The sequence below is a fragment of the Scomber scombrus genome, chromosome 3 (assembly GCF_963691925.1).
Source record: "Scomber scombrus chromosome 3, fScoSco1.1, whole genome shotgun sequence".
In the NCBI taxonomy this organism is placed as follows: Eukaryota; Metazoa; Chordata; class Actinopteri; order Scombriformes; family Scombridae; genus Scomber; species Scomber scombrus.
The window spans coordinates 23,236,661-23,307,904 of record NC_084972.1 but is presented as its reverse complement, the minus strand read 5'-3'; the positions used below and the strand labels follow the sequence as shown (position 1 = coordinate 23,307,904).

The 71,244-nt window shown below is 39.5% G+C and overlaps 5 protein-coding genes across 7 annotated transcripts; all 5 read right to left on the bottom strand.

Moving 5' to 3' along the window:
* Window positions 1-1,115: 1,115 nt before the first annotated feature.
* Window positions 1,116-23,065, bottom strand: LOC134005125 (ras-related protein Rap-1A-like). Of its 3 annotated transcripts, none has more exons than XM_062444259.1 (8): window positions 22,981-23,065; window positions 15,930-16,021; window positions 13,472-13,540; window positions 13,067-13,123; window positions 11,960-12,100; window positions 7,620-7,763; window positions 7,177-7,308; window positions 1,116-2,205 (listed from the first exon to the last, which is right to left on the bottom strand). In XM_062444259.1, the coding sequence occupies exons 2-7, from the start codon at window positions 15,984-15,986 to the stop codon at window positions 7,219-7,221; spliced, it is 558 nt and encodes a 185-aa protein (XP_062300243.1). In that variant the 5' UTR covers window positions 15,987-16,021; window positions 22,981-23,065; the 3' UTR covers window positions 1,116-2,205; window positions 7,177-7,218. The 3 variants fall into 3 exon arrangements, with proteins under 3 accessions (XP_062300243.1, XP_062300242.1, XP_062300244.1); XM_062444258.1 differs by having other exon boundaries at window positions 15,930-16,018; window positions 22,981-23,035; XM_062444260.1 differs by lacking the exon at window positions 22,981-23,065 and adding an exon at window positions 20,038-20,137 and having other exon boundaries at window positions 15,930-16,018.
* A 2,796-nt stretch (window positions 23,066-25,861) lies between these two features.
* timm17a (translocase of inner mitochondrial membrane 17 homolog A (yeast)) lies at window positions 25,862-33,162 on the bottom strand. The gene is made up of 6 exons (XM_062415576.1): window positions 33,099-33,162; window positions 30,812-30,911; window positions 29,848-29,911; window positions 29,279-29,407; window positions 28,365-28,475; window positions 25,862-26,810 (listed from the first exon to the last, which is right to left on the bottom strand). Exons 1-6 carry the CDS (start codon window positions 33,122-33,124, stop codon window positions 26,734-26,736), a joined length of 507 nt encoding a protein of 168 aa, XP_062271560.1. The 5' UTR covers window positions 33,125-33,162; the 3' UTR covers window positions 25,862-26,733.
* Window positions 33,163-37,087: 3,925 nt separating this feature from the next.
* Window positions 37,088-41,559, bottom strand: lmod1b (leiomodin 1b (smooth muscle)). Its single transcript, XM_062415897.1, has 3 exons — window positions 41,156-41,559; window positions 38,128-39,939; window positions 37,088-38,043 (listed from the first exon to the last, which is right to left on the bottom strand). Exons 1-3 carry the CDS (start codon window positions 41,438-41,440, stop codon window positions 38,017-38,019), a joined length of 2,124 nt encoding a protein of 707 aa, XP_062271881.1. The 5' UTR covers window positions 41,441-41,559; the 3' UTR covers window positions 37,088-38,016.
* A 1,587-nt stretch (window positions 41,560-43,146) lies between these two features.
* shisa4 (shisa family member 4) lies at window positions 43,147-51,621 on the bottom strand. Its single transcript, XM_062416056.1, has 5 exons — window positions 51,410-51,621; window positions 48,706-48,883; window positions 46,273-46,409; window positions 45,988-46,179; window positions 43,147-44,690 (listed from the first exon to the last, which is right to left on the bottom strand). Exons 1-5 carry the CDS (start codon window positions 51,504-51,506, stop codon window positions 44,650-44,652), a joined length of 645 nt encoding a protein of 214 aa, XP_062272040.1. The 5' UTR covers window positions 51,507-51,621; the 3' UTR covers window positions 43,147-44,649.
* A 3,498-nt stretch (window positions 51,622-55,119) lies between these two features.
* ipo9 (importin 9) lies at window positions 55,120-69,353 on the bottom strand. Its single transcript, XM_062416240.1, has 24 exons — window positions 69,120-69,353; window positions 66,750-66,811; window positions 66,523-66,609; window positions 66,220-66,421; window positions 64,924-65,012; window positions 64,550-64,636; window positions 64,258-64,377; window positions 63,871-63,971; window positions 63,421-63,479; window positions 63,150-63,301; window positions 62,964-63,062; window positions 61,956-62,062; window positions 61,645-61,784; window positions 61,092-61,254; window positions 60,525-60,751; window positions 60,115-60,263; window positions 59,817-59,945; window positions 59,322-59,597; window positions 59,003-59,169; window positions 58,554-58,687; window positions 58,244-58,363; window positions 57,842-57,958; window positions 57,608-57,684; window positions 55,120-56,568 (listed from the first exon to the last, which is right to left on the bottom strand). Exons 1-24 carry the CDS (start codon window positions 69,277-69,279, stop codon window positions 56,458-56,460), a joined length of 3,135 nt encoding a protein of 1,044 aa, XP_062272224.1. The 5' UTR covers window positions 69,280-69,353; the 3' UTR covers window positions 55,120-56,457.
* Between the last annotated feature and the right edge of the window lie 1,891 nt (window positions 69,354-71,244).

Genomic DNA, 71,244 nt, shown 5'->3' with positions numbered 1-71,244 from the left:
TTGGACGATTAACAACAGACCCTTTTGGATTGTGCTAATCAATTAGCACTGTTTTATGACAATACCAAATCTTGTATATTGATTTGTAATGTTTAATTTGCTATATCAGCCAAAAGATTACATTCCCGACTGATTTTGAGCCCCGCTAGTGGCATGGAGATGTGGGTCAGTTGGTCCTGACTGAAAATCTCAGTATTAATGGGGCAGATTGCCATGAAAATTTGTACAAACATTTGTGGTCTCCAGAAAATGAAAAAAAAGGATGCTCATTGCTTCCCAAAGTCCAAGATATTCAGTTTAGTAACATAGAATAGTAAATAAACCAGGAAAGATTCACATTTGAGAAGCTGGGATGCTTGGCTTTAAAAATGAACCAAAAAGATGAATCAATTATAAAAATGGCTGGCCTTTATCTTTACTTCAATCAACTAATGGATTACCATTACCATGTCCACACCATGGACTCACATTATTTAAGTTGATACTGAAGAAAAACTATTCTGTTCTTTCATCATCCATACATTTATTCAGTGTAGCCTCTAACCTCTCATCTATTATGGTTTTTAAATCCCTGCTCTCTTCTTTACACTTTGCCCTGGAAATCAGAGCGAGTAGATTTACATAAAATCCTGTCTTTCAGGTGAGAAACTAGAATTAATCCAGACTCAGTGTACAAGGCGGCAAAACAGTTGATATACCACACTTCACTTTCTAAGACTCACTGTGTCTTACATAAAGATGAATTATTATATTCATATAGAGATGTGCACTACTTTAATTTTGAATGGTCGTTCCATTAAGCTACATTATGTAATATATTGCTGGGATGCACAGTGCACTGTGACAGCTTCCCATTGGAACTTAAGAGTAATATGACACATTTTTACTCAAACACTGCCTCCTAGTGGTCACTAAAAGTAACACATATTACATTCATTGATCCATAAATAAACTGGTCTCACGCTATAAAATCATTACTTAACTAGAGCTTACAGAAAAAAAATCCCCATGCAATCCCCATTTTAGTTTCCAACCCTTTAATTTCACTCTTTTCAAATAAGTCAAATCCGCTTTGGATAAAAGTTTAATTCACAAAAATACATTGACCAATATAATGAAAATGTACTAAAATGTACTTTAATAATCCATAAAAGCTGGAACATCATTGACAGAAAAACACAAGAAGCATTATTAGAGTTGGTTTAGTATAATATATTTCAGCTTCAAGACATAGAAATCAATCCTTATTTTTCCCCATATTTCTTCTATAAAAGACCCATTTTTTCTGAAGCATTATTATGCAAAAAATGGCATTAGAATATATTATGGGAGCTATGAAATCCCAGTGACTGAGTATAAAATTAAGTCACATCAGAGAGAGATATCTGCAGAAGAGAAGTCCATGAACAACAGGGCGAACAAAGTCAAAAATAAAATAATAATAATAAAAATAATACATATCATAGACCTTGATCTATCATCACTGACATGACAGGCATGGAAAATAGGTGTATGGCTATAAAAAAATTCTCACTTTTCCACTTGATTTCACCTACACTTAATAACTGATGCATTTTTTTCATGCTCGTTTTTGAAGAATATTTATAATCATACAACTAAAAAGAGGTCAACTTCCATGTCTTTCAAATACAATATTGATATTGAAAAGATGAAAAATACTGAATCCAAGTTCTAACTTTGTTTTCCTTCTTAACAATGTTATTTTCTTTTTGTTAAACTGTCAAAAAATACATGAAAATAAGGGGCTGCTCTCTGGCCATCTAGGCGGCTCATGGACACTTTTTTTTTTTAAATATACTATCAGAGGCATTGCTGCGCTTTTATCATCATCATCATATCATCATCATCATCATCATCAGTTTGTGGTGTTGTTGTTTGTAGGTGCAGAAATGGAGACTGTCCGTTCAGGGTTCACACTGAAACTGAGACACAGAGGAAGGTCCTCGGAGGCGAGAGGCCAGAGTCTTCTCTCTCTCTCTCTCTCACTGTCTTTCTTTCCCTCTCTCTCTCTCTCTCTCTCTTTTCTCACTCTCTCTCTCTCTCTCTCTTGTAGATCATCCTTGTCTTTGATAGGAGCAGTTCAGTCAGCTGATTCACCGTTTATGGCTGATGGAGGGAGGGGGGCAGGGCTGTTGGAATGCTGGCACGTTCCAATCAGGGCAACAGTTCTTCATTACAGCATTTCTGGAAGACAGCACAGCGATTAAGTCCTCATTTCACAAGTCATCAACATTTAGGTCCAGATCCTGACCCACACACACACACACCATTTAAAAGCCCTTTAGCACCACCTACTGTTCAATAGTATTACAACGTTGTTAACTAAGCTATCAGTAGGAGGAAAACGTAGGAGGAGGAAAAAATGGAGCCTCAAAAAACATGTTTTTTCTCATTTTGAATGCTGGTTGTCCATTACTAATCAAGGCGATATTATCTTCCAGTCAGCAGAAAGTGAGGCAAAGAGAAGGATAAAAGAGGCCTGTGTTCAGAGCTGGAAGCTTAAGAAAGCTCTGAGCACACTGAGCTTTGTCCTGCTCAAAACCTGTGAGCAGCTGGTTTTTTTATCTTCTAAGTTCATAAGTTGTGATGCATCTTTCAAAAAAGGGAGTATGAGGTAGAGTGTCAAGTGTTTTGAGCTCCATGAGGGGGTATCAGAAAAGCACACCAGCAGGCTGCAGGATACACGTGACGGTGAAAGATGTTTGTGAGGCACCGTTGTGGTCTACCACTCTACTTCTGTGCTGCCATATCTCAAAAGACGTGATTTCCTGCTTTGTGGCTCATTTGTTGCTGAGAACGTCAACTGTAGCACCTCGATTTCCCAGGCCAAGACGCCCTTTGCTTGCTAGCCAAAAAAGATCTGAGCAGTTGGGAATGCATGGCATCAGTAAACTTAATAGGAAAAAAAAGTACATGTATAGGATTAACCGTAACCAAACTGGCACCTTGAGGTTCATTCACAGGACATACTGCCACCTCGTTGGGTGTTGAGTGCATTGATCTGTCTCGGCAGTGACAGATCCTCAAACGAGTAAGATGCACCAAAGTTTAGTTAACTTTGCTATGTTGGCTAAAAACCATCATAGCAACGTCATGCACTGTGGAAATATGACTAAAAAGCAGGCACACCTGTCTTGTGGGGGACATAGGTCAAATGCTGCTTTACATGCCAAAAAACTTCAGGACACACTTCCGATTTTTTCAGAAATGTATCTCAAAAAAACTATAAAGACACACACCTTTGAAAACACTATGTATGGTCCACACACTTTTTTTAAAAAGTGACCATATAATGTACCATGAAAAAAATAAAGTATATTATATTTGGATATTTGGCACCTTAAGAATCAAAATGTTATCAAATCATGAGGTCCCTCCTAACTCCTGTTCCCAGCAAATACAGTGACTAAAATAAGAGACTGATTCATGGATCCTGAGGTCAGCATGCTTGAAAATGGCCATGTTGCACAAAGTGAAATGTCCCATTAACTCTCTCTCTGTCTGGTCCCAAGCTGGCACTGTAACCCTTCTCTCTGTCTTTCGTACTGCACTAGCTGGTGTGTTGGGAGCATTGGAACAGTAGGGGCTGTAATCCCATTAGTGTTGGTTCATTGAGCTGGCCAGCGTGTGAACGGGGAGGGGCAGACACCGCCCCGGGGCCTGCTGACAGAGGCCCCACTCTCACACACTCTGGACGGCTAAACTGACCAACACAGATGGATTCAGACGAGGAACGCAGTGGGTGGTTTAGCGACCCTGATGTCTGGGCTGGGCACAATGGTACTGTCTGTTTCACTAATCCGCTGTTATCGGTAATATCAAAGTTTTATTTCCCCCCGCCCGCCCTGCAAGTTAAAAGTAACTGAAGAAGGTCGATATAAAATCTCTGCGGTTGGCTGTGCTTTGCTGAACTGGCAACAGTGAGATTTTGTCCTGACGCCACTGCACGTAATGTGTTAACAGGGATAGTGATGTCTTCTGAAGGACTGCAAGCTCACAAAAACACTCAACAACACTCCCACCCTGTTTATTACATCTGCACATCTGCATAATTTCATATTCCACTTCACTAACTTTCAGTGCTATTTAGACGTTTCTGCTTTTTATTTTTGGACATCATCCGTGTTTACTAGTTTTACTTCCCATTATACTTATTCGTCAATGCCGGTAAAGTGTGCAAAGATCGCACATTCTTCAAATTCTCTAATTTTGTATTCATCTGTTGAACCTCTTCACTTCACGGACGCTGACGCCTTATTTTGGGTGTTCACTACAGTGGTAATACCAGATAAATAGTTTGTCTAACTAAGCATTGAGCCTGCACACTCGGCACAAACAGTTCATGTTTGGACACAATCGACTTTCTCTGTGTAAATATTACATTTAGTGAAGATGGCCACAATGACAGTGTGATAGCCAACTGATACTAAGAAGGAAATGTATTAATATTTGAAAGGAGAGAAGCTACTTCTAACAGAGCAAAGACTCAGACACACCAACATCATTGACACATGTCTCTTAATTATAGTTATATATTATATAAATGAATCTGATTTATAACAACTGTGGCACAGTGTGCACAAAAAGCTGGTAAACTTTTCATGAAAAGGAGTGGACTGCCTGTCTTTAGCTTGAGCCCTATCTTAGTGAACTCAACTCTTTTCAATACAGTTCTGGGCAGGAGTCAACCTGTCCATTTTCCTCATGACAACCAATTAACAATTCATGATTAAACAAGTACTTGGAATAAAAAAAGAAAAGGACAAAGAGCTAATTTCATCCTCCGAAAGACATGAAATGACATCTTGTACTTAACACCTCCACTTTAAGGACAAAGCCCCCCCCCCCGAATCATTCTGCCACACTGCTGCCCGTCAGTCTCACTGCCCAAACTCAGTAGCTGTCAAATAGACTGCTGCCAAAAACGTGGGCTGTGACAGTCTCCGCAGAGTAGGACACTGCATCGTCAACAAAGAGGCCCACTAACACAAAGATTTGTTAAGCTTCAACTACCTTCAATGTTTGGAAAGACCGAAACCCGACTCCACGTGAGGCTGGATGCACATCATAAGATCTCACAAGATCTTTTCAACTGACTGAGCCTGAACTGAACTCATCTTCTGGTAGAAACTTTCCACATTAAGATGGAAACATTCTTTACTGTGTTGGTGAGGTCAGATGGGTTAACTGGGGTTAAATCTTAACAAGAGCCCACGGTGAACATAAACTCTGACCTACAGAGGGGTTTCGGTCAATCTCACAAGCAGCTAAAAAAAAAGGAGTACGCATAGGGCTGGGCGATATGGACAAAATCAAATATCACTATATTTTAGACCAAATACCTCGATATCTATATTGCAACAATATTATAGAGAGGGCTGTTGATGCTTTAAACAAAATATTTACACTATGAAATATTTGATAAATAATCATCAGTAATGTGGATATAATGACAAAGTGGGTAAAAGGTAAATAAAAGAACAGCTAGAACAATCTGTTAAGTTCAGAAAATAATATATTTTACTGTAATGCAGCTTTAAAACCAGGAAAAGACAACTCTGATGACATATTGCGATATTACGATATCCAAAATCTAAGATGATATCTAGTCTCATATCACGGTATCGATATAATTTCAATATATTGCCCAGCCCTAAGTACGCTGTATAATAATTTACACTGTAAAAGGATTGAAGTCTACTTCACTGCTTATACTGAGACAGCTATTCCTTTAATAAGTCTGGCCTTTATAGGCGATGTTGCAAATCAATAAGCAGAACTACTTTATCACATTGATGCATGGTTCCTGAAATACCAAAAGTACAATAAAGTGCATGAATAGTTTGGTATTTAAGTTCCTAGATTAGCAAAAGCAGATATATAAACTACATAAGGGAAATTTACACATTTATTAAAATGTTCTGCATCACATTATATGAGAGAGAGAGTTAAGCAGACTCTCTAACTACAAATAAAACAATGGGCATAAACTAAATCTATAAGTTTTTTTCTGTTACGGGTTGACAAGAATAAGTCGCCTGATTTACTGAGCCTGACTGTTTCAGACTTCCTCAAAACAAGCGTCCGGCCAAACTGTAAAAAAAGACAAAAGTGTTGAAAAAAAGTGAAAAGAAAAAGAAGAACCGATTCTGATTTTCATGGGAAACAACCTACTGACAGATTAGGATTTCCTCAGCCATGCCCAGCTGCTGCAGCCTGCTGAGGTCCATATTTAAATCAAGCCATCATACAATGACTCATTCATTCAACAACAATGAAGATAAAACAAAACAGAATAAATGCTAATAAAAGCACTTCACACTTTTGAAGCCTGATTTAGGGATGTCCACACCCATTTACTGGATCTGTAACTCAGCAGCATCAAAGGAGATGTTTTTCCTGGTTGTAGGATGCAACAGCAGTGGCTTAAAGAAAGTAACGAGAACCTCCTACACACACACAGTACAAATTATGAACAAGAACAAGATGTACAACCAATTTCATCACATGGAATAGTTAAATAATATATTTTAAACCTAGACTGCAGAAGTATTACACTAAATCAGTCACTAAAAGTCACCGGAAGAAGTACAAACAAACATTTTTACGTGTCATTGGTCCAGTTTGGTGACTATCGGCAGGTCAGGTGTTATAATATGAGTTCACCATTAGCCAGGAAAGTAAGCTTTCTTCCTAATACAACAACAGAACCTGTATTTTTTATGTGATATGTATTTTCTCTCCTTTCACCACTATTTGTAGCATCTGCTGTACCCCCTGCTGCCTGGAGGGGGGGCTCTCTCTCTGAATTGCACCTTCCAAGATTTCCCCATTTTTTTCAGGGTTCTTCAGGAATTCTTCCTTATTTTCTTAGCAAAAACCATGGGTGACACTATGTAATATTAGGTTGTAAACATGAACTTGACTTCACTGCAGGTAAACAAACTCCTAACAGACTGTGATGAATGATGAACTACAACTGATGTCAGCAGCAGCATCTTAGAAAGCAAACAGTAGGTAAGATCAAAGCTATTACGTAACACTTATTAACATGACAGCCTGCCAGTGCATCACAACCTCATCAATACACATGGCTCTGTATGACAACTGTTATGCATTATGAATGAACACACACACACACACACACACACACACCTGGCTCAGAGCTGCTGCAGGGGCTGGTTGGGGGGAGGGTCTTTAAAGCAGGACACAGTTGGATTTCTTTTTCGCCTTCTTCTTTTCCACTGGCGTTTTCCTATTTATCTGTCTGACCAAGTCATAGAAGATCTACGAGAGACAGAACAGACAAAGAAGAGAAAGCGCGGTGAAATCATCCCCCTTTTTTTTCTACAATGGCAAATTAACACTCTGCAGCACATAAGCTTCACCTGTAAATGCAGAATTCATGTCACCTTTAATAGAAAGCAGGTTTCAAAGCACAAACAACTGTTGATGAGGTTACTCTTCATTAAATAATTAGAAGTCATCATTTCAAGTCATTCCCTGACAGATCAATGTATTACTTTGTCTGCTGTTTGATGATTGGTTGTTTACAATACGTGCAGGGTCATTGGTGGTTTGTTTCCGTGCACACTCACATCAAGGACGTTGATCTTTGACTTAGCAGAGGACTCTAAAAAGGCACAGTGGTTCCACTGTCTGGCCAGGTTCTGACCCTGCTCCTTCCCCACCACACGCTCATCCTCCAAGTCGCACTTGTTCCCCACCAGGATCATCGGCACCTGAGGAAAGATGATAGAACAGTAAGTATAACAAAATACATCTCCCTCTTTCTTTAAAATAGTGGACCTATTTATACAGCGTTGTGCCAAAATGAATACATCTGTGAACACAAAACTATTATCAGCACTTCAAGAAGAAAAACAACAGATCTGGAGAGCACGAACAATGCTGATCAAAGACGGATGTGCCTGACATTTATTTTAAGTGCAAAGTCCATGTGTTTATAAGTAAGACCATAAAAATAGAGAAAAGAGAGGAGTGGCAGAGAAGGAGGGGGAAAATAAGAGAGGAAATTAAGAGTTAGACAACAGAAAGGATAATAGAGAAAAGTATAAAGAAAATAGGAAATGGAAATCAAGAGATGAGAACAATGAAGGAGTATAGTATGAGTTAGGGCTGGTTAGCATTTGAAATGTTTTTAATACTGGCGCCAGTGAGTGTTAGTACAAGATCCAAAGCAATATCCTTGCTAAAAAATTCGAATAAAAACACAAAAAAACTGTTTTCTTCTTCCAACAATGAATAAGCCAAAATTCTCAACAGGATCAGAGTTTATTTCCATTCACCTGTTTTAATGTGAATCTACGTTCAAGGTTTGTTTTTTTATTGTTTCACTGTGGTGAGAAAGGTGGTGCATCAATAAAATCAGCATGCAATAAAACACCAATAGGGAATAGAAACAGACTTATTACACTTCTGTGTAAAGTTATCAGTATACATCCTACGCAAACACAGGATTTATAATGATCATTTTCACAAAGCGCATTTTGAGCTATTAAGCTAACACAACAGTTACAAAAAAAGATTTTAAATATGTATATGAAATAGCAACAAAGGCAGGTTTTTTTTTTAATTTAGTTTCCTTGGAAAGGAAATCCTTTCTCACGATGACAGAAAATAAAACTACTGAGATAAAGCACAGCTGGTTTTGGAAATACCCAACATTTCTTCTTTCTGTTCAAACAACCAAGGTTGAAAAAACCAAAACTGTGCAAGGAAGAGTGAAATATTCTGGGCAAAACTTCAGCCCTAACTGTCACAGTGGGCAAAGCCGGGGCAGTCAGGGTGTCGGGATGCGTCTCATCCTGCCTGCTGTTTCCTGACCAGCTATCTAGGGAGCATGCTGGCCCGGAGGAAGTCATGGCAGCCCCGCCCAGCCGGGATAACATCGCTTTCCTTCCTGAATGTTTTCGAACATTTCAGCTGGATTCCATGCTCTGAATTACATGATAGTGTAAGACTGTTTGTTTGGGTGTGGGTGTGGGTGTGTGTGTAGGCATGCAATGTATTAGATCACATTTCAACTTAGCTTAACTATACCACCCACTGTAAAATTGTGTGACAATAGAAATAAAGCTTCAAGACTTGAGTGAAAGTTGTAGGAAGTTAACAGGATATTTGTGTTTGTGGTACAGCTTAGCAAGCAAGAGGCTTAATCAACTAGTGGAACATTTTGCAAGCAGCACAGCGGACGCCAATAATATATCAGTTAGGGAAATCTATTTGTGATGGGTCTGTAACAAATAAATCTATGCATGGGAAATCCTGCCGTCGCTCCCTTCTTCTGGTCTACAAATGTGCCCCCAGATGTGTTCTGTGGATCTGGAAAAACTGGATATTTGTGAGCAATATGGAAGCATCCTGACATGTGCTAGCTTGCTTGTACTTCAGACCACCTCTGACCCACAAGTCAGCGGTGAGGCCACGTTCCACCAGAAAAAAGTATAGGTTGAATATTCCGGGGCTCTTTCTTCTTTTTTTTTTTCCTTCTCTTGGCTGTGGGGCAGACGACAGGAAACTGGGATGTTTGTATTAACCCCATTGAGGTTGCTGCTTGATGTTTGATATCCAAACAAGCCCTTGTACTGGACTGCTGAACGATATTTCTCCCAGGGGTCCTGGGAGAACCAGTGGTATGCCCTCCTAACACAAACTCCGAGCCAAGCTGGGATGAAAAGGATGGAGAGAGAGCAATGGAAGGATGGAGGTATGCAGGGAAGAAAAAATGTTCAGTGTCAGCAGCATACAAGGCAGCAGTAGCCTAATAGAAGAATCCACGCAGCCCACAGAGAATCTGTTCAGACACTGTTAACATGCTTCAGACAGGTCCTATCCCGCCCACAATGGCATGCTAGCGATTGGATTACAGGAAACACAGAACAGGAGAGTACAGAGTTGCTTAAATGAACGGAGCCACTACTTCAAGTGGAGTGGTGAGTCACAAGCATGTCAGTCAGGCATTAGTACCATCCTAGTCACACAGGCAGAGACAGAGATGGCCCGGAAAAGTCATAAGACCTCTCTTACATAAGAGCCGTGGAGGCAAGTTGGGGAAGTGTGCTTTTAATACACTGGTGACTGCTCACTTACTTTATTCTTCTCTCCTAACGACTGTTTTAAGGAGAAGGAATTTGGCCCCGCTGTGTTTAATGTACAGTCATTAAAAGCCCTTTTTAATTGAGCTTGGCATTATTAAGTGTGTCTGTAAATTTTGCCAGCTTTGCATTAAATGGTGCGTGGCAGAGCTGAGAATGAAAACAGCTGCAGCAGCAACTAGAATGTCTGCTTTAGCTCAACAATGGTTTAAAAGCTTTATCCAAATAAGAAATCTGACCTCGTGGTTGAAAAAAAAGAAAACATGTTAAGTATTTCCTTTGGTTGTGCATTCCTGCAAGCAGCAAAGATAAACAGATGTCACGACCATTATAGGTAAAGCCTTAAATCACCACTGGACTGATAGCTGACAGAGTGGCCATAATAGCCTGATAAACACAATTGTTAAGATTGGGGATATATTCAGAGGGACCACAGCTCTAGGAGAGTTATGTCAACTGTTTCCTCTCATGTTGAGGAGCCACCAATCCTGCAATCCATCTGTTAGCCTGAGGCTAACCTCAGTTCCTTAACCAAGGAGGCTCTAATGAAGTACCACAGCTTCATGATCCAGTGTGTTTTTGATGAGCTGAGGCTTTCCTTGCACATCATCCCTGACAGTCCAATCACTCACACAGAGTGCCAGACCACAGTAAGACCACAAAGCAGGCCATAGAAAAGAAGTAGAGCACAGGAACAGGCGCTGAAAAGGCCAGTCAAAACAAAAAAGCAGAGGAGTATATTGTCACAGATATAGAGGAGGGGGAGAAACACGGACCGAGTGGTATAAAACTTCTGCACCAGGCTGGAGAGGGGCTTCGTAGATGGTTGACAAGGAACAGGGAGCAAGAGAGCGAGAAGGAAAGAGTGGAATAGAGGGTTATGGTAACATTCATTCCCTCCAGAGATCACCAAAAAAGGGCATCCTAGATCGTGCTGACGCACTATCTGCCCTACCAGAAAGGGGATTGAGGGCTTACTCACTCCAACAGCCTCACAATCTACCAGAGATACAGAAAACTGGAAGTGTGCTGCTGACAAACAGCAAACTAGGAAAATAATGAGATGACATATCCTCTTTTTTATTAGAACAGTTACAGTTCCAAACCACGGGGGTATTTAAGGGAAAAACTACATAATAATACATGTACAAAAAGCAAAACTAAGGCTTGAAAATCCCCTAGTGAGACATTTCCTGCTTTTTACTGGAACCAACAGCGAGAGCCGTTGGATGAGAGGCAAAAAGTCAACGTCTAGTATCTACAACCAAGTCCAGTTGCCCTCAATTCAACCCTCCTTGGATAACCGTGACCTGGATGGCTGAGGATCTTCACAGACAGTAAGACCATTACCTAACTGGGGACTACAGCTCTGTGTCCATGTTTAAACACAGATGAAGTAATCAAACCGCCGGGACGTGCACCGCACTAATATTTGGTTTTTGCTGGGTTACGCACAGTACACAAGAATCACTGGGTGCTTTCACAAGAGTGCTTTCTCATTGTTGTCATACAACAAACAAATGACACCGTGACAACACCTGCATTATGTCGAGGTAATACAAATCAGTAATTAACTGGCATAAGATGCAGTGATTACGGCATTGAATGGTATCCATAGCAACAGTGCGATCAGTTCCCCCGAACAATGTAGGCGGCTGACAACACGGAAGCAGGATGATTTTAACCGTACTCTCTTTTCTATTACACCTGTTGACAACAAACTCATTCAACTATGGTATGAAATAAACATTCCATATTAAATCTGTGAAACTGATCTGATGTGAACATACTTGTATGTCTATGTGTGCGCGCATACTTACGTCCTCTGTGTCCTTTACTCGTAGAATCTGTTCTCTCAGGTCCTGGAGGTCGTTGAAGGTGGACTGTGCTGTGATGGAGTATACCAGGGCGAAGCCTTGGCCATTCTTCATGTACAAGTCCCTCATTGCTGTGAACTGCTCCTATAAAACAGAAAATGAAGAGGAAGAAGAGGCCATGAGTTTATATACCGGTTAACATTTATTGTCCAAGTATATTGCATGTGGCAAGAAATCACATTGGCGTGGCCTGCTTTGAGATTCAGTAAATAAAGTGGATGCAGTGACAGATACTATCAAATGGGATCTGTCTTTAGATTTTCCCCTCAGCGTACTCACAGCATTGTGCAATGTGGAATGACCATCACCACCCACTATTTCCACTACAAACATGCATGAACATGTATGTTGCTCATTCACCATAATCCTACATACACATACAAGAAGCATACCCACATTCTTCTAACACTCTAGTGCTGCACAAAAGTAAAAACTTATCACATGTAAACTAGACTTAGAGTATACAGCCACATTAGCACTTCTGTTAGGTGGTGTTTTGTGCTAAATGTTGACATATCTTAATTTAGGTGCTAAGAATGATGAGAATGTCACTGTTTTTCATGATAAACCAAAGTATTGAATGAATTAAAAGGGACTTAAAGTCTGTGCCAAATTTCCATGTGACAGATAAAACATTTCATTACACACCACAAATGTAAACTTCATGGTGGCACTAGAGGAAAATTCAGAGGATCACCAAAGTTGTGAGGATTCATCATCTGGACATCTGGACAAAATGTTATCTTAATCCATCTGATACTTGTTGAGCTATTTCAGTGTGGACCTACTGACACTGCCATCCCTGGAGCCACACCACTAGCATGGCTGAAAAATAACATCATAGCATGCAAAAACTGGTATGGCATGCAACGATTATGTGTGTCAGGTCATGTCTGAACGGCATCTCAGCTGATCAAATATTTTAATCCAATTCCAGCTCATCGAATCACCAACAACTTTTTTGTTTTTCATACAGTTTCCCATCACCTACAATTTCAGTGTTCAATAGAGTGACTCAGTGAATCCCTATAGGCAGTAGAGTTCACTTACTGTGCCGGCTGTGTCGAGAATTTCAAGCATACATTGCTGCCCGTCTACCTCCACTTGCTGTAAGAAAAGAACAAATGGTTTATATAACTGGCACAAATATTGTAAAGCTTCATTTCAGGTCAATGGTCACACATTCTGTATTTGAAAGCTTGCATGCAACAAAAACCAAGAGAGGAAACAAACCGAGGGGAAAAAAAGTAATAAATGTAAAGACACAGAACGGAGAAAAAAGAAAAAAAAAACAGAACAGTGAGAGAAACAGAGGGATGATGTGAGTTACATGAGAGAAAACAAGAGCACAATATCATGACGTGAACCTGCAGAGCAGCTGCTTGCAATCAGCTCATTCCAGGCCAGCAACTCTCTGCTGCCTCTCCCTCCTCTCTCCTCCCACGGGACACTCACCTTTCTGTATGAGTCTTCTATTGTAGGGTCATATTTTTCCACAAAGATTCCCTGTACAAACTGAACTGTCTGTAAGAGAAGACACAGACACAAGGCGAACCGACATCAGATCAATATGACCTCCCATCCATGAGAGTAAAATGTGGCTGAAGTATCCTAACTGTGCTTCAATCATCCATCTACAGTTATCACAACAATTCAACAGAACATTGAGGACGAGGTAGATTTTATAATGTTTCCAGTCAGTGCAGCGATGATGCAGACATAGTGACACTGATGTCACATATACATGTAATTAAAAAAGTCTAAGTTTGGACTGTGCTACATGCAGCACTGTGCTTCATGGCAGGTTTACATTAGGGGTACACCGAGTTCGTCTGATAACATCTTAAAGTCTAAACATGTCAGCCTGCCAGTTCAAGGGATTAACCTGAATCTGACACCTGGTCCAAGTTAGCTAAGCAGAGCTCGCAACATTTCACAGACATTTGTGGTCTCCTGATAAACAGCTGGTAACACGTAATTGTTCCAGATTTTGTTCATCAAACCCCATCAAAATGTGAAAATAATTAAATCTGAACTATTTGCGTGATCATTTCAATTTTTTTATTTTTTTTTTATATTTTACTGTAAACAGTTGCATTATTTCTTTCTATATACAACCAATGTCATGCATAGAAAGACTAACTTGTGTTGAAAGACTAGGAATTACAAGCACAACACAACAAGCCAGCAGCACACACAGCTAATTTTTTGAACTGGTTTAGATTACAGTAAATCTTAACACTTGTCAGGAAACACAAGCGTGCCACCTATAAATAATCAGGAGCAGAAAGTACAAATATTTAGAGGGAAAAAAATGATGAAAAGGACAGTTTCGTATGTGGTCTTGTGACTTCCTATAACAAAAATCATCCTTCCTGATTTGTTTTCACACACCGTTTTCTCCTAAAAGTTATCTGAAGCTGCTTTCACACATGCACTGCAACACTGAACTTATCTGGACATTACTCGGAGGAGCTGTATGTGAACCGGACATTAAGCGGACTTTACCCTGCCAGCTCCCTTGTACAAAGTCTGTGTAATGTCCGACTGAGCCCACGTGTGAATAGAGCAGGTAACTGTCCAGAGCAGACCTGTTGATGCTGTTAATTTCATGCAAATGGCACAAAACCAGATGAATACAAAAATCCATTAATGAATATATGTATATTGCTTTCCACTCTTTTGATAATATTGCTGATATGACCAAATACATGTAGTACTGATAAAACACAAAGACAGTCATCATTATGGATGAGTAGCCTCGTCTGCCATCTCCATGTGCTGTGAACAAAACACTAAATTCACACTAGGGATGCTCCGATCAGCATTTTTGGGGGCCGATCCGATCACCGATTACAGGAATCATATATCTGGCGATACCGATACCGATCACCGATCACAGAATAGATGGGAGAATAATAATAATAATCCTCAATGTCCTGTATTTACAATGTAGCCTTGTGCACCACTTAAAGTGGTAAAACCATTTGTACTAAAATAAATAATAAACACAATCAAGATCTTTATGTACCACAATCAACTTTTTATTTGTGTAAACCCTGCCCAGTTAGCTTTGTTGTAATATCCCTCCACCTTTTACTGTCCCTGCTGTAAGGCTCCAGACGTCTAAACGTTTCACTGACAGTGGGCTGAGTGACGGCGGCCGTCTTTTTTTTTGTCCGGGCTTGTTCCTCATACTCGCCGTATTCTGTTGTGTGGCGCGTTCTCAAATGTCGGATGAGGTTAGTTGTATTAAATTGTCGTTGTTGTTGACCACCTCTTGGTATTTCGGCGTTGCATATCTTGCAAACAGCGAGTTTTACATCTTTTTCGGAAACTGTGAAAAAAGTCCAGGCCGGAGAACTCATGCTGCCTGTGCCAGCCTCATTCATGAGAGCGGATAAACAGTGGCAGGTTAATTACGTCACGCGCTGGAATGCGGGAAACAAAACAGTCTCATATAATATACGTCACGCGCAGAATGTCTCCAGTAAAAAATAAATAAATATATATATATATATATATTTGCGATCGGCTTTTCTGATCTGCACTTTGAGAGCACACCGATCAACCTGTTTAGGATCAATATCGGCCGATAACGATCTGCGGCCGATCGATCGGAGCATCCCTAATTCACACACTGTACTTTTTTGCATCTTGTCCTGCCGCTCCACCCAGACGCCTCCACCCGTCTAATTAGTATTTCCAGAAGGTGAGAACTGATCTGATACTCCTGTTGTTTGGTGTGTGAAAAGTGCAACTCCAGACAATGTCCGGACCTGAATCTCCGGACATCATCTGGAGTTCATGTGAGAAAACAGCTTCAGAAAGTCCTACAGAGTCTTTAGGAAACACTGCTGAGGTGTCACAGAAGGGGGGGGGGGCAGGAAGCAGGTCAGGAGGGAATACTCACCAGAGCGGACTTGCCCACACCTCCAGAACCTAACACCACTAGCTTGTATTCACGCATGGCGGGATCGCTTCACCAGACAGCCAAACAGTCTGCTGTGGACAAATGGGAAAAGAAGCAAAGTAGAAAAGACAAATTGAGAAAAGGTGTGAAAAAAAGAGAAAGAAAACAAAAAAAATATAAAAAATAAAAAGAACGATCCGCTCAAAGTAACTTTCTTCTCGAGCAAAAAACAAAAGGAATTTTTCCCAGTCTCGTCTCTGAGTTTTTCCCACTACAGAAAGGAAGGATTCTAGTCATTCCTGGAGGTTATGGACAAGAGGCAGCACAACAATGGAGGGAACACCCATAAGTGGAGCTGCTTCAGGGTGGAGGAGGTGAAGAGTATGTGACCCCTCTCTAATACAAACCAGCTGTGGTGTGTACGAGTGCGGAGGGAACCGAAGGGGAGATGATACATGGATCTGGCAGATATTCCTCTTATGACACAATCATCTGGCTTTCACACACACCAAAAAACACACCCTGCTGTCAAATGTTTTAGTCGCTCACTCACTTTTTAGTGTTTTAAAACAGCAACATAGTGTCAGTCCTTTTTTTTCTGACAAATAACAGAAAACAGCTGAGGGAAGCGGAGACTGCGAATGGGAAGGAAACTGTGAAATCACTGGAATATCCCTTTAAGGGATGTGCAGGCTTTGAATCACTGGCACACATTGTGGCGTTGAGTCAGTTGGGTTAGCCAACTGGGTCACTACAAGTTGGGCTATGGAGATGGAGAGACTCCACTGCTCCACTGAGGTTCAGTTATAGATGGGTGAAGTGGGGGAATTTCTGCTTCTTTTGTCTACTTTCTGACTTCATGATATATCAAGTTATATTTATGTAGATGTACATGTAAATGATGTTTAACACCCTGCAGATGATTGATTGAAACTACAAAATGTCCCACCATACATCTCCAACATGTCTTTTCATGAGAAAGAAGAACAAGAAATAAAAAAAAGACTAGTTTTCGGCTTCATTTTTCTGATTTTTTAATAGTTTATTGAACTTAAAAAGTACAGCCAAAAATATATTTATATATCCATTTATATAAATAAAACAGAGTGTGTTGAAATGATTTATCCCTTGTTTAAAATTCACTTTTTGTAGTCTACTGAACTGAATGAATTTTCTTGCACTGAAAATAAAGAATAGACTCGAGTATAGTTGACTATTATGGGTGTAGCAGTTTGTGTATTTGTCCCGAACCGTTCAGTACAGGACATTCGGCTCGGTTTGCTCCCGGACCCAAACAATTCCTGCCAAAATACTTTAAAAATCCACTCGTGCCGATGTACAGAACGATAATTCTTGCATTTCAGTTCCACCCTGACCGTTTTTTTGGCAACGCACCACTTACAAGTAGCACACTCATGGATGTATATATCGTTTCAGGAGCTTCAGTATCTGTGAGGTGCCATCCTCGTGCCTGACTGTGACCCAATTTTCCAATATTGATAAAAGCTTTAACTCTGCTTGTATTTTTACATCATGTTTCTTGAAGCTAGCTGATGCTTTAAATAAAGAAAACTGGGTCCTGAAGTAGACACTAAAACTTTTGGGTCACGGGTTGAAAAGTGCAGCTTGTTGGCATGACGACCGTGTTGAAAATCAGGTCCCGATGAAGACAGTATACCCTCGCCTGATAATCAAACCCTTTTGGAGACCATGAAAAGCTAAATCAGCAGCCATTCTGGGAAGCAGATGATCTCCCCCTCCTACACTGTTCTTTTTACAGCACGCTGCATGGAAATACTCAGGGGGGGGGTGGCAAAGGACTAAAGACCTCCAACTTCAAACACAAGCAGTGACCATGTGGGATATGAAGCCCCAACTGTGGATAATTCATATTCGCTAATCCTCTACTCACAAAGAGAAGTTCTCTGTGCACGATTAAAGGGAGGTGCCGTTTTGGAGAGGGGGGGGGGGGGAAGAGCAGAGCTGCCCCGAGCGTCGTGCAAACACTCACTCGTGTAAACATTCAAGTACAGAGTCAAGAGCGCGTGCACAGCGTCACATATACGATGTCGACACGGACAATGTCACACTTAGATTTAGGCTAGGCTTCACTTGTCAGATATCTGCACGTCATGTTTCTTGTATGAACTGCGGACCGACCCCCCCCACTGCTAAGACGGATGACGTCAGGAGCCCACTTCTGTGACAGCGGCTGTTAGATAATCATGTGACCACTTCAGAGGTCGTTATAGAGGGCATATGCTCCTCCAAAAAAAAAAGTGCACCATCAAATTTTTTTTTTTTTAAATCATGAGTAAAACATTCATGAGGATCTGGTTTAATCAGTGGGTGAGGACTCGTCCTTTTTTTTTTTTTTTTTTTAAGTCTATACATTTCGGGTACACGAGGTTGAACTCACATCTGAACTCACATTGACCTGCGCTCGCCTCACACATCAACCCACCTCCTCACCGCAATTATAATACACGGGTCCTCTTGTGTTAACGATAGTTTCATACATGATTCATTCAAGAAAAAGAAAGGGAAGAAGAAACGGTGAGAAAAAGTTGAAATTGTGCTGCATGTCAGTTTAATACCTGTGCTGCCAACTGTATTTCTACAATTTCATTTTCATTCTTTTTTCTTTTATTAATACAAAACTGAAATAATGAGCTCTTTTGTAGCGTTTAATATGTATATTATTGTTATTTTGATGCTGGTGTGAGAGTTTAATAGTGAGAGTTTCAGTTTAATATTACTGACATGTACACTTTTAGTAGGAAATTTCGTGTCAAGAAGAGAACTTCTTCTTTTTATGTAATAGTTGATATCTTACCATAAAAAATACCACATAACTAATGAACATGAACTAATGTTAAGACAGAGAGAAATCAAAGTCTCTTTTGAGCACTATAAAAACACAATATGACCCACCTTTGTAGTATCATTAGCAGTAGTGATATGGTTACTTAGAAGTTTTGTCCCTGCTGACCTTTTATTACCCTTTTTATTGATCCGTATGTCATAATCTGACCTAAAAACTCACCTCTTCACTTTAGGCCTTTAACTATATAACTTTAGCTTTTCTATCAGTCATCTTCACACTGATGCACTTTCTTTACAATGTTGAATTTTACTTGATACTCTATTTATTACGTGTTTTAGCTACTTTTACTATGTAATATTTTAAAATTATTACTATTTTTATCTTCCATCTTATATCATATTAGTGTTGTTTTTTTTTGGTTTTGTTCCTTTTTGAACATGACTTTATGCTCTTTTTAATGTGAAGCACTTGGTGTATGTCTATCCTCTTGTTGTAAAGCACTTGGAGCTGCATTTCTTGCATGAAAGGTGCTACACAAATAAAGTTATTATTATTATTATTATTATTATTATTATTATAATACTATACAAGGATTCACAAATCATGTGAAAAGGTGCCTGCAAATAAAAGAATAACTTATTACTGAGCCCAACAATGCGAGACTGAGTATGTTTCAAAGCGCTCGAGTGGGAGTGAAGGACGAAATTTCTCAGCTTGAGTGTTAATTGATGTTCTCCAGAAAGGCAAAGTGACTCTTCTTGATGTTTGCCAAGACACAAAAACCCAGTCTTCAACACGTACAACCTCACTGATCTTAGGCTTGAACTGATTCAGCTACATGTTCAATTAGTCAACAACACTCTCTTCAAACTGATTTCCTTTCATGAAGTAGCGACAGCCTTTCCTAGAAAAGGTGAAAACAGGCTGCCAAATACGACTGAATAGGATGCTCTCGCTCTGACATCTCGCTCTGCATACAAACTTTCATACCAGGAAAACTACACATGGTGCTGTTCTCTCTCAACCGACTGCCTACACACAGATGCTCGCTCACGACCGACGCACACAAACACACACACATACACACAAGGCCATTTAAGGACATCTCCCTTTAAAACCAAACCTCTCCCTTTTTCCACTGCACTGGACTACAAACTGTCATTCCCAACAAAACAAACACGCCGCTGCGTCGCTCTCGTAGTAACCCCAGCAAATAAGGAGTGAGGGAAAGCCACACGCCACAGAAAACATGCTCCACCATGACATCACTGCATCACTCACCGTCTATGGCCAGAGGTATGCATCCATCTATGGCTGGGAGTTGGACGAGGTAGCGCTGCTAGCAAGCCTGCAGCGAATGCGAGGTCGGATGAACTATGCCTCAAACTAAACAAAACTCAAATTAGAGTGCAGGCGATCGAGCAGCTGAACTACAACATTCACCATTTCCTGGTCAGGCAAGGCTAATCTGACAGTGATGAAGCTGTCACAGCGACTGACTCAGCAGGGTGGCATGATTGACAGCCGCCTTATGTCTCTTCCACCCTGTGCAGATGATGAAAATGCACACATCCGATGGTTAAGCAGCACGCTATCGACTGCAAGCTTCTTATTTGGCTGCTTGCTGACCCACATGAAATTTACAGGAGCTACGCTGATAAGAAAAAAAAACCACAATATCAACTTGCGGTTTAGGGACAGAGAGAAGAAAAAAAACTGGGTGAGACACAAAAAGTTGTTCTGGTTGGGATGTTTTATAAAATGTTGATACGCTGCTGGTTACTCATTACTTCCACCAAAACCACATGTAGCATGTTCACACCAAGCTAAGCGAAAAACCACCAAGTTTAGGGAAATAACCCAGAAGCTGCTGTCAGCAGTAAACCTGCCAAAGGAAGAGCTTGTAAAAAGAAGACAGAGCTTTATTTTACAGCTGATTTCCAACAAATATCCTAATAATAATAACAATAATAATAATAATAATACTACATTTTAGAGGCTGTTTAGGTTGTTGAGTTGGTCATGTTGAGTTTAAAAGCAGCCGCTGATATCCAGAGACATGTATTGAAAGAGGAGCTGCTCAGTTTAAACTAAAATAAAGGTATTGTTGTGTTGTTGAATCATGTGCTTGCCTGCAGAAAATTGCACATTTTTGCAAGTTAGGCTGACCTTCTGCACACCGAGTAAAACACAGCAGACTACATAATCTTTGGGTTAATGAACTGTATGTGTCAATTAAACACTGTCTCTACTTTACCTAAAATTAACACCAAATAACAGTTTTTTCTCCAGGGAACTTCTCAGGAAATTACTGAGAATTTACAGACTTGTGAAATCATCCGCTGTCGACTTTTTTTCACGGTGGCAACGACTATGATGATACTTTCTGAAGAGCTTGTGTTCATGTGTGATGTGATATCAGCGCACTTAAAGAACTGTGGAAAAACAAGTAATGAGGATGTTTCTGATGTCAACTTCAAAATTAGACTTTGAGCACTAATATGACACTTGTCCATCGCTCTGAAGACAAAACTAAGTTGATGCACGTTCAGCTCTATCAAAAATCTCCCTGAGAAGAAGAAAAATTACTTCACATGCTCATGGTATCAACTTGCATACTTCATGAGTCAGAACAAAACTGCAAACAGGCACAGAAAACACTGCTGTGACTTGATTATGACAAAGATCTGTAACTGACAAACACCATCAGTGGAGCGCATCTGTGTTACTGGGGCCTTGACCTGTAACCACATCCTCTTTCCAGAGCGCAAGAAGGCTTCATGCTGATCGGATGGAAAAGGAGTAGCTACCAACTAAAATAGCCTCTTCCAGTCTCTGTTCCTGTTCACGACTCCAGACAGCAGGCTTGCATGGCACAGACAGAGACAGAGGGGGGTGGTGGTGGTAGGAGGTTTATAGCCTGTATCTCATCATCAAACCTGTGGTGTTAAGAGATTCAGGGCACAGGATGAGGCAGATGTGTCATTTCAGTCAACACAGGGTGGCAAAAAGGGGCCTTTTAGAGGTAGAGAGCCACCTTCTTTGCAGGATTTGCTGGTGTACTCGGTTAATATGATCATCTATAATTAATAAAAATGACCTGCTGTGTGTGTATGTTTGTAGCTTAGAGGATTGGGGCGCACACACACACCTTTATTGTCTCACATCACACTGCAAGCACACATAACTGCAACAGGCCGCACAGGAGAAAGTCATATGAGCTCTTTTAGGTTATCTCACTGTAAAAATCTACCTAATTTGCTTACGGCTGTAGCATATGCTTATCACTCATCATCTCCAGGTCATGCTAAATCCCTGCAATCTGTGGCTGGGACTGCTACACCACACACACACACACACACACACAGAGAGAGAGAGAAGAGCAGTCACACTCCATAACATTCATCAAATTACAAAATACAAAGCTTCACAAAACATAATCTATAATCCTTGAGGAGAGTGGAGGGAAGGGGAAGAGGGGAGGAAAGGGGGGCTCATAAACAACTTAGCTTTATATACCAGCAACTAAACTAAGTCCCGTTATAAAGCTGGTTAGCAAAATGCCGCTAACTAGTTCGCTTTAAGTGGCAGCGACGGGCCGACAGACACTTCACCAGCAGCTAGCCTTAGTTAGCACGCAGAGCTAGCTAGCATTAGCCGGACACATTATTATCACCACCACGGCGTTATCATCACACATAACAAAAAAAACACGGATATTACAAATGCATTTAGAAGCTCAATTGTTAAAGGGTTTTTAAAAATAACCCTCCTTGTGTTGTATTACATCGGAGTAAAGATACTAACCCGTGTAGCTAGCAGTACCTGCCCTTCCGTCTGGCCTTGACTTAAAATGGGGAGTGCTCGTTTTCGGAAGCTACTTGCGGACAATACTTCTCCGTGTATCCGACACATGTAACACACAACGCCGGGAACTCCTATATATCTATATCTCTCCCCTTCAAGTGTCGACTGCTCCTGTTTTTATCCTTCTCCTTATTCTTCTTCTCCCCCCCCCACACACACACACACACACACACACACACACATACATACATACATACATACATAAACACAAACAACACCTCCACCTACCCTAAAACACACAAATTACTTTATTCGACCCCCTCTCGTGTGTGTGTCTGTGTGTTTTTTTTAGCAGCTAAGTAAAGTTTTTGTTTTGTACTTAAGGGGGGGGGGGGGGGGTAAAGTATTTGCACTCACCGTTTCTCGCTCCGCTGTCTCTCTCGCTGCTCCGCAAGTGTCAGCTTTGCCTCTGTGCGCAGCAGACGTCACTCCCCACTATTTCTCATTTTTCTTAAAAGGGCATCGGCCACTCGTCCCCTGCATCATTTGCATGATAACGGAGCCAACATGAGGAAATACATCCACACCTTCATCGTCATCATTATTATTATTGTTACTAATGCATTACAAAGCGGCTACTCATGTTTATTTTTAAAAAAGCACGAGTTAAATTGTGGTTGTGAGGTGTGACAACAAGGGAGTGAGTTTCTGAAGGAAAGTGTGTTTCTGTGTATGAAGTGATCCGATGCATTATTGATTAAGAGATCTTTTTTTTTTGGGTCATCAAAATTAATCCAGACTAAATTAATATCTTTCCAAAACTGGATTACCAACAAATCAACCCAGGTTTATTTACACCTCATACTTAAAGTATTAACAATAAATGATTAATTTTTGATTAAAAGATCTGAGATTACAAACTCCATGTCAGATTAGGGGATTTTTTTTAGTCATTTTGGGTCATCAAAATTAATCCAGACTAAATTAGTATCTTTCCCAAACTGGATAACCAACAAATCAACCCACATCATTTGGGTCCACGTAATTATTCATTATAAATGATTTATTATTGATTAAGAGATCTGAGATCACAAACTCCATGTCAGATTAGTTTTTTAGACTAAATTAATATAGGCTATTTCCTAGGCTGGATTACCAACACATCAACCCAGGTTAACTACATATAATTTATATGTATATGTTTATTAATTATAAATTAGTTTGCAGCACTGAAGTTTAATATGAAGTATGACACGTCATTAATGCTCCATTATTTGAACCTAGTATTGAGGAAGTGTAGCTTAAAGACTTTAATAGTTTACTGAGCTAATTTGTTCTAAAGTTTAGTTTGATCAAATGGCACACAGAAAAGTGAGGGCACTGTAGTATTGCTCCATAGCCTACTGTAAGGCCACAACAATTATTTTCATTATGAATTGTTTTCTTTTCGTAATCTATTGATTGTTCAATGTATCAAATTTCAGAAAATCCCCATATTAACTTGTTTTGTCTGACCAACAGTCAAAAACCCAAATATGTTAAATATACTGTCACGGAAAACTGGAGAAACTTTCAAATCTTCACATTTGAGAAGCTGGCAGCAGAGTTTTGGCACCAGTCAAGTCACAAGTCTTTATACGCAACTTTGAACGCAACTTTTCAGTGTTTTGGACTGTCTGTCGTACAAAAAACAACTATTTAAATATTAAGACTTGGGATGTGAGAAAATGTCAGCAAAGTTTTAAATCTTTTGGGGAAATTCCAAGTCAAGTCTGAATGTCAGCATTTATAAGCAGCTTTCAAGTCTTTATAATAAGTTTCGGAACACATAACATACACATTTGAACATTTTCCTTTATAGATGAGTTACTTTCTGTTTGTGAAATCTGTCAGCGAGTGCAACAGGCAAACATAACTAGGTGACTGAACTAACCATCACACCATTGCCTAAGGTATCAAAGATTACAAACTCTATGACTCAGAGCCTTTTCAAGTGTAATTGGGTGTCTCAAAATTAAGTCTTTAAGCCTCTGAATAATAACCTTGAATGAAACACCCTTTTTTACATTCACAAAGGGGTTCATTATAACGTGAAGTATGTCATTCATGCTTCGTCATATGCACCTAGTCTTGAGACTGTCCAAATCTAGTTCGAAGACTATTTAGAGTTGGGATCTGAGAGGTTGTCAGCGGTTTTCAGTCTGTTGGGGAAAGTCCAAGTCGAGGCTGACGTCCATGAATGTCAGCGTTTATAAGCAACTTTCATGTCTTCCTGTGAAGTTTCTGAATTCTGACCATTAAATGAGTTTCCTTGGTAGATTAGTTATTTTCTGGTTGTGAAATCTTACAAAGTGAAATCATCCTGTTATTGCCCAAGGTATCAAAGATTACACACGCCATGAGTCACAGCAGTTTTTTAGTCTATGGGTGAGTCCCAAAGTTCAGTATTTACAATCTCTGATTACTTATGGGTAATGACACACCACCAATGTTCAAAAAGCTAAATTGTCCTAATTGGACCAGAAACAATCGTTGACAGCATATTGATCAGTGACAATTGTGTCCTTTTTCCAAGCAAAAATACCAAAGATTAATTGGTTCCAGCTTATCAAATGTCAGTATTTGCTGTTTCTTCTTAAATCTCTGTTACAGTATATTTAATATTTGGTGGTTCTGGACTGTTGGTCAGACAAAACAAGCCATTTAAATGTGTCAGCTTGGGGTCTAGGAAATTGTGATGGGTGTTTTTCATTTTTCTGGCAGTTCATTAACTAAACAATAAACTGATAATGAAAACAATTAGAGCCCTACAGCCCTTTGCTTTCAGATCTCAAGTCTTTAGTGATTTAAGTCAGGTATCAAGTCTTGAATCTACCCTGCCTTGAAATAAACAATCCCTGACTCCACATATCAACCTGGTGAGGTAGAAGTTGCGTCAAGGTCCCGTCCACTTAATTCTTCCACTTGTCCTTCACCTGCAGCTACACGACATTGGGTTCAAAGAGAGAGCAGTGACACACACGTAGAAGAATGTGAGAGGAAAGTGCTCCCTTATGTGTCCTTTGTAAACACATCCTCAAAGACAGTTACACAGATAAATAAGAGCAATGCTGGTCTGGATGTGTTTGTGAGGACTACCCTCTAGTGGAGATTGAGTAATCCTGCTCTGGCATCATGGCTTATAAAAAGAAACAGCACAATTAAAAAAAAATAGGTGAACTCAGTCTCACTAAATGTTTTAAAAAGTGGGCGAGGATTAATTAATGGTATAAAGGAATTCGGAGCACTACAAAGAACGCATTTTACAATTTTTTTTAATTATTGTATTATAGTACAATCTGTCTTACAGCTTTAATACAGTATGCATCAACCCCATTGCTTGAGTTCCTCCATTCACTTGCACTGCCTATGCCATCCTTACTTCTTAGCAGCCTTTTTTCCCCACATCTCAGTGTTGAATGTATAAGCGCACATGTCACATAAAATAGAGCAATCCGGTACAACTCTTAACAATCTATAATAAATAAATCACTTTAAAACAAACTAATATCCCAGGAATAGCTTTGTATCGGATAGATGATTGCCTTCATATGTGAACAAAATCAAATAGAAAGCCAGCCAAATGTCAGCGGCCAGCCCAAGCAGGTGACATTTACGGAAAATAAAGACTAATGTAAGTTAATATGAGCGGAAAGCTTTTACTTTATATACACATAAGGATCATACTTATATATAAGTATAATTAATTACTTTCCATGTGTGACATGTGTTTTTGCTAGATTCAACAATATCCAGAGCTCGTCTGCCTTTAACTCACACATGTAGGGCTACATGTATACATACTGTATATGAACAAAATAGAAAAAAAACGCACCTCATCCCCATGAGCCCACAAATATCAAACAACACATCTCACCACATATCTGTATTTGACCAATGTTAGGTGAAAAAGGTGCACATGACAAGGCTGAGAATGGCAAAAGGCAGATCTGTACATGGCTCTTGAATGAAGGAAAATGAAGATGTATTTTTGTCCTTCATTTCTTTGACACAGTCCATGAAGTTGGGTGCTATTGTTTGATGTGTGGTATTACGTATGTCCGTCTCTTCTTTGTAACTTCAGCAATTCAAAAAAAAAAGGCCTAGTGGATAAGAAGTGGGGAGGTCCTCTCACTGATATTGCCTGTAGTCTCCAAAGGAAGGGGCAGGCATGCCAGCAGGGGCGGGCTCCTCTGCAAACTGGGGTCCTGGAGAGAGTGAAGAAGACACTTCATGTGAGATGACAGCCAATCAGCAGTCTAACAGCTGTTATCTGTTAAAATAAATATAACTTCACTGTGTCACAATGACACATCACATACTAATTATAAGCAGATTTTTAATATTTACTGTAGGGATGATATGATTACATGAATTTTTGTTTGGTACAAATAATTACTAATTATTTCATAACTATAAGATGAATGGTTTGATGAACAGATTCTTTTTTTTCTTCTTTTTTTTTTTAATTGCAGATATCTGACTTTTACAATTTGACTTGTTCTGTTAAGTCCTCAATATATAATAACAATTTAAAAAATCAGTTTATTATCACAAAAGACCAAGAAAATCCACAAATATTCACATTTTGTGTTGCTTTGATGCAATGAATGTTTACAATTTTTGTTTTAAAAGATTTACAGACACAGTTTGTGTTGATCAACTGATTCATTCTACTCTAATGTTGTGTGTTCACACTGGGAAAAAGATAAAATAAGTACACTTGGTGCACCTGTACTGATTAAGGCACATGGCAAATAACTGCAATGATCAATTTTAGCAGCAGATCTGTGTTGCATGTCGTTTCCCATCTCTCTCTCTCCCCTTGTATCATGTCATCGCTCTATTGTCACTATAATACAAGGCGTAAAATGCAACCCACTCCCTAAAATATCTACATATATGTATACAAAAACACTCAAAGAAGTCAGTATGTAAACAAATAAAAAGCTAAGATTTGTGAGTATTCTGTTGATATACAGTATTGTTCCTTAATGCACTGTATAAAGAAAATGGAAAAGCGGCTCATATTTGCAAGAATGTCCAACAATGAACACATTAGAAAAAAGAAAAAAAATCAAATCTTTGGAAAAATATTTTACTGTATCTTTGTAAAGTTTAATTCACAATAGAAATCCAAAGTTGCAGTTTGATTGATGAGCTTCAGTCATTACCGTTAGTACTTGCATACTAACTGCAGACTCAGTACACTGTGACAATTAACATACAGCACATATTGTTTACAATTAGTGTAGAATTGAAATACAGTATTAGCTCAGTTGTTGGCCCCAAGTGTCCTCAAAAGACCATAACCGTTATTAACGTTATTGATTACACCTGTGTTATTCCTGCAGTGATGTGTCAAAATGTCTTTTTTTAAACAAAATGTCTAGAGTGATCTGCTTTATCCCATCATTGTTATCAAGCAAAAGCCCTTCAGGGCCAATTAAAGTGAAAATACAAATTGGTCCAGCTAAAGACTTTTTCTCAGTTTGTAGGAAAAATAGACATATCACACACTTATTACACCTGGTATTTATACTCCATGTTAAACTGAGCTCACTGATTTAAATGTGAGTGAAAAACAGTCAGGCAGTTAGAATTATATTCTGATTAAAACCTCCTTCAGTTAAAATGTGTGTTTCTCCAGCTACATTGAGTTTGTCTGATTGACTTAATATTAATAGCTGGTGTTAAAATTGATTTAAAACGAACAAAGTAATTTTAGTGTATTATCTTACAACATTATATCTGTCACTTACCGGTTGGGAACTGTGATGAGGCAAACCTAGTAAGCAAGATACCAGCGCCCTCTATCAAAGCCAGCAGAATGCCTCCCATGGCTGCAGAGCCAACCATGGCCACTGGTCCGTCTGCATAGAACAGGAGATTATGTAATATATTAGTACAACCAAAGTTCAGAAGTGTAGGGTCTTTAATTATAAGTTTAATGAAATGAATAAAAGTGGACATTTGAGACCTCACATACAGGCCAGTAACAACACTTAAAACTCAAATCCCTCTAATTATTTCATTAAATCTGCAAACTGGCTGAACTGAAACAATTTCAGTAAGTCTCTAGTCAATGATGTCAGTCAGGATCATGTCCAGTTGTGACTCCTTTACTGACACTCATCTAAAATTAGCTGCAGAACAAAGTTTACTCTAGATCACTGTCCAACAGGTGACATCAGATGCTTTTTTAAACACTGCAAGGCCACAAGGGACGAGGATTCAATTAAGTAGGTAATTCCCACATAGAGGTTTTATTATTAATGAAACACATGATTGAAGGGACATTGATTTTGTATAATAATGCACAATTTGTACATCAATGGAATACTTCTGTGCAAAAACTATGAAATCAACCACCTGGACAGTTTTGAAAATACTCATTGATGAGCAGTGCCTTTAGGCACAGTAGAAAAAAAATAACATGCCGGCTCTCTAAAACGTGCCAAACAAAACAGAGCTTTAGTCAACCGCGGCAACATGTTGAACAATCTTACTGATATTTCCTTGCATAGTCAGCAGAGTTTCAGTTACACAAGTTTAACTTCGCACTCTCAGTGTTCAGTGAAAAAATAGTAACATAGCTTTCTGTTTGCATTAGGTTTGTATGCCTTGACTATTGTCTGTTAACTGTCAACCGCCAGCTTCTTCTGAGCTTACTCACTTCTTGCAGCGAGGATAGCTCCTGTCATGGCCCCACTTGTAATTGAGTTCCAGGGATCCTCCTTCCCTCGCACTTTTACTAAACCACAGTCTATCATGGAAAAGAGGCCTCCCCATACTGCAAAGCTGCCTGCAACACAAAAGAGTATTTCACACAATCTGAATAAGACACAGTTCAGACACAATGTACTTTATCTTCAGTATCAACTACTCAACTGTATGCTTGAACTGTGCATGTAAAAACATTTTTCTCCTTCATGAAGAGAAGTCAGCTTCGATTCATGTTTTCATGGAAGTAATGATGGATTGCTGAAGTGACATGTCACAGCCTCAAGAAAGGCTTTGAAAGTGGTATTTTTGTGGTATATTTAGCCATATTTTGATGAAAACGTGACAGTTTGCAGACATATTGAGGACACAGCGGACAATTGTCCTCGGTAATGTGGGAACAAACGTTTTTCCAGCGACCTTTCCAGTCAACAGATGATGAGTATTTGTGAATAAAAGGACCCATCCGGGTCAAGTCTTACTTTAAGGAAGACAATATTTATATTCCGCAGTTGTTTTTACCTCCAAGCTGTGGGGCTCTGGTCTTGATGGCAGTCATGCTACCTCTCATTCTGTGGCTCATACCCTGCAAGACGGAGCAACAAAAAACAGATCAGTGGAAATTCTTTGTTAACTCTTGATATCTACCTGCTGTTGCCTCTTGACACATTAACAATCCCAAAATTGCAGATTATAACTATGTAAAACATGGAAAAAGCCAAATGTTACTGAAAGATACAACACTGTGAGAGTATACTGTAAAGCATGCTATATCAGAAAACCATTATGTGTACCGTATATTTTAATTTTATTGATGTTTTACTGGTAATGACCACAGTCACATAATGTTATTCATGTACATACATGTGTGCAGGAAACATTTACACTTTGAATAACAACCACAGCGAGCATGGACTGTATTAACGTCAGTGGTAAAAGCTGTTTCTGTTTATGCTTGTGCACATATTATTTCAAATCATGTAATTTACCATAACCTATTCTGTACATGCAGATATAGATATATACCTATGTGTGGTCCTCAATAAGACCCTCATCTACGACAAATTTGAATACATTTTCATGATGTTTCCTCTTTTTTGGGGAAGGCTGACCAACAAAATTCACTGGTTATGGGTACTAAAACTAATATTTTGTGTCTAACTTAATTTCTGCATTGTGGAAGGGCAGAAAAAGTATAGAAAACAGTGGTTGATAACAGAGGCTCATACAAGTACATGATTATTTCCTACACTGTAGAAATGCAGATGTTCTTGTGTAATTTAGCTGTAGATGGTGCAAAACAATGCAAAAAGAGTTCACTGTGAAATGAATCACCTAAATAATAATAATAATAATAAAACATAATATAGTGCATTCTCTGTGCAGGTGTCAAACCAGTCTCATGTACGTCCTTTGTGAAAGGATGTTACAATAGTTGTCTTTGACCAAGAGAAATGGTCTGGTACAGTGTTATGATTGAACTTACTGAAGGTGAATTTCTGAAGCCTTTTACTGCCTGGAATATCCCTCCTCCGATAGCTCCCATAGTGAACGCTCCCCCACAGTCGTCCACAATCCTCCAGGGACTGAAAGCACATTAGCAAAGGTCAGTATCAAGCACTGTACATAGAAAGAAACTGCATTTACACATTATTCTCATCATCATCTCTGGGATCACTCTGCAGGTGCTGGCTTGTTAAGTGTGATATCCATTTGTACAGAAGTTTTGAAAATACCAAAGGTGACTGTAGAGGAAGCAGTACTTTCTTATTACCATTAATATGAATACGAAAACCTAGATTTCAAATTGTGAGCAGTACTTTCTTATTATCATTAATATGAATACGAAAACCTAGATTTCAAATTGTGAGCGTAAAAACACAGAGGAGCAAAACCTCTGAGAAATGCAAGACACTTTTTTGAACAAAGAGTCCTACACAAGTCACCACATCTCTCACCAAATATAGCATGAAACTTTATACATTAAAACAAAGTGTACAGTAATTGGCATACAATGAACTCTGAACATCAAGCAAGCAAAAATGCACATCATTTCAGTGTGGTTGATATGGTTGCATACAACATTAATGTGAAGGAAATTATGCAAAATCCCATATCATCATTGTAATTTATCATCAATGCATGGAGCTGTGTGTCATTATTATGCATTACATCAGACAAAACCCCAAACTTTATTGACAGTTTATATGTAAACTTCAATTTGAACAATGGATATGATCACATCATCATGTTACAAATACACTGAAAGTAAATAAACAGGTAGTTGTGATATCACCCAGCAATACACTGTATCTCTCTCTCTCTCTATTATATATTAAAATGAAGACAAAGATATCTGAGTTCACTGTTTATTTAACTGTTGGACAAAAGATGTTTCCACCTTCACTGAAAAGTCCTTTCTTGGTGTATGTGCACTGGAGGCTTCAGGTTTCCACATAATTACATTTGTATAAGTTGCATAGAGGACATTTGATTATTAGCCTCCAAATTAGTTGTGATCGATCACATCCTGCACAAAAGTCCACCACTTAAAACTCAAAATTGTCAATGAGGACAGACAGAGACACTTTTCCCCCTTCAGCAGATGAACATGAAAACAGTCCTCTAGTCTCAAACCCTGCACAGTGAAGCTCAAACATCGAAGTGTTGTGACTATCAGTAAAACACATTTCTGAGCAGAAGGGGGACTTTAAACAGAACTATCATTTCATTACTCTTGCCGACCTTAAATGTGTCAGCCGAGGTCAACAACAAGGACAAGGACACAAAAGTAAACAAGAGAACAGCTTCAGTGTCATCTAATCTAGAGGCTAAACGACTAAAAGGTAATGCAGGAATTAATTTGACATATTAAAATTCTTTCTTAGTCAGGTTAGTCTAGTTTGTACCATCAAACTACAAGACTATGGCCACACACGTGTCAATAATCCAACAGGTCCTTCACAATTCACTCACTGCTAAATAATACACTAGGTCTTACATTTGTGCATTCAGAATAAGTCAGAGGCACGTGTATTATTTTTGATTGGCTTTTGTCAATGTTCATAAAGATCAAAAGCTACATTTCACACTGCATAAAAAGTATTTTGCTTCAAGAAAGATTAAACCTCACATTTTTAAAAGGTGCCACATTACATTACGTAATATTTCATGATCCAAATGTGACCCCAGACCCTTGAAACGCCCTTGATCCTAAACAGAATTAACACATTTAACTCTATAGCAACTCGTGTCATTTCTGTTACAACATGTTCCGATAAAAAAATAGACTTGTCTTGAGGTCCAGATGTTGTGCAACCCTCAGGCTGCCCCAACAGATAAGACAGCTCAGCTAGCGTTAGCTCACTTTAATCCTTAACTCACCAAACTCAACATTTATTTTACTAATGTGCTAAAACTGCTGCACACACACGTTGCACCACCACATCAGCTTATACAGACTCGGTGACTGGAGTCGGTTAACTAAACATGAAGACATGTGGGTGAAAAAGCCGACAAGGTCACTAACAACGTGATTTAGCATCAGCGGTGTAAATGCTAGCACACACTGCCAATACAAACATATGTAATGTTAGCATCGCTGCTAACGCTCGCTAACCAGCCGGATTTGGAGGTTTTTTTGGATAAGCCACGCGACGTAAAATAAAAATAATTACACACGCATATCCTGCTAGTTATTTCAAATAGAAACACTGACATTTCTGAGCGAAACAGCGTACAGGAGATGTGTGTTTTTTGGTTATAAGACTCACCATGGTTCTCTGGCATATTCCTCCATTTTGTTCTCTCGGTGTTCCCTCTGACGTCACGCTTATCGACAACCTGACGTAACAGCGTTACTTAACGTCTTAAAGGTGCATTTCAACTGAGTCAAGTCTCACGTCACGTCTACGTTATTAAACATAGGGCCACATTTACAGTAGCTTAAATCACTGAAAAATAAATAACACAAACTGAACTTACTCTAAATGTTATATTCCTCTTTTCGTTTTTCTTTTAATACCCCTCCTCACATTTCTGGTTTTACCCAAAGACTTTATGTATAATATGAAAAACTGAGAAGTTAGCAATTAGAAGATTTTTTTTTTTTTTTTTTTTTAAAGGGACAATTCAAAATTAATTCACTAAATCTTTGGGAAGTTGCCAATTCTTTTTTTAATGTGTCATGTGATGTTTTAAATCAATTTATTAATCTGTTGTCAGAATATAATTCAGCTTTTTCAGGCTACTTTTAAGGGTGACGAACATCTTCTCCATATGACATATGATTTCCTGTCACCTGCAGAGGCAGAGATAAAGATGTCTGTGTCTATGTGCGCCATTTTGCTGTAGTTTGCACCTTCTCGGTTTTACCCACTTTATATCATAGTGATTTTATTTTATTATTTCTTTATTATCTTTTATTAATCTTTTATTATCTTTTATTTTCTCAATTCTTTCTTAATTTTTCCCCCCCCTTTTTTACATTTTTATCCTACTTCTGGTGTTTCCTTGTTGCAGATTCATGAGAGTTATGATAGTGTTTCTTCAGTTCCTGTTTTTATTGAGTTTTTTTGTTTGAGTTTTTTTTGTATGAAAACCATGTATGAAAAGTGCTATACCAATAAAGTTTGATTGATTGGACGAAGTTTGAAGAAAACAAAGCAAAATGTGGAGACAAATAAAGAAAGAAAGAAAGAAAGAAAGAAAGAAAGAAAGAAAGAAAGAAAGAAAGAAAGAAAGAAAGAAAGAAGAGAACACCATGTATCAAAACCAAATTGTAGGAATATTTACTTCCTGTTAAGTAACTTCCTTTACATACATAAGAACATTAGACCAAACGTTATAAAACTTCCCTTGGTAATTAGGCTGTTAGTCCTCGTGATAAGAGATTCAAAAAAGGCAATATCTGTCATCAGGTTTAACCATTAATTAAAATCTGTTTTTTGTCTGTCTCTTACAATGGCAGAGAAAAAAATCCTTGAAGCCACAATAAAGCCTGCCAACATTTTGTTTGGATTTATCCAGTAATGGGAGCCAAGTGCTACTTACATGAAATAAATTGTAATTTTGAGTGACTAAGATGTTATACCGTGTAAACAGATATTTATCTTGAGGTACAATAAATGGATGTTGTTACAAGATAACTGCTTGTTATTTTCAAAGAAGATATGCCCAGTTTGAGGGAGAAGGAGGTACACCTGTGTTGTCAAATGAGACACACTTTACAGACACAGAATTAATTAAGTCACAAAGTGTATCATTTCATCACAGACAGCAACAGCAGAATCACAGTGATTTAGCAATAATAATAGTAAGAAAAAGAAGGTTTGTCTGAGTCTATGATGAATGGTACCACATGGCAGGTCTTTACTGTAATACGTAGGAGGTGGCTGGTTTACATTTACAGTAGCAACATTACTCTGATTCAAACCTCCTTTAAAATGAAACCGTTTTATATGCAGTTGTTGAAATTATTTGAATGTGTTGATCCAGTGCCAACAATGAAGCAGAAATATTAAAAGAATGTCTGCCAGCGGTTTCTACAGAGCAAGGCTGGATCAGCAGGCAGCTGCCTTAAGCCCCAAATTCACTGTGTTGACATTAGCTTGTGGTGTGATTAACTGTACATTTGTTTGAAAATATATAAACTGTTTCTAAAGTACAAGAGAAGAGGGTTCCTGTGTCAAAATCTAGTTTCAATAACTGTATTATATTACCTGGTATTGAGCCTGTTGCGTAAATGAATGAATTTGTTTTGAATCACATATTGATGAGGTATTTTTAGCCCCAATCCCCACAGAAGATAAATCAAGCCATGCTACAGAGAGAAAGGAGCCTAAACATAGAGTTAAACACACAGTGTGTAATTTTCTGCCTCTAGGGGTTTGTCAATAAGAACAATTACAAAGGACCATCTGACATTGTGATGTAGCGTGGGATCATGGGAGTTGTCTCCATTGTTAAACAACCACCATAGCGGTCACTAAAACCACCCCTGTTAGGATTCCTTCAGTGTTCATCATTCAGGAGGTTTTTACTGGGACGCCTCCTCCAGACCGAGTGACTAAAACTGGAAAAAAACACTGAATAAAGTAGTTTCAGTATTTCTCCCAAGCTGTTTGGCAAACACAGGACATCCAGAGTGGCTGCAAGCTGACCAGCAGCTAACGTTTACTCAGCTTGTTTCTCTAATAACTTAAGATCCAGACATGCAATGACTCAAATCCTTCATCCGGTTTAAGGATACAGTTAAAACTGACCAATATCTAAAAAGTATATCATAAAAATGTGTCTTAAAACAGGATATAAAAGTTATTAAGCATGCACAAAGGGGATATGGCGCCAATGACTGCCAACCAAATGAGACTGTTATCTTAATAAAAATTAGATTTCTCTGGGTTTGAACAATGTTTGAAACATTTGGGATAATGTAAGTATTAAACTCAACATTACATATGATATATATATTTATTGTATGTTATATAGCCTATGTTATATTGTTTCTAGACATTTTAATGTGGGAAAGTAACAAGAGAACAAAGAACAAAGTGTGATTGCCACAGGTGCAGTTTTGAGTGATTGATATAATAATGTGCTGTTTTCTGCCTACAAATCATAACCATGTTCTCCCTAAGATCCCCTTTGTTGGCACTGGACAACCAGTAATCTCAACATTTTCCCTCCATCAGATCAGTGCTGCTGGTCAGGAGAGCAGCTATAGCCAGAGAGAGACAGACCGCTGGCCAGCAGCCCATTATTAGGAACAAGAAAGGAATGAATTGCAGAGCAAGCCTTCATTGAGAAATGACCAAATATAGGCATTTCATGGATGCAGAGGCTGAGGCAGTGCGATGGAGACATAAACTGGCCTGTTGCTGCTGTTCTCCTCTCCTCCTCTGAACACCCAGGATGAAGTCTGCCTTGCCAGCTGGTGGATAGACACTACACAGTTCCCAATGTTTTCCTGCTGCCTTAAACATGTTATGTAAAGACCAACGGATTGTGTAAATACTCCTTGTTGCTGGATGCAAAAGCACAGACTTGTGTAGTGATGCAGAGGGTCTTGAAATCAGTTTAAATAAGTTGTCAGGTGGTACACACAGTAGGACTATAGAGTGTAAGTCCTGTCCTTTAAGCATTTATGTTTAAAAGTGTACATGGTCCCAATAAACAAATTACTTCTTCTACTTTAAATCTGGAGATATTGTTTATGCTGCTTATGGTTGTTAGCTGTGGATACATATATCTATATATGGATGTGAATATATTGTGCATAACTATTATGCTTCCCTTGCGACAGATAGAGCTAAAGTGAAATGGAAATACCTGTCAAAGAGGATTTCATATAAAGCATAAAAAGAATGGCAGCAGATTTTAATAAACACATTTACGTCATTTATCGTACTAAAAAATATTGCGAAATGGTTTAGATTTTAAAATGAGTTGTATTTCATTGTCCATACACTGTACATATTAACTTCACTTAATGATATCAGCCAGGCACAACATCACATCACACTTGTGACTTGTCATTGCAAACATACCAGAATCTTTTATTGAAAACATACAGGCTCTGTAAGAAAGGCATGTGTAATCAAATATGACAGAGAATCATTCATTAGATAAAACACATAGTTGTCAGCAGAGTGCCACTCTGATTTTTTGTGTTTTGTTTATCACATTGAATTGCTTTAGAAATGACATTCACTTAAAAGAATGGCATAAATCAACAGGAGGGTTGATATAAGCCAGTAATGGCTTTCCAAATCCCCCCCAAGGTTAAGACATGTAGATGTATTACATAAAAGTTATGTAAGATATTAAAACACCCAGGTTAGAACTATTCTGCACAAATTATATCTTCAGATACAGAAGGACAGCCATTTGCACTTCCTGATTAAAAAAGTATTATGTAATTATTTTCATATTAAAACTCTTCAATCATGCACCAGTATTCCTCTGGGCTGCTTTCCAATCCATTAAAACTCTGCCTGAGATGTCTTGCGATTTGGAAATGAGACACAATCAAAGACCACCGTGACCTTTGTTATTTCTTTACCCAGATAATGTGATTTACTTAAGTCAGGCCGCCATGTTTGTTTATTCCCTGATATTTCCACCATTTCAGAATTCCCAGTTTGAGCAGATTTACAACTGATGAGTACGGAGTGGATTCCCTCTCCACAAATAAATAAATGGTCAATTTAATGTCCACTATATCATTGATAGACTTTTGTATATTAAAATTTTATAGTTATTTGATAGTTACTCTTTTTAAAGCTCGCCATACACTCCCAACATTGCTCACATTCAGCTGCATACACAAGCCAACATGTTATATGATCGGCGTCATATTACCTAGTGCAAATAACCAGCAAAGCGTCAATATGAACTGAAGACAAACAACCACAAACTCAACGCTCTCTCTGCAGTCAGCTAATAGAGACCCCTACGATACTCATTCTCCACAGAGTCCCTTTGGTCCAGTGTTTGAGGGGAGAACTCATAGTGAGGGCTTGTCATCCAACCAATGGGCATCTCATGTTTCATCTTCGTCCGAACGTCCCACAGCGCAGCACTTTGACTGCGTCTGAGGGGATTGTAGAGTTTATCTCCTTAAAAACCTGTGGTGAGATGTCTGTTCTCCCTCTTTCATCTTTTTTTCACTTTATATTCCAACAGGTAATGTTACTGCAACCACTTTGGCACCGGTACCTGTTGGGGAGGTAAGAATAAAATGTAAGTATGCCTGAATGAACAGTGGATGAGGAAATATATCCAGAAATGCAGCTTACATACCTTCTTGAGTTGTTGCTTGTCGCTTCCTCTGATTGAGGCGAGCAGTTGGTCCCTTGAGTTCTTACTAGCACCTGGGCTTTTTCCATCCGTCTTCCTCTGCGACACCGGAGTCAGAGAATTCCTCAAGTTGTCCATATTCAGCATTGGAGGCGGAGGAGGTGGCGGTCCACCCCCAGGAGGAGGTGGAGGTGGTGGTGGAGTAGGACCTCCAGCTCCTCTTTTGGGAGTCAGCTTTGGTGAAGGTATGGGTGAGGGTATGGGAGAAGGTTTGGGTGAGCTTTTCCGAGATCCTCCTCCACCTATCTTCGGCACCTCCAGTGTTCCCTTCTTCTCCCCGTTGGCCTGGGCCTGCTTCTGCTCCTGCAGGCGTTTCTGTCTCTGCCGGTCCATGTTGCGACTCAGTATGTTTGTCGTGGTCATTCTGGGCCCGGCTAACTCAAAGTGGTAGCCCAGTTTCAGCAAGGTGGTGTTTTCTTTGAGAATCTTGGTCATCTCCATCTCGGTTTTCCCGCCACAGATGTGACGCTGGTTGTGGAAACGGAGCTCGGTTAGCACAGCGTTGTGTTGCAGGGACTGAATGAGAGCCAGGATGCCCTTGCCAGTGAGAAGGTTGGAGTCAAGGTTGACACTGGTGATAGTCTTGTTGCTGCGCAGCATGCCCGCGATGGCGTAAGCCACGTGGTCGTCCGCTCGACAGTTCGCCAAAGCAAAGTTCTTAACATGAGTATTCTTGCGCAAAGCCTCTGCGAACTCCATGAGCGTTTTCGTCTTGATGACCTCCGAGTTGTTCACATTGAGCTCAGTCAGTGAGGGGTCGTTGCTTCGAACCTGCTCCATCAGCTCGTCAAACATGCTAGAGTCTTCATCTTCCTCTTCCTCTTTCTTGCTGTTTGGAGTGTTTTTGGCCACACAGTTTCCGAGTTTCTCTTTTTCTTCAGCTTTTTTAACTTTTCCTTTCCCATCCTCTTTTTCAGTTTTCTCTTCTACTTTCTTCTCTGTGGTGATCTTCTTGTCCTTCTCTTTCACGTGGTCACTGTGGTTAACCAACTCTTCTCTGTCTGTTCTCTTTTCAGCCTTGTCACGTTTCACCTTCGCGTCACCCTTCACGGATGGTTGTCGCTCGAGTTTGACTTCAGGCTTCACGGATGATTGTCGCTCAAGTTTGACTTCAGGCTTCACTGATGGTTGTCGCTCGAGTTTGACTTCAGGCTTGGGTTTATCTTCAGCTTTTTTCTCATCTGCTTTTGGTTTCTTCTCCTCTGGTTTACTCTCCTGAGCCTGGGTTTCTTGTGCTTTGTTCTGCTTCTCCAACATTTTAGAGACGAGTCCTTGTGTCCTGAAATTCTCTGATCTTCTCTCTTTTTCCTTGCCTACGTCCTTTTCACTTTTTTCTCGTAGCTTTGAGATAATGTCTTTGGTTTTGCTTTCATCTTTTCTCCTGCAGTCCTCTTTTGTCTCCCTCTCTTTGCTGTCGTCTTTTTTGTCCTGTAACTTGGAGATCATATCCTTTGTTTTGCTACCTGTGCTCTCCCTATCTCTTAGCTTATTGTCCTCACGTTTGAATTTTTCGCTGGTCCCCTCTTTCACATCACTCTCTCTGCTCTCCTGCTTCCTGAATCTACTTGAAAGCCGACTTCGCTCCTCTTTCAAACTGTCAGGACCTTTGCTGTCTTTGTCGTCTACCTTGGTATCTTTTTCATTTAGCAGGCTAGCTTGTCTTCGTAACCCTACTTTCACATCATCGTTCCCCTCCTGGCTCAGGCCCATCTTCCTCAAGTACTCCTGCTTCCGGCTCTCCTTCTTTTGGTCACTCTGTAGGAGGACAAATATGAGTGTGATATTGAATATATCAGCTTTTTTTGTTGGGAAGTACAGCTATATATATGCCAGTATCAAAAGCAAACAATAGAGTTATTTTAATCAAACTTTCTTGTGCAGAAGAAAAAGTAGTGTCATAAACCAAAATAAATCAGAGCAAAAGGCTGCTGTTTTGCAGAATTTAAAGACCTTTTCAAAGTCTCATAATTTTGAATTTATATTTGATGTACAGTAAATACATTATAAAGTGAAGCAGAACCTACTCTTACAGTCATACAGTATATATTGCAAGATATGTACCATATGATATAACACTTAACCAAGCTAATACTTGAGCAAATACTGTATTCCTTGACTGTAAAACATCTCTCCATCCATCTGCCCACCGTAAACACACACAGCCTCTCGGACACAATATGGCATGTGTGTTTACAGTCGGCAAAAGGACAAGGAGCCATTTTTTATAGCACAGGGATACTTTTGCAGCGAGTAGCTTGGTAAGTGTTTGATTTGTGTGTCTCAATCTGTTTTGCTGTGTGAGGCCGTGGCCCTGGCAGATGTATCCTTAAAAGGCAGTGAGCGTAGGAGCAATCAACCAAGGAATTCCATCAGGCCGGGATTAAGAAGCTCTGCAGGGCCGCAGCTCCATCGACTGAAGTGCCTCCCCTTTAAATACACAAACTGCTAGAAATCTGGCTCCCTGACACTCAGCCAGGGAGGGCACTGTGACAAATATGTATAGACCAGTAACTTTTCAAGCATGTCACAGCAATAGTAGACATGCCTGCATGTTTCTCTGCTTGTGAGAGGAGGATTAAAGAATGTGAAATGGATGTAAGCAAGCAAGTCTCAGAAGGGAAAACAGTATTTTTCCTGGCATACAAGCTAACTCCTGGGACGACTATTTATGAGCTGATGGTCTTGGGGTACAGGGGGTCGAGTTGGCCAATTGTAATGAAAAACAGCACACAAAGCTATTATTAGAATACATTGGGACAGTGGGTGTTATGTAATGCTGATTTTATAAACTCCTCTGATTTTTATCTGTAGTCTTTTTTTCTTATTAAAAGCTGCTGGAAGGAGCTCAAAAATAAACATTTTAAGACAGTGAGGGGTCTTAAAAACATGCAGATTGTACTTCAAGTTCACAGAACACTCATGGGTGCCACTGCCAGTAAAGCAGAATCAGTTTAAGGATTCAGGATCATACCTCAATGGACTGTTCCCTCTGACTGAGCCTCTTTTTTGTGTCACTCTCCCGTTGAGAGTCCCGTTTAGCATCCTGGACATTGTTGCTCGTTGGTGGCTGCGCAGACTGGCTCTCCCCTTGGACGATGACCTTCCCTTCATCTGGGTTGTCTGGCACTTTCATCATGTCCTTCTCCAGCTCCTCTACCTCCTCAGGGGAGAGGGTGGACAGCAGGTTGTCCAGGTCTGGGTCCTCGCTGACCTGACGACCTGTACGGGTCAGGCCTCTCATTTTTCTCCTGGACATAGTTGCCTAAAAATCTGGGGTAACGGCTACACCCGTGGAGAAGAACAGAAGAATTTGATTTCTTTGGAGGTGCTAATGGTGTTAGTACACTGTATTCCTTTATTGAAAATCAGATTATTCTGTAACTTCTCTCCTATGGCAAGAGGTTGAATATTCCCATAAACCAAAGCTGATGTCCTGCTGTCCTGCCACGTCCTGCTCACCAAAAAGCCACCAGAGGCATCAATCCTGGTGCAAAGAGGCTCAGGCTCTTGCAGTGAGGGGTACCAGTGACTAACTGCAAGAGGCTCAAATCATCAAAGTGGACTGTGAGGCTGGGACATTCTTCGAAATCCTGTGAAAGTGCATGTCCATATTTAGTTCAGGGTGCACACTCCTTTAAAGGTAATGGGAAGGGCTGAAGTTTACAGAGATGCCCAAGCAGAGTTACACAGACTTCCTATTACACAATTCATATTTATATTGAGACCACTTCCTGATTAGTTATTCCGTAATGTTTCTAATTTTAAGTGGGGTGGGGGTTGGATTAAAACATATCTTTCTGCTTTTGCAGCAGCTCAATGTTAATTATTTGTTAAAAGTAAGATTCAGAGCTCAGTTTATATGTGTAGTAAAATGAAAGGGTGTTATAGTCTTGAGGCTGTGCTAAATGTCTAGTAAAATAATAATAATTACAATAAGAGTATAAAACAACTTAGAAAAATATAAATACATGTATAATGTTTGTGTGTATATGTGCAGGTGAGTTGTACAAATTTTCAATATATAAAAATGTAAAATGTACATGTTGCAGTTGCAAAGCAAACTATACAATCAAATGTTACACAGGCTTAAGTGCAAATATGTCATGTTAATATTTTATGGGCATGAATTCATTTGAACATATTTAACTTTCTCTGGAGGTAAATATGGACATCTAGTGGTCAAAATGATGTCAATACACACTTTTAGGAAAAATCTGTCCCCATTAAAAGAAATACAATAAAAGACACAGCAGACAAATCTGTTTTTACATTCCAAAGTTAAATTTTATGTTAATAGAAATAAAAACTTTTCACTCACTTTATATTACAATGTCATACCATCCATATGACAACAGACAAAAAAAGAAGCCATATCTAGACAAGTTATTTTCGCAATTGATGTCAGTTTCATTAAACACACTCATGGAGTTGGTCAGAAGCACAAATTGACAGAAACGTTTTTTGAACAAGTTTATGTCAAACTACATGAAAAGCATCTTACAAAGAAAACTCCAGTAATCTCTTTGTGCTTTACAAAGGCTCAACAAATCATTTATGCTGTAAACTCTGGGGGGAATACCTCTCGTCTGATTCACTGCATGGTTCTGCAGTGAGACGAGATACAGCAAAGTCTGGAGGAAAGGTTTGAGAAAGCCCAGGCTTCTCCGAACAGCATGACAGAGCGGGTTTGTTGTGTTTTTAATTATGTGCCTCATTTGACATTTAGGATTAGACGTTCAATACCTTAACAATTACATCAACACCCTGTCTTAAAAAGGGCGCAGCGCTGTGACTTTCTGGCCCAGATGCTAAACTAGACCCAGTGACAGATAAATATACAGGTTACAGGCTCTGACCTCACTAGAGCTGAAATCTGGAAGTGAAAATTTAAAGGAATAGTTCAACATTTTGGGAAATACATATACATATATAGTTAGAAGACAAGATCAATGGCGCTCTCACTTCTGTGCTGTAAATATAACCTTTATATTTACCATCTAACTAACTCTTGGCAAGAAAACAACTAAGAATATCTCCCAAAATGTCCCAGCTATTCCTTCATGGAGAGGTCAATAATAGAGGTCAACCAGATCAACTTTTTGAACGGTAGTGATTTTTGGCTTTGTAGCTTCTCCAGAAGGTGAGAAGAACCCGTTCACAGTAAAAGGTGACCTCAATAATAATAATAAATACCAAATGGAAAGATGCCAAAATGTTTAAAACATCATATCTTATGTTACAATAACATTACAGGTTTAAAATAACTTGTTACAATATCATAAAATATTCAGCTGAAGAACAGATTTACAAAATATTTTTTTAAATAGTTAATCTCTTTTTTTCCTTCTCCTCCTCTCTTCACGGTTAATTATTGTAAGGCGGGACATTTTGTTTTAATCCAGCAGCATGACCTGCAGTTCCCCTGACCTGATATGTTACAAGAAATAAAACATTTAACATGGATTTCACTGTAAAAACATCCTATCTGGCATGTTAATCAGGATTAATCTAGAGATAAATTTTTAATTTGTATAAAGAAGAAGGAAAATAAGCAGGAGAAGACAGATGTTTGGGTAGCATGCTGATGTTGGGATGTTACATTAGAATAACGCAGCTAATGCACAACCTTGAAGCAAGGAGTCGAGTCAGACATGAAAAAGAAGAGTCAAAGAGGCGACTAAAGGCTTCTTGCAGAGGATTAGAAGTACCGAAAAATCCACTGAGCCATCTAAGTGATGTAAAGGCAGCTTCACACTGCCTACGATCCAGACACATCACCTTAGCTTTGAATCAAACATGCCTCCCTTTAGCCTCCACCACATTACAAAAGAAACATCTAATACAGATAAAAGACATCATGTAATCATATTGGGAGAATGTGGGTCGAGATGACCTGGAATGTGTCCTTAGGCAGTAATCAATTTATTCAAATTTAACGAAAGTGGGGAAGTATTTTTTTCCCTTTAATAAATAAAGAGGGAGTCAATGAACATTTTTGTAAATCCCTTCTGACTCCTCTTTTACACAATAATGAGCCCTGTCTTCAGGTGACGCCCAGTCACTGAGGTGAGCGCGTCAGAGCAGCAGAGTGTCGTGACGGCAGCCGGATACCTCCTCACTTTGGGGATGTGTGACACCCTCTGTGAAACTCGCTGGGAGCGATCAGGCGTCAGGTTGCAGAACACAATGTGACTTATGTAAATCCTCCAGAAAAGTAGGACAACGTTGTAAATAAACATAAAAATAAAACCCTTAAAGTGCCTCCTGTTAGCTTTTACAGGCGAACCACTGCTAGTCAAACTGTAGCATTTATTAGTGTGTATGAGTGTGTATGTGAGAGAGAGTGGGGCTGCCGTCTCCTTTTCAAACAGTCATTTCCCTCTGTTGCCGTTGTTTCCCACTGTGTATGCGCGTATGTCTGTGTGTGTGTGGGTGTATGTGCGTGCACGTGTGTAGACGAGCCCATCAATGACCAGGATACTGAGGTGGAGAGTAAGGTGGAGGGGCTGAAAAATAAAATAGAAAGTCTTCAGTATATTTAAAGGATTCTGATAACAATCAATATCTATGAAACCACAAAAGAAGCCTACAAAGGGTATTTTTTAAAGTTATGGGCTAACAGTTTATTGGCCATCATGGTTTGATTTGAAGTTCAAGTGTAAAGACTACTACAAATAGTGACTGAACTCACCCACAACAGATGTTTTAAATAAAAAAACAAAAAACAAATGTAACACAAATTTGAACTAGCAAACTTACAGAAGCTTAATATAATTCAACTATTGTTTATCTATAGCTTCCATTATAACTAATCAGTTGTTTTATAGTATGGTGAGGAAGTATTCAGAGTCTCAGAAATATTATCATAAATTATAACTGCATCAATAAAAGTCAGTGGAAAAGTTGTACTGGGACAAGTTTCTATAACAAGCAACCGAGGAGTGGCGACAATTTCCATCTCAAGTAAACCAAGATAAAATGTCAAATGTGCGTTTGTCTAATCCAAGTCAAAGTAACTTAATAGCACAATGCAGAGTGTGTATACTGTCATATATGTCAAGATATGTAAACTACCACAGACAATGTGACCCTGATGTAAATATCTTCTTTTTTTTTTTTTAAATATCACAACGGTTTGTTTTCCCTCCTGCCGACTGGAAAGAAGTAAAGGAGCAGCTGCTGATCAAGCAGGATCCTGAACAGCTTCTTCCAACAAGCTTTAAGGCTTTTAAACAGACGGTGCCCCCTCCACACACACACGCATGCACACACACATACACACATACACACAGACTTTACTCTACTTGCACTGAGTGGAGCTAATTAGAAACAATATCTCCTTTCTTTCTGAGTATGCAAATGACAATAAATACATTTTAAATCTTGAATCTTAAAAAAGAATGATTATTGACGTGAGGGTGGTGTACGTTTCAAAGTTATATGCAGCCTGTTCTTATGTTATAGTGTGTGACCTGGGGTCGTGGAATGATGAAATGTGTAGACTGCACTGTTTGTAGTATCTACCGTTTAATAAAATGAAAATAAATGAAAATATATTAGCTAATAAGCAGCTAAAACACCTGAAGTTTGAACCATTATCCCCTGCTGGATTTCAAATCCAAAGGATGATATATCATGAACAGATCCACTTAATTAAGTAGTTACTAATTGGCCGTGTGAGTGAAGTGAAAGATTTCCAAAAACATATGTCATTAATAAAATATGTTTCTCAAACACAACTTACCAACATAATTTAGACTTAATTTCATGGCAAGAAATCTTTACAGCACTCTTTGACCTTACCCTGGCTGTATGCAGGATCCATCAGGTGTGGATGATACGGTCCGGGCTGCATCATTGGGTACTGTGGAGGCATACCTGGATACTGCGGTGCCATTGGATAACCTGCATGTGGATACTCAGAGGGTCCTAATGGCTTTCCATAAGCGTCATACATGGGCTCCACTGGGTAGCTGGCCATGGGGATCTGTTGGGCTGAGGGTCAGAAAAAAAACCAGACTGTTGTGAAGAGAAACTGTAATCGTATGTCTATGTGGACAAACTTGAGGAAACAGGTAAAGGTTTTACCCTCATAAGGTGTCCTGCCCCTCTGCTGCCTTCTCTGGTAGAGGTAACAACAGGAGCACATGAAGCAACAGACCATGGTCGCAATGATGGCCACAAACAGGAGAACGGAGGAGGCGATGCCGGCTAAAGTCGTCGGGCTGAGAGGAGAGAACGAAGAGAGGAGAGGATTTAAGTTACAAAGCTTTCCTGTTCTTACGTTGATCATCCAGCCTCATGTTGTCACCTCTCCACATCTCCCTAATTGTGACTCACTTTAGAGAAGATTAAAGTAGAGAATGGCTGTGATGTGAAGCGAGGAGACGCTATTGATTCACTCGTGCTGTTTAAGCACAGACTGACCCTGAAATCCCACCTGAATCCAGCATCACGCAGCACACGCAGCATCTCTCCCTCTACCACACTCAAAAATCTCATAGTCTCAGCAAAGCGACAAAGCCTCTCGGTTTCATCTCAGCCTCTGCCGCCCACTGATCCGATCTCCCATCGGGCTCAATAAGCAGCAAGTTGTCTGCTCGTTACTGTACAGTGATGGATGGTTTCCAGTGTGGCTGCTGCTGTGGAGGAGATCTGCCATGTTGCAGCCTCTCAGGTATAAGCTTACCTCTTGCAGCATTATCACCTTCCCTCACAGGGGACTCGCTGGTGTTAATCACCACCGAGCGCACAAATAGTTGATGTGATAGAACAACTAATGAGACACTGTGGGGACCAAAGCAGAGTCATTTGGGAGCGTCTTGACTTTTGCCATAAAATGTGTTAGATTGCACAACGATGGTGGAAAACATTTTCTTAATCTGTTTATACAACGCCCAGAAAATGTTGTCCCTACTATATTTAAATCACCTTGTACATGACGTTATCTCCATAATCCAAATACCATCATGAGATAAAACTGTTTCATGTTTACAAAGACAATATTATCACTGCTAACATTAACAAGTCACTTTGACCCACCATTCTTATTTAATTATTTATTACACCTTCTTAATATCCTCACTTTATTTGTGATTATTAGTATTTATATATGGTGTGTGTTGTACCTTACTGTTTTTTTTAATGCTTTTTCATGTATATAATAAATGCTAATAGTGTACAAAGTATTATAGTTTTTTAAAGGTTATTTATATTCTATATCTGTACTCTTTTTCTACTGTGACATTGAAGTTTCACCATGTAGGATAAATAAAGTTTATTTTTGTTTACATGATAAACAATTTGGATTTTTGGATTGTGGACACAATAAAACAAATTCATCATAGTTCATCATAATAAATAAAACTTTTAGTCAAGTAAATCAAAAAATGTGTTGAGATTTAAAATAAATTATCAATTTATAAATAGTTTTCCTGCTAAACTTGGATTTAATTTGTCACAGTATATGTGTCAAAATAATCCCAACTCAACTCCCATTTATTAGCTTTTTTGAGGGCTTTCATCTCCCTCTCCTCTCCTGGTTTTCATCTGCAAATGGAGCTAGCTCGCAGCTATACAAGATCCAGTTATTACAAGTGACGTGATGACGCAGGAGCCCGGCTCCACTCACTGATGAAGACCATGAGATGCAGTTGAAAATTTCAATAAAGCTTGTAAGTGGACCTTGAGAGTTCATATTATTTTGTCAATTATATATTATTATTATTATTATTATTATTATATACTATTTTACGAGGATCAATCACTTCAGACACGTTACATATAATCTGAAACATAAATGATCTAATTAACAGTATATGTTTTGCAATATATTTGGAATTTAATGTTTCTATATTTCACAATATTTCCTTTTTTCTGTGATCATTTGCCTCAAACATTTTTTCCCCAATCCAAACTACCAGTAATAGTTTTGCCTATAAAACATCAGAAAATAGGAGGAAAATGACACAGCCTGAGCTCAAAGTGACCTCTTCAAACTGACCTCTTGCCCAAAACGTCTACAACCTAAAACAGATTTAATTTACAACTAAACAAGAGAAAGCATCAAATCCTCGCATTGGAGAAGCTCACACATGAGAACATTTTTGTTTGATAATTTACTTTAACGATTCATTGATTATCGATGTTGCAGATTCATTTTCTGTTAATCAACATATCCATTATTTCCCTGATTATTTCAGTTCCAGTAAAATGCTAAAAAGAAAAAGTCCCTACAGCACATCAAATAAGCATTTAAATACATTATTTATATTTAACCAAGTAGTATAGTGAGTGTAGAATATGCCATGTATGTTTAGATTTATGTTCACAGGTGTGTATGGACCAAATATCTTTTATACAGACATCAGAGTATTCGTCTGCTTCATGGAAATCAAAGATAAACGATCCTGCAGTGATAGCCTTGAATTATGAATACAAACACTGACTCCTGGTGTTAAGTAGATAAATAAATAAGTCATTAAATTACAAAAAAACAACAAACCCTGCTGCTGCCCCCACCTGAACTGGAAGAGCATGCAGCGTTTCTGCTCCCGCTCTGTGATCATCTTGAAGGCGTCCAGACAGCAGTAGCGCCGGTGGCAGTTCCCGCAGCAGAACGTGATGAGAGGGCAGTCGAAGCCGTTGTGCCAGGTGCCGTTTTTATCCACGTACCACAAACAGTCCTCATTCCCGCTGACTGCAAAGAGCAAAAAACAAAGTGTGAGGCGGGGTTGACGTGATGATCAGAGAGGGCAATGAGAAGAAAAGAAGCAGAGAAAGAGAGAGAGAGAAAGAATGAAGGAAAGCAGCACGTTGGGGTTCTGCGTCTTTGCTATGAGATTCGTTTTCTTTATTCGTGTTTCTCAACTCTTACAGACATGCCGTTGTTTTATGTTTCGTCACACGTTTTCACAGCGAGATGTTTTTTTGACTGTTCATGTACGGTTAGCTACTTTGTTCTGTCTTCGAGACAAAAACAAATATTTAATTTGAACGTGTATGGACTCTTTCTTTCTTCACGTCTTTCATATTGCAGGCCAAACACAGTCGTGATGTATTATTCAGCGACTCCCCGTGGCAGAAGGTTGAAAACTGATGAGGGCTCAAGACAGATATCTAATATATCTATCATTTAGAGGACTTATCTGAAATAAAAAAAACAGTGTAACCAATATACGTTTAATAATTATTAGTTAAAATGTCATTTATTTTTGCTATTAGTTGCCTGTTTGGTCTGTAAAACATCAGGCAGCAACAGTAGAAAAAGAGTTTCTACAGCACGAGGTGACATCAACTAATTTCTAGTTTTGTCTGATTAACAAAACAAAACCCCAAAAATTCAATTTACTGTAAAAGGGACACAGAAAAGGCAGCAAATGATCACATGTGAACACATGGTAGCATCAAATGTTTAACACTCATGCTTAAAGACTGACCTCAACAATCCAATTCATTACTATCAAAATAGTTTCATCTTCTGAAGGCTGCCCTTTGAGTAATTTGAATATTTTCTGTCACTGTAAACTAAAATCTAATCATCACATGAACATGTGGACTCTTTCTAAAAAGCCACACAAAAAAAGTAGAGTAATAATACCTAAAACTGGAGACCGAGAAAGATATGCTGTTTTTTTTTTTTTATAAGTATAAACACATATAAACCCCTAAACTTAGGTGTAGGGAATCTGTATAATTCTGTTTCCCACAATGTTGGATTTAAGACCCACGAAATTACAGCCTGGTCACACCACCTTTTACATTAAATATGGGTTTTTCCCTCAGAGTATCTTGAACTATACAATCTGAGTGAATACTGTGTGTAAATAAAACATAATTAAAGTCAGAAAGCTGCTTTTTCTTGTTTAACTGAGGACTTTTTTATTATATTAAACTAAGGAAAGCTCCATTAAAGGACGTCTGCAGGACAGCGTTTAGTCAGGATCTTTTTAGACTTGGCTCCTAACCCTCTTAAGACTAATTTTGGATGATGACCTTTGAGGTTTGCTGGGATCCACAATACTCACCCTGCACATATTATTCTTGACTGTTATTATTTCTAAGTTAAGTTGTTTACACTGCTGCATACAACAGTCAGGTGTCCATATGAACACTGAAAGAGGGTTTATCCTCACTGTAATTATTCTTCCTGTTCAAACTGGTTATTAAAGGATCTACTTCAAATATGCTTTCATTGTTAGTGATGGAGGCCAAAATCCACAATGTGTTCACACAGTCATTGTTTGCAAAAAAAGCATTTAAAAGGTTCATCTGGAGCTTATATGAGGCTTCAGCAGTCTGAGTTAGTCATATCATGAGGATATCTGACACATTTACAGTCTTTTTAGCATCAGATTCCCGCTTTGTGTTTCCTCTAGTGTGAGCTGTAGAGGAACGGGGTAAAAATATTGTAACATTGAAAGATATCTACTTGATTTGACTCATTTGGACGACTGAAGCTTCTTATTAGCTTCAGATAAACTTAAATACATTAATGCACAGAAGGAGACTTGTGGATTTTGGTCCTCCATCACATACATTGTAAGTGCATTATGAAGGGATCTGCTAATAGTCAGTATGAACAGGATAATAAAATTACAAAACCTGTATTGGTGTTCATTTGGATGCCTGACTGTTGCATTAAGACTGTGAACTTATCCTTTAAAACTAATTAAGACTAAAACTAGTTTGTCCCAAAGTTATCTAGCCTTTTAACTGTTAAATAACGACTGAATTAATGCACTGGGACAACAACTGTAAACTGAGATGATATAATATTGAACTTTATATATTACCAATGTTGCTATGATGATTTCTGCAAACTTAGTGCTAAAATATCAACAAAACAGACGCTATTATCACATAAATGACAGGATAAAGGCTTGAATTACATGAGCTGGTGCTGCTGAACTATTGCATGCAAGCAACTCATTTATTTTCCTATTTAAACAAACATTTTAAAAAACAAAACATTTTAAACAAATATAAAACCAGTCAGACCGGCTCACAGAGAGAACAGACAGAGACCGGTGGTTTTAATTACAGGCCTGAAATAAACATCGAGGTTAAAGAGAGATCACACAGGTAAACAGCCCGAAAGCAGCGTGAGATCATACTGCAGGGACTGGCTGAGTCTGCTGTTGCACATCAATAATGTTTGTGCAATTAAAAAAGCAGGGCTACTGTTATCTAGCGGAGCGGCCTGGATGCAGAGCCTTAATCTTACCCGGAGATGAGCAGAGGACGACGGCAAGGAGCCACAAAGCCGAGGCGATAACAGACATGTTTCCCGCCGCAGACTTCATCACCAGCATCATCCTCATCTGAAATATGAAAGCCGGGGACAGTGAGACAGAGCGGCAGTGCACGGACAATACTGTGACTAACGCTGGTTGTCAAACATTATCCTGTGCTCGGGAGACGGGACGGGACCGACGCTCCGTTATTTATCCGTAGAAATGACACATCGAGCCTGTGACGCCGTTCACCCGGGACGAGCAGGGTGAGGCGTTCACGTACCGCCGCAAACGTCAGAATTAACATATGGATTCACAATGGATTTTTGTTGTTGTTGTTGTATTTTAAAGTCTGTCTTGAAGTAACAGTCAAGAGCCCAAATTAACATTAATATATTTTTTTTCTTGCTGTAGTCATTCCTCTTCTTCATACTGACTATTAGAAGATCCCTTTATAATTCACTTATAATGTCAGTGATGAGGGCCATAATCCACAAGCATCCTTCTGTGCAAAAATGTGTTTTAAAGTTTATCTGAAGCTAATTATGAAACTTTGGGGTTAGGACTATGTTCCCACATTTCTAAGAAATGTTCCTCCCATCAAAATTTGGCCCTATGTTTCTACATTCCCACAGCACAGGCATGGCCATTCTCTAATGCACATAACGTGTTGTTGTGTTTTCATCTATGAAAATGCTTGAAAGACAGATGGAATTCTTTATTTTATTATGAAAATGAGGGAACATAGGGCTGTGGGAACATAAGGTTGTGGGAACATAGAGCTGTGGGAACATAGGGCTGAGGGAACATAGCGCTGTGGGAACATAGGGCCCAGGGAACATAGCGCTGTGGGAACGTAGAGCTGTGGGAACATAGGGCTGTGGGAACATAGAGCTGTGGGAACATAGCGCTGTGGGAACATAGAGCTGTGGGAACATGGGGCTGAGGGAACATAGGGCTGAGGGAACAGACACGCTTCCAAAGCTTCAATCGTCCAAATGAGTTGCTTACATGCAATAGTCCAGCAGCACCAGCTCATGTAATTCAAGGCTTTATCCTGTCATTTATGTGATAATAGTGTCTTTTTTGTTGATATTTTAGTTCGCAGAAATCATCGTGGGAACATTGGTAAGATATATAAAGTTCAACATGATATCAACTCAGTTTACATTGTAGTTGTTGTCCCAGTGCATTTATTCAATCGTTATTTAACAAGTTAAAAGTCTAGAAAGCTTTGGGACAAACTAGTTTTAAAGGATAAGTTCACAGTCTTAAAGCAACAGTCAGGCATCCAAATGAACAACAATACAGTTTTTTAATGTCATTATCCTGTTCATACTGACTATTAGCAGATCCCTTCATAATGTATTTGATATATAAGTGATGGAGGACCAAAATCCACAGCCCTCCTTCTGTGCATAAATGTATTTTAAAGTTTATCTGAAGCTAATAAGAAGCTTCAGTCGTCCAAATGAGTCAAATCAAGTAGATATCTTTCAACATTATTCTTACAATATTATTAGTGCCAACGTCCCTCTTTTTTACTATCCTTCCTCTGCAGCTCTACAGCTCACACTAGAGGAATCACAAAGAGGGAAATTGATATTAAAAAGACTTTAAATGTGTCAGATATCCACATAATATGACTAACTCAGACTGCTGCAGTCTCACATAAGCTTCAGATAACCCTTTAAATGCATTTTTTCACAAAATGACAACATGAAGACACTGGGGATTTTGGCCTTCATCACTTACATTGAAAACACATTTGAAGGGTACCCTTTAATAGTCAGGAAGAATGATTAAAGCGAGGAAAACCTCATTCACTGTTCATATGTGAATATGACACACATATCACCTGACTGAATTGTGAATCTATCATTTAACCTCTATTGGTAACCTCCATACTGACCAAGGTGCTGGTGTGAAGAAGCAGTGCAGTCAATGTTTCGAGATTTGCTGTGTATGTAATGTATTGTACTCTGCTACCAATGTGCAGGCAATTAAACAGCACATACATGTGAAATAAGACTATTAACAATATCAAACACATATCCAGGGCTGCAATTAAAAATTGTTTTCATCGTCAATTAATCTGACCATCATTTTGTCAGTAAAATGGCAGAAGATAGTAACTAACAAATAAACGTCTGTCATCTTCAAATATCCAATCAACAACACAACAGGCATTTAAAATCAGCCACAATCAATAAAATGCTCTAATTTTGTAGTATTGTAGTATTATTTTGTAATGTAACGAATTGTACATTTTTAAACTTAAGTAACAGTAAATTTACGAGGAGCCCTGAATGCACCATGAGACCCATTGCAAGTCAACGCGCCCCTCTCCGTTCCCCACCGCCCCCGCCCTTCTGGAGGGAGCAAGATTAGGCATAGTCTGGATTCTACCAGGCACATGATAATGAACTACTCCTCATAATGTCACACAGTGAGAAGGAAGTGTTAAACATGGCCTGTGATGGTGGTAAATATAATATAAAGAAAAACGAAATGCTTCGAAAGTCCATTACTAGTAGGAGATAAAAACACACATTGAACATGCTTTGGTTTGAATGTTAAAATATATACATTCAAACACTTGGAGGTGCTTTTAAAACCACGTGAGGCTGCAGCAAAAGTCAGTCCATCTTTGTTTTAATGACTAATGATGGATGCAAAGAACAGCTGCTCACAGCTCCCCCTGGTGGAGAATCTGCAGGCTGCTATATATGTGAGTTAGTGAGTGTGTTAAAAGAGTTTTCAGAGTGTATCCACATAAAAAAGGTAAATGAATGGCTAAAAACAAGAGTGCAAGCATAAATAAACAAAAACTACCTCAGGGCCATACAAACAGATCTTTTCAGCCTAATTAGACCTCTCCATTCCATGCTTCCATTGCAGTGCCAGTATAAACAGGAGGAATGATTAGAGTGAGGAAAACCTCTCAGTGTTCATATAGAGACTTGACTGTTGTTTTAAGACAGACTTTAAAATAATAAAACCTATTCTTTAAGCTCCACACACATTATAAGGCTAATAATTAACAATGTAGGGTATAAGATGAGGCAATACATGTAATTATAAATAATTGTTCCCATATATAACCAGGTCAAAACAATGACTTAATGTTCTAGGTGAGACATATTTGAACTATACTGCCTCAATTTGAAACCTAAAAGCAAAGCATCAGTTCTCTCTGCCTCCAGCGCTTGTCACAATTTATGTGTCTGTTTACTGTATTTGTTTAGGTTGTATTATTCACTGTCAAATGTGTTTTGGGTTGGTTTTTTTGGCATTTTGATCGAGTGCGTTTTTAATTTAAATCAAATTTACTCACGGAACATCTAAAGATAAGTATAAAACTGTGCATAACCATCAAGTAAAAACTTCAAGTGATCAATTTTTTACCCAATGCTGCTTTAAGAATTAAGATTTATGATATGTAACAATGTGTAAATTATTGACATTTTAAACCAAAACACATTGAATGCTTGAATGTTGTAACTTTTTCCACATGGAATAAATATGCAGCACAATAAGAAGTTAGTTTGAGGCAGAATGAAAAATGATCTTAACACAAATCTTTCAGGTTTTAAATTTCATATTGTATGATAAATGTGATTAAAAAGCAGCATTTTGTTTTTTTGATCAGAGATTTTACAACAAAAAGGAACCAGGAAGCCGATCTGGAAATGTTGTCCTTTCGGAACGTTTATTTAGAAATCTTTTAATCCCAAATTTCAAATGGGTACAAGGAAATGACAAGGCTGTGAATTACCATGGCAACAGTGTGAATTCCCAAATACCCACCGTAACCGACACATGACAGCTGATCTAAGACAGTGGTTCCCAACCATTTTGGCCTGTGACCCCTTAAAATGAAGCAACGTCTTACCTGGGACACCTCGTCACACGTAGTGTTGTCTACCAGTTAAATTTTGATACAGCAGTTAATCGTTTTGTCCACAAAATGTCAGAAAATAGTGAAAAACATCCGTTAAAAGTCATCCACAGTCCAAGGTTACATCTACAAATGTCTGGTTTTGTCTGACTAACAGTCCAAAACCCAAATATGTTCAGTTTATCTTTATGTTTGACATAGAAAAAGCAATACATCGTCACATTTGAGAGGCTGAAACCAGCTATTTTTCTTTGATTTTTGTTTAAAAAAATGACTAAAACAATTATTCAATTATCAAAATATTTGCTGAATGATGTTCTGCTGATCAACTAACCTTGCAGCTGTGGTCTGATTTTGTGTGTCCAAAATGTTTTTTCCCCCTCCGTATCCTATCCTGTTTTACCATCCAGCGACCCATTGTGGGGTTGCCGACCCCCAGGTTGGGAACCACTGATCTAAGAGCTTTTCATTTCCTGTCAGAAACAGTTTTCTGGAATATAAGGCCGCCAATGTTTCTCTCCTTCTCCAAAGATCAGGAAGTTCTTTTTTTTTTGTGTTTTAAACAACTTTCCTTCAAATCAATGTAAAGTCTTCAGGAAGTGTTTTTCCATGTTGCATTTCACTCCGTTTATACAGAAACACAAAAATAACGGGCTAAGTTACAAATAGGACATGGCAAAATAGTCCGTTCATATGTCATGATTCACCTGTCCCACCGCGAAGCCTCGACCTCTTTGTTCAATCCTCTCGTCCAGTCTGAAGTCACTCCTAAATGTCAGAGGAGGCTGAGGAGACACACCAACCCCCCAAACTGACCTGACCCCCTTCAGGAGCAGACCTGTGCAGTCTCTCACCTCCTATCCTCCTCACTTTCACATCTGCAAAGTCCTTCATCCCATCACAAGTAGGGAGAAACAGGGGAATTATGGGTAAGTGCATGTGACTCTTCCCATCCCATCCCCTTCCTCTGCCAAGCCCATCAGCCCATACTCAAGTTTCTTTTCTTTCTATTTTTTTTTGCTATGTTGTTAAATTCATCATGAGAGCATAAGTGATGGGGTAATAGAAGAGGGTTTTGAGGGGGGGGGGGGGGGGGCGTTGTAGATGGCAGAAGATGTCGAACAGCAGAGGGCGGGGCTAGAGGCCTATAGACTGTAATGTTTGTCTCTCAGGGTTGTTGAGGTGGCCTGAGAACATGCTGTAACACGGCTGCTGGGCGAACTGCGTCAGGAAGTCTGTCAGGTAAGCCTGGGGAAAGACACATGAGACACAGAAGAAGTCAACTAAGATCCTATCAGTGTGATAAAGTGAGACTCAGCTGATGCTTGCTGGGAAATACACGTCGACACAGGGAGGGCAGTGGAGAAACGAGCCTGGAGCGAGGACAAATTCAGATTTACTAAACTGTGTAAAGAACAAGGAGGGAAGCGCTACTTGGATCTGATAGTGATGCGATTCCCAGCTGTGTTTTTACCGTTTCAGAGCACTGACGTCATTTTTTACAATAAAGTTCATTGTTAGACTGTAAAATATCATTCCTCAATAACATCTTTGTCCCAAGTGTTTGATTACTTGATTTGAGGGAACTTTACGAGAAAATGTGTGTTAATCTATATATTCTGTAAATATAACATTGTATTGTAAATCCCTAATATTGGTATCGGCATCAGCTCCTAAAATCCAGTAACAGGTGGACTCTAGTGAAGACGCTGATCATGTAGCACAGGTAAGAAACCACTGTCCACAAAAGAGGGAATATGACCATGACTTAAATACAAGTGCTGGAAAATAATGTTGCTCATCAGCAGTTGAAAGTGAAAATAGTGTGATCCTTAAAAGCCTCTTTTACACAATGATGCACCATTATTCTGCTTAAATAAACACATTTAAACTCAGCCTAACATCAATTTGTGATCTTACTTGTGCCTCTATTTTCCTTCAAAACACAAATATGTGGATACACATTTACATTTTTTAGCAAATCATTAGTTTTAGTTTTCTAATTTGCTGACCTAGACATTTTTTAATATACCAATGGCAGGAAAAAAAGGCGTTATTATTTGACCATCATAATAAACACATATCCCACTCACTGCAAACACTTATGTTGGTATTAAAATAGGAACATTAGCAGCTCACATACAGAATATTCCTACAAAGCCTGCAGTATATCTGGCAGGCGCTTGAACATAGATGAAGAACTGTTCTGACTTTTTAACCCAGCCTGTCGTCCCACTAATGATTGTATTTGAGATAAGTTGTGAAATCAACAGTTTAGCGTCTGTACCTGAAGATCAATCAGATATATGGGGTCTTTCAAGGCATCTGGATCGTCCTCCTCATCATCCTCATAATAATCGTCATCTGTAAAAAAAACCAAAACAACACATTTGATATTCTGAAACTTCTTCTGATGAAAAGAAATAAGGTTATAAACAAAGCCACTACACCAGTGTGAACATGGAGTGCTATATTTTCATGAAAGCTAGAATACAGGAATAGGTGAGGCACTGAGGAATACCGTATTTATTGGAGGCGATGATATCAGAAAGCAGCTGCCCTGCGAGTCCTTCATCCTCCTCATCATTATCATCCTCCCCGTCTTCCTCCTCCTGCTCCTCCCACATACCAGTGGATTCTGAGACAAACAGCAGATGGTGATTAAAATGTCTGACATACTTTTCTGCAGTTTGCAATTTTGTGAAAAATTACACCAAATCTGCACGGATCAAGAGTCCAGACAAATTCACAAAGACTAATTATTAGCTAATCATGCATTTAATGATCTAAGACTTGATGATGTGACGGATGCAGTGAGCAGCCACAGTGAAGCTTCGCATTTCAAGTGTATATTTACATATTTACACCATAAAATAAAAGTAATATCTAGTGCAAGTTTATTTAAACTAGTCCAAAAGTTCACCTTGGGTCCAGTCTGCTGCGTTCGCCCTGCTGGCGTTTGCCTCCACCACTGTTGACAGCTCATTGATGATCAATTTAAAGATCTTCACTAGCAAAGGAATGTTGGTCCATCGCTCTGGATCTGTGGAGGAGAAATAAACAGTAAAACAAAAACTGTGTTATCAGCAATATACTGAAGCACTGTCCTTTGGTACATGTAATATCACAGTATCAATGAGGTAATATAGCTGTATATTAAAGTGTAAACTTTCATAACACAGAACAATATGCTCAAAAAAAAATATTCAAGTGGAGTTTGTTCAGCGTCTTACTCTTTGCAGATTTGGAGCGTGTTCGGATGCCCTCTTCAGGGCTGTAGATCTCTTCTCCCTTCACCACAATGTCCTGCAGACGTTTGTCATCAGTGTTGAGGCTGTGCTGCAGCAGCTTACAGAGAGCCACTGTGCTGCAGGGGAAAAACACAAAGATGACAAAAGTTTCAGAAATATAGTGAGCACAACTTTGTTTTAGAGCTGTACTAGAAGCCAAAAAACTGTCAATGACTTAGGTGTAATTAATACAAAGCACCTAAAGCCAAATATCATCTCATTGTAGAGCAATAGTAGCAGCAGTTTGTTCACATTATGTTTCCATGCACAAAATGAATGCAGTTAATAAAATAATATTGATCAGAGCGATCACAAACTGTAATCAGTGGATGTGAGCAACGCTAGAGTTTGTGGGATGATTAACTAAAAATGTATTGAAAAAGTTGTCTAACCTGACTTTACCCTCGTACTGTCCGTAGAAGAGGTGCTGCCTGCTCATCCACTCTGTCATGACAAACTCCAGGGCAGGTTTCCCCGTCGGGCCGGGCAAACTGCACAGGAACTCCAGCAGAGGATCCAGCTGGGAGTGAACCAGGTGGGCAAACACCATGATAAGAGACTGCAGAGAGAGGGAGATAGAATGAGAGGAAAGGTGAAAAACAGTGAGGTGGTGACAGATAACAGCATCTATTGGAACTGACACAGCAACAAATAAAGACCTCTGCATATCACAGGTCATAAATTACTTTGCATCTTTCCTTTCTTGCTTACCTGCATGACACTCAGAGTCTCAGCTTGCTGCATCTTGCTCAGAATGGCTCGGAGGATCTGGTCCAGCTGTTCCCCGAGCTCGGTGCCAGCCCGAGAGATCAGAGTGGACACCAACCTGCCCACGAAGGCGGCCGTGAACTCGGAGGTCCTGGGGTCCAGCAGCTGGTTCACCACCTGCATGACGTACCAGAGGCCGCTGTTCCCCTGCTCGTCCCTCCACTGGGCGATCTGTTCGAGGGCTACAGAGACGTACGCCCGCAGACACTCGCCGCCATTCTGGAGAGAGGACGAAAGAGAGAGAGAGGGTGAGAGGAGGGTTGGTGAATCACAGATGACAGACTTTCCATCTAGCGTTTTTCAGTAAATCACATGCAATCACATGCATGTTGTTGCTCATTTTCTTGTCATTCTTCATATATTCTATTTAAAACTAGTCTTTATTATGAGAAAACATGTGCTTATGTCTGGATGAAATGCACAAAAAGTTGGGTTTACCTGCATTATAGTGTTGTCGTCAGTGCGTAAGGTGCACTGTGCTACCACAGGGAAAGCCTGGCACACCAGCATCTCTGAAAGAGGCGGCTTGGTGTTGCGTACGACTGTGGTCAGGATGTCTATGGACGTCTGTGGAGCAGAGAGAGAGGAAGAAAGAAGGTTATCTGGTTGTGGACTGAAAAAAAGACCCCATCCTCTCGAAGCAGGGCATAAAAACATGCTCACATGATTGTGCCACCAGCTTCTTCTGGACGTTTTTTCTACGTCTTTGTGTCTCTTTGTATCATTTACTACTTACAGCACAGAGTCCAGAGGGAATCTTGTCAGGGGGAGCCTGCATGATGCTGACCAGTGTGGGGATGAGGCGCATCTGCATGGGGCCCTGGCAGCCTTCGATCTGTGCCAGTTCCTTAAAGATATCCTGAGCCAAGGACGCCACCACGGGGTCTGAGGAGAAGAAAAGAGAGAGCCTGAGAAAAGATAAGAGACTAACTTCTGTTTGTTTTCTCTGGGGAAGCATCAAGCCAAAAAAGCACTGCACTTTGCTAAGAGAAATGCAGCACAATACCATTTCTTCCTTACTAAGTCCAGCTTATCTATGCACAAGTGGAAAAATTAGGCCACATAAAGGCCACGATGACTAAAGCTAAATAAAGCAGCAGGTTTCAGTTTTTAGAGAGAATGTGAGGAGAGGAGACAGAGCAGTACCATTGTTATATTTAAGGAAAATAGCGATGGTGAGGGGGCAGATCTTGTTCTCTGCGCTGGTGGTGAAGGCAGGGTCGACGGTGCACACGATGCACAGCGTCTCCATGACGAGGGTGAGCACCTCGGAGCTGAACTGGGCGGCCAGTTGGACCAGTCCCTCCAGGATGCTGGGGAGGAAGGGCTGCAGGACATGGGTGCTGTCTGACAGCTTCAGCTGATCACAGTATCTGGAGAACGACATATTGACAGCAGATGTCAATGATCATAATTTGCTCAACATTTTTATATATTTATGTTAACTTATCAACCTTTTCTAAATCTTAAAAAACTTATTGTAACTTTAATGAAATCAAATAATTATATTTGCCTAAAAACCATATGTAGTAGTGTTTAGCCTTACATTAAATAATGATCAGCTTGTCTAATAACAAATGTTCCTCAGTGTGCCTGAGCCTGTTGTGATAAAGCTGTTCATGCTTGCTGTGTGAGATCACTAAAAGAACACAAGGATTGTGTGTCTGGGTGGTGCTTGGGATAAAAAACTGTTTGAAAACACATCTTGCTCACCCCCAGATAGCCCTGACTGCTGAGATGCGGACCGAAGGCGGCTGGCTGTCATGGAGGCCGCTGACTGTGGCCTGCAGGAACTGCTGGATCAGCTCAGGAGACATGGCTGCTGTGAAGCGACTGGCCGCCCACAAAGCCCGACCGAGGAGGAACGGAGAAGCCGCTGGTCAACAGAAAAGAGGAACAAAACGAGAAGAAGAAAAATAAGATAGAGAAATAATTTATTTGTTTTTTATTGGTTATTTTTGTAGCAATGTGCTGTTTTGACGGAATTTAGAAGAAAGAAAAAAAAGTAACAATATTACAATAATGTAGAAATGCATGTTTATTTAATAACATTGGAAGGTGTTTAATAGACAACAAAAAGAAGAAACAAAAACCACAGAAGACTTACATTTTGACATGGTCTTTAGAAACCATTCATCCTAAACTTATCAAAGTCAGTTTTTGTCAGAGATCTTAATACTGTTGTGTCTATCTTGAGTTCAGGCCATCTGAAGTCATCTGTATCATAAACTTCCCTTAACCCTGTGAGGGTCAGTTTAGGACTCACCTGCCAGGTTGAGGTCAGCCAGGATAACACTGGCCAGGAAACCGTGCATGTCAAACTGGATGCGACCGTTCTTCACGTTTTCTGTGATGATGGTTTTGACTGAGCCGAGGGCCAACATACAGGCCTCGTGGACTTTCCACCTGGAAAAAAAACACACGAGACATTGAGGATGTGTCTCACCTGCATAATGCGTGTACTGTCACAGACACAAAGAAACCAGAAAAAAAGAAGCTCAAAATCCACAAAGTCAGAAGAGCAGAAACAGAAACATAGTCATTTAGAGATAGAAGACAGCGTAAGTCTCTCCTCACCAGTGCTCGTTGTTACTGTTCTTGGCCTGTTCTGCCTCCTGGAGGTGTCTGGTCGCTGCTGCTGCCAGCGCTGCTGCGCTCTCATTCTGAAACTCTGTGGCAACAGCCTGCAAGCACGAGTCAAAGTCAAATCAATATACTCACTTTCAGGCTGGACCAGAGAGTATTCTTATAAAATCACTGCAAAGCAGGACTTTTCTGACCCCTGTTCTACATGTAGGCTACGCTGCTCAGCCCTCTCACGTTTAAACTCTGCATACAGACATGCACACTGTTCATAGTAAACAACCCTTTTGAAGGAGTAGAGTAACTTAGCAGCTGACATTGGAGTCTGCGGAGGCTGTGTGTGTAGGAGACGAAAGAGGAGAGCAAGACACCATGTTCCTCCAGGACTATATGTAGGAAAAAAAACACCAGTAGGGCTGGGTAATATATTGAAATTATATTGATATCGTGATGCGAGACTAGATATTGTCTTAGATTTTGGATATTGTAATATCACAATATGTCATCAGAGTTGTCTTTTCCTGGTTTTAAATGCTGCATTACAGTAAAATATATAATTTTCTGAACTTACCAGACTGTTCTATTATGTACCTTTTACCCACTTTTCATTGTTTCATTGTGTACATTTTTTGTGAAAGCATCGACAGTCATCTCTACAATATTGTTGCAATATCGATATTGAGGTATTTGGTCTAAAATATTGTGATATTTGATTTTGTCCATATCGCCTAGCCCTACCTAGCAGGCATGAATGTCCTCCTATCCCCTACTATCTGTACATAGCAACACAGCACTGGGTTTAAGAAATGTCGACATTGAGAGAGACTCAGCTACATTTCAGGCTAAAGATGATTTTCTGTGTAGAAAAAACACCATTATATAATTACACAAGACCAGTAGAGATTGATTTAAGAAGATGGGCTAATTTGGGCTTTTAAGAGTCTCATATGTATGTTACATATTCATGTAGCATTATTGTGAATTTGTATGTTTTTCTCTCACCAGCAGCAGGTCCTGAGCAGAGATCCTAACAGAGTAGGAGAAGGTATCATCATCTTCATCTTCTACAAACTGCTGAGGGTTTGCTGTCCATACTTTGATCTGAACAGACAACAGACAAGAAAACAATCAGGCCTGATTACTTCACAACCAGCTACTTCAACCACATGTGTTGGAGTCCTTCTTCACCTGGTCCTCTGTGATCTGCATGTACAGGATGATGTAGTAGATGAGCTCGGGCAGAGCCTTCTTCACTGTGCTCTTGAACTTGTTGTTCTCCAGCAGCGTGTGGACAAACTCGAAGATGCTGAACACCAGATTCTCAAAACCCAGAACTTCACCTGCAAAACAAAAAACAATATAAAAAACATAAAACGAGAAGGTGCTTTTACAGTGAATTCATAACATGGTCATTGCCGCCAGTCCCGTGTTATATGTGGCAATGAGAGCAGATGCTCACCATCTGAGTCTACTGGATCATCCACTTCCTCTGTGTCATTGACCTCTGTTCTTACATAAGTGAACATGTGGTTAAGGAACAGTTTCAGTCTCCTTAGCTTCAGGTTTTCCTCTCAATTTGGAAAAGGAGAATTTACTGTAGGTGTCCATCACAGCCCACTGCAATGTTTTCTTTCTGAAAAATGCTGAGCAAGCAGGTAACTTCCACAAAGCAGAACGAGACGCTGCAGTGAGGTGGATTTTGGGTTTAGAGAAGCAGTTTTTTTTAACCAAAAACAACACAAGCTCAGACCACAAGGGTGACTACAAGGAACTCAAAACTAAGTTAACTAAGGTTAAGTACTGCTTTTTTTACCCCAAATGGATGCAGCAAAGCTTTGGTACTTGTGGACATCAGTGACCGTAACAGCAAGACAGTAGCTAGTACACAGCTGGTGATGTAAAAGGATATAAAGCAGCACTTTCAGTCAGTGTATTCCACACAATGGGTAAGATCTGTTGCATGGACGACACCATGGGTTTGGGGAAGTTCTTTACCAACGCTGTCACTGCCTGAGAGAGGGAGAAGAAGAAGAAAGACAGATTTAAAGCCTCAGTTGTAGCTGTTATACATCTTATGACTTCCACTTCACACTGTCATGTTTCACAATCACATTTCAGCTCAAATATACAGCATGAGTACAGATTTTACAACTTCATATTTTGTGCATTTATTTTATAACATTTTCACTTTACCAACATCTTTTCCAAACTTTTGTAAAGATGTCGGTCATTGATATTTTGACACATTTGACAGTCCCATTAAACACCGGCTCCATGCCTCTTTACAGCCTCTCACCTTGAGGACCTCCATCTTCAGACCGCTGTCAGACGAGGGTCCATCAGGCATCTGCAGAGCCTGCACGAACGCTTCTGTAAACTGCTGCACCACAGGGAAGATCAACGCTTTGGCTGCACCCTAAACACATGTGTACAGAGGAAGTACGGTTACAATTTAAAAAAAACACAGTATATTAACAAATTACAAATCAGTTATGTTACAAAAAATAACATAACTGTGATAATGGAGTAACTAGAGCAGCACAAAATGAGGTTTAATCAAAAGTCAAATGCAGCTGTGACTGTCTCACCTTTTCAAGCTCCTCAATAGCACAGATTAGGTTGGCACAGGTAGTAAATATCTCCACCGCTCTGGATCGGGTGCGAATACTGTACACCTGCAGAGATGAACATTAAAATGCGCCCAAATGAAGAATGAACTGCAGGTCCCACTGACATTTTGACAAAATGTATGCATCTGGACAAAAATTATCTTCAATTATCCATTGTTAAGTGGAAAATATGCAAAAAAATAGTTCAAGATGATTCTTAATCTTTTTTTAACAACAGATCAAAAAGAGAACACAAATGACTTTACACAACGTCTCTTCACAATCAATGCCTATCATCTTTTCTTTCTAATGCACATTATTCATATACTGTTAAATAAGAGTCATTGCAGCACCTCAGCCATGGTAAAGATCTTGTACATCTCAGGTAAGATGACTGGAGCCACCAGCGGCATCTGTGTATCTGTCACCTCCCGAGTAAACTCTGGAAACAAACAAAGATTGTTGCATTTATTTACAAAAGAAGATAAAAATACACATTTGTTGCTCAAATTATGATTTTACAGGTGGATTCAAGTGTTCTTCAAAATGAAACAGCGAAACAGGACATCCTGTATGTTCAGTGTACTAGTGCACTTTAATGTCTTACTTTTTTATTTCATTTTAATATTTTTCTTACAACCACTGTATGAAAGGTGCTTTATAAATACATACAAATAACTTGACTCTATGTAAAAGACAACACGATGGTGACAGATACTAAGGAAGCCCACTTATTCTCCACTGAAACTGTTCTGATACTTGAGACTAATGTTTTAGTAGATACTGAGAACTGATTTGACACCAGCAGTCTTTTTACATTTATAACACTTTTTACAAGATAACATTGTAACAATTTTATCAGAAGAGTGACTAACAATAGTTTTCATTTATTACAAATACAAGTTTATACAAGTTATGCAGCATCATACATTTAATGGCTAAACTAGAGTTTCATTTCAGGTACCTGACAGAGTGAAATGGAGGTAACTTGAATATTTCATTTTACTGGCATTGGATGATATTGGCATGGAATGTTAATGATGAAAACTGCTGCTCCATTTGTGAAAAATAAACAGAAAACTGCATTCTCCTCAACTAGTGTTTCCACTGCATCCTAAAAAAATGTCTCTCTCCAAATTAAGGTAACGTTTTCTCAGGTTTTTTAACGACATGTTTTAGATAGGGCTGTCGTAGTCTGGGAATTTCCCCTGCATTGATTCAGGGTCGCTCAACAGTACGGTATGCAGTCTATGTGGTATTGGTGCATTTTTTTGTGTGTGAAAATCAATGTGTGTGTTAGTCAGATTATGTGTAGACTGAATGGAGCGGCAGTACCTGACTAACACAAGGAACACATAAATTCATGTTGTGGCGGGAGACAATGCTGGTCTACAGCCAAGTCCCGCCTGTGATTTATGAATAGAGTCTGGCTGGACGCGCCAAAACTACCGCCAAACATTCAATACACATGCACTGAAGTCTAAATTAAGAAGAGTGGAGCCTCATGATAAAAGAAAACACAGAACATTACACAGTTGTGGCAGCTGGCTTGTCTACAGCGCTGTATTCCAATATATTGTGACAGCTTCAGTTTAAGAAAATGTACATGAAGAGCATCAGTGTGTGTGTATGTGTACATCATTACATACCTGTGAGGACCCTCATGGCCCCGTGCACAGCGTTGACATTTCCGCTGACCAGCATCTCCATCAGCAGGGTGAAAAGCTGTGGCCAGGCCTCAGGCCAATCCCAGTGAGCGATGGCCGACACAGCGTACGCAACACTGGAACGGACTTTGCTGATCGCCTCCCGAAGACCACCGGGCAGCAGCTCCCTAATGGCAGCTTTAGCCTGAAAGGGGGGGGGGCAGGATTTTAGCTTAAATCCTTTTGAGGTCAGGGGGACGAAAGACAGCAACAAAATAAAAGTATTTAAGGTGAAAAGTGTTTTACCTGATCTGTGGTTTCAGGAGGCCTAAATTTCTCTGACTGGGAACACCAGTGAGTCTCCACATACTGCTTCAGGATGACTGATGCTAACTGCAAACACACAAGAAAGAAGCCTTTAATTAAAGTAGCACAACAGTAATGCATGTAGTTTAAATCATGTAAAACACATCAGCAAATCAAGATCAATAATGTCAGGAAAGCCGTCTGCTCTGGTTTTTTTCTCCACTCACCTGACGGATGGCGAGCGCTCCCTGAGGGTCAACTGTGAGTTCTGCCAAGTGGACACCAAACTCTACAACATAGGCAAATTAGGAAGGAGGACAAAAATTAATTAATTGAGAAAACAAGAATCCATCTTATAGTACACAGTGTAGGATAACAGCAAGCTCAGAGCACGGCTTACTGCAATCAAATACAAAAGGGAATTATATCAAGTAAAGGGAGGAAGGTAGGAATAATAAAACTTTGTATTTCCACAACACTGAATCATACAGTGTGGATGTTATGACTATTAGACTGATCGAAAGGCTGCAAATGCTGACTAGAATCCACTATTTTGTATTTCAAATATGTATTTCAGGTCTAAAAGTTAAGTTATATTTCCAGAAGTTTAGATCATTTGTTTTAACTTTGGACATTGAAGAGTCTTTCCCTGTTTTTAAAACATGGAAACTTATGTCTTTATTTTTAAATATGAAACGGCAGGATCTTCCCAGTCGAACTCATGGGAATACAAGATAACTGATGATGACAAGGAGCGACTGTACGATGCCAAGTGAGAAAACACGAGTAAGCCTTATTATAACAAGCAGATTTTTGTGGAGGATGTGGTCCAACAAACAAACATGTGACTGTCTTAGCTGGAGCTTAACATGACAAATGTGCAGGTATGTTTGCTGAGAGGTTCCGCACCATAAAAAGTGACAAACAACATCATAAAAACGTTGCAATAACTCAGAGCCTGCTGGTCTGAACCTGGCCTGACAGGCATGCAGAGTGCGAGAGATAAACACAGAGTTCAGAATCAGCATCAACCTCAGCTCTCTCTGACCGGGTTTTACTAAGAGTGACATCAGGCGCCAGAAGACAATGTTAGTGCTGACAATCCTACAGAGCGGCTGCCTAAGAGAGGGGCCAGCGGAAAGGGTCGGCCTCGCTGCGACACTGCAGCACAGCCGCCAGACAGTGCGCACAATCAGCCTTTGACCAGCGGCATGAGGATTGCAGGACAGACAATGGAAATGAGAATAAGCTACAGCCACTACATACTGTATCCATCCAGCCATTCATCCATCTATCCGTCCATCCATCAATCAAGGGAACAAAATTAGCACCACACACCAGTCGAATGCTGGTAAAATATGCAAAATCTGCTTCACTCATCAGCCAAAAAACCACCAATGGTTATCTAATGAGTGGCTGATAAAATCTGAATATTCACGAGCCATTTGGCCGATGGACGAAAAGTTAATTTTGCACCCTGCATCTATCCCCTTTAATTTTTTTATTGTCAAATAAATGACAGTAGTTTGATATTACATAAAACATATTGCAAAGTTCAACATCCAAGGTCCCTGCAAATCCATCATCATGATTTTGAAACCTTTAATGACAAATGTTAATGCCAATTACAACAGAAAATAAACTAATTCAGCCACTGCTGCCAGGCAACAGAACAGTAATAGGTTGTTTGAGTGTTTAATTGGTTTAATTTCTCTTTTTCTGTCATAAATGTGCAAAGAAAAACGCACACTTTAAGACTTAAAGCAAAATGCACTCCATCAGGTAAAATTACACTGGTTTCAGCTGGATGCCAGACCATTTCAGGCCGTTTGGGAGACATCTTCGCGGGAAAATGTGTCAAATTTGGCAATAATCGGTTGCCATAGTGACCGTGTGATAAATGAATAAGAGCCAGCTTTGGGAGTGTAATACGTTCATTTGGAAACGAAATGAACAGATATTGTAGTTTTTAAGATGTTTAGACGGTAATTAGTTACCAGGACGACAGCTGTCATCCCCCCACCGTTACCAAGTGACGTTCTACTGTTGCTATAGTGACAATAATTAGTTCACCGCTACTCCCCCCGTACATTAACTGAGAATATAACAACTATAACAACATTTTACATGAACTTGCCATGTTTTTATTACTTTGAGGAAGTGGGAGGGGAGTTGAAGAGTAGACCCTGTTACTGTGCAGTTCAGGCCGGGGTCCGCACCCTCCACATGTGCTTTAACTCACTAGCTAATCGTTACACTAGTTTCATGTTAGCTGTGAATTGTCCCGTCACGAAGAAGCAGAGGGGAGGATAGCACGTTTTCATGAGATTTATTAAGCTTAAATGAGTCATCTCTAACTTGTTGACAGTATGGCCTAATGTTAGCTACTTGGAGCAGAGACATTCCCACACCTGGCTAACGCTTTCTGACTGTTAGCTAGTCCTCAACCTTTAGTTAGCCAACACAAGTCAAAGTTAGCAACTATGAAAGCAGCCCGCATGGTTTCTCTCTCTCTCTGCTGTGGCCCCCACACCGTGACTGAGTGAGGGGCATCCCGGAGCAGCTAGCCACCGATATCTACTGGCTCTACCACTCACCCTCTGTCACTTCCAGCACTTTGATCTGCTCCTCCGCGGCGGCACGCACTTCTTGAACCGGGGACAGGATGGCCGTGAGCGTCTCGATCAGAGCCTCTTTTAGTCCCTGCTGGACCGGGCCGGCGGCCGAACCGGACCGAGCACTACCCGCCACACTCATGCCTTGCTGTGTTTTCACCGGCAGCCCGCTATAGAGTCAGTCCACCAGCAGCAGCAGCAACACGGGGAGGAGCAGAGAGCCACGGCCAGCACACAGGCGAAGCGCGCCAATGCATGGAAACGTGGAGGCGGGGTTTAGGAGGAGGAAACAGAGGAAGCACACTTTTTTGTGTGCATGTGTTTGTGTGTGTGTGTCTTTGTTTTTAAACTCTGGCTCCCTCTTGTGGATCGGGGGAAACACTTGTTTTAAAAGGATAGCTTCTTAAAGTCTCCTTAAACAATGCTCAAATTAATATAGACACATGTTTCTTGCTGTAAATATTTCTCCTGTTCACACTGGTCATGAAGAAATCCCTTCATAGAGCACTTGGTGGACAAAATCCACAATCTTCCCTCCATGCAAAGTGTATTTATAAGTGTATTTCAACATAATCAGGCTTCATCTGTCCAAATTAGTCAAATCAAGTCAATATCTTTCAAAATTACAGTCTTGTTAAAACAGGAAAACACAGTCCAGTGACACAGTAACTGTGGAAGATACCCACTTTATTTGACTGATATGGCTGAAGCTTACATTTGATCTTATAACTTTTTTAATATGTCGTTGCTCAAAATGAGGACTGTGGATTTTGTTACCCATGCATTACACTGTGAACACATTCAGAGGGGATCTCTTTAAGGTCAGCATGAACAGGGGACATTTTTAACAGCGAGCAAAACCTGTTCATTTGGACACCTGACTTTTGTTTGAAGACAGACTTGAAAAAATATGAACCTATCCTGTCTGAAATATTACGGTCACTTACCAACGTTTTTGATGATATCCCAGTACAATTTGTTGTCCATCTTGAGATATGTTTGCTGTAAATTTTGATTACAATCTCTAAAATCAAAACCTGCTGCTGCACTGCCCTCTATGTGTTACAACTTGCCTGCATGTTGCAGTTTGGACCACACCCCAACAACTGCTAAACTTTGACATCCCTGAGCATATTGTAGTCATAAGTGCAATGAAGGATGAAGTCAGGTGATGTGAGATGCTTTTTGGTAGATTACTACCTAAAAAAAACACTACCTAAAATTATGAAAATGACCTGAAGTGTTTTGGGGTTTTTTTTTAGATGTTATGGATCTTGGCTATATTTTTATTAAGAAAATATGTTGCCAAGTAAAATACTTTGGACCTTCAAACACATCAAAAACCCCTAAATAACTCATGTTAAAGTAAAATGGGACAGTCACTGATGGTTTATTTCATTTTGGGTGATGAGAAAACTGACTTTTAGAACATTTTAGGCTAATTTAAGCATGTGAATTTTTTACAGACCTAATTAGCAACAATTTTCATTGTTTTTAACAAATAGTTAGGTTACACTGATGATTTAATGAGTTACTGACTGCACTGATAAATGGATTTAACCTGTTATATGACAGGGTGGCACACAATAGCATAGTAACTTGTGATTTTATAGCACCTGATAACCTAGAAACACGTTAGTAAAATGTCCAATTTTGCGTGAATGCATCAGGTAGTCACTCAAAAACCTTTCCTATAAAAAAATAAAGTGTATTGTGAAAATATTTTGATTACCAAAACAAAAAACAAAAATCAACTTAACAACACAGCTTAGCTTCCATGTTCTGGGATCAGTGATTTTATGACTTTCTTTCACCCATCCTGGTTACCTCAGACCAATCTGAATATCTGTTTCATGTAAAGGACTTTTGTAGCAACTATGCAACAACATGTTTTGATGTGATTGGCTGCTAATATTTAAAGAGCCCAAACAAAACCTTATATGTTAAACCGTATTTGTCCCACATTACCTGACTTCACTTACATTATAGAGCCAAAAGTATGTCAACATCCCAGTTCACACCTGGTAAAGCCCCATTAGTTCCTACTAAGAGAAATCTCAATACATAACACAAACCACACATTTTAAGCTATAGTGTGCTTACATCT

Coding starts and splice junctions, on each gene's coding strand:
- LOC134005125 (XM_062444259.1), bottom strand. CDS start 15,986: ATGCGTGAATACAAGCTAGTGGTGTTAGGTTCTGGAGGTGTGGGCAAG. Junction 13,541..15,929: donor GTGTGGGCAAGTCCGCTCTG/GTGAGTATTCCC, acceptor CTTCTCTTACAG/ACAGTTCAGTTTGTACAGGG. Junction 7,309..7,619: donor CAAAGATCAACGTCCTTGAT/GTGAGTGTGCAC, acceptor TGTCTCTCGTAG/ATCTTCTATGACTTGGTCAG.
- timm17a (XM_062415576.1), bottom strand. CDS start 33,124: ATGGAGGAATATGCCAGAGAACCATG. Junction 30,912..33,098: donor GAATATGCCAGAGAACCATG/GTGAGTCTTATA, acceptor ATGTGCTTTCAG/TCCCTGGAGGATTGTGGACG. Junction 29,912..30,811: donor GCTTCAGAAATTCACCTTCA/GTAAGTTCAATC, acceptor TCCGTCTTGCAG/GGTATGAGCCACAGAATGAG.
- lmod1b (XM_062415897.1), bottom strand. CDS start 41,440: ATGTCCAGGAGAAAAATGAGAGGCCTGACCCGTACAGGTCGTCAGGTC. Junction 39,940..41,155: donor AGAGGGAACAGTCCATTGAG/GTATGATCCTGA, acceptor GTCCTCCTACAG/AGTGACCAAAAGAAGGAGAG. Junction 38,044..38,127: donor ACAAGCAACAACTCAAGAAG/GTATGTAAGCTG, acceptor CCTCCCCAACAG/GTACCGGTGCCAAAGTGGTT.
- shisa4 (XM_062416056.1), bottom strand. CDS start 51,506: ATGAGGATGATGCTGGTGATGAAGTCTGCGGCGGGAAACATGTCTGTT. Junction 48,884..51,409: donor CGTCCTCTGCTCATCTCCGG/GTAAGATTAAGG, acceptor TGCTCTTTGCAG/TCAGCGGGAATGAGGACTGT. Junction 44,691..45,987: donor GGATCCTGCATACAGCCAGG/GTAAGGTCAAAG, acceptor TTTATTTTTCAG/CCCCTCCACCTTACTCTCCA.
- ipo9 (XM_062416240.1), bottom strand. CDS start 69,279: ATGAGTGTGGCGGGTAGTGCTCGGTCCGGTTCGGCCGCCGGCCCGGTC. Junction 60,264..60,524: donor TTTCCTTAAATATAACAATG/GTACTGCTCTGT, acceptor TCTTCTCCTCAG/ACCCCGTGGTGGCGTCCTTG. Junction 57,959..58,243: donor CGCAGCAGACTGGACCCAAG/GTGAACTTTTGG, acceptor TGTTTGTCTCAG/AATCCACTGGTATGTGGGAG.